The sequence below is a fragment of the Myripristis murdjan genome, chromosome 17, assembly GCF_902150065.1.
Source record: "Myripristis murdjan chromosome 17, fMyrMur1.1, whole genome shotgun sequence".
In the NCBI taxonomy this organism is placed as follows: Eukaryota; Metazoa; Chordata; class Actinopteri; order Holocentriformes; family Holocentridae; genus Myripristis; species Myripristis murdjan.
Genome location: NC_043996.1, coordinates 13219485 through 13277728, shown reverse-complemented (window position 1 = coordinate 13277728; position 58244 = coordinate 13219485). Strand labels below are relative to the sequence as shown.

Sequence of the window (58244 nt, the reverse complement as noted above, 5' to 3'; positions counted from 1 at the left end):
TGCCTCAAATTTCATTAGGAGACATTGGGGTTGTTTCATATAAAAGCGAGCTGCAGGCATTCTCGTAATCAGTGTAGGGAGTAATGTGTTACAAAGTAATGTGTTAATGTAATCACATTACAATCGTCTGTAACGCAGTAATGTAACGCATTACTGTTCCTAAATTCAGTAATCACATTACAGGAACAAATGGAACAATTGTATCATTACTTGCTTTACATAAGTCCTTTATTTATCTGCATTTTTGACTGAAAAAACAGTCGAATGTGTCTTCATGCATGCACAACAGTCGCCTGTGAGTCGTCACCTCACTTTGGCAAGAGTTTTGCAGGAGACAGGACAAAATGGCAGAGCTGGATACAACTTTTGAGGGGTGGAGATATGCACATTAATTCAAATTTGTTGTGTGAAGGGAGACGAATGTGATGGTAAAGTGCAAACTGTGGCCAGGCCAAAAACAACTCTGCACTGCTGTAAACACAACATCAAATGGGTTGCTTTTCACCGGCTTTGCTGTCTGCTTTGTAGTGTTACTTTATTAAAGAGCATAAAGGAAATATCTTGTGTATGTCCTTCATATTAGGATGGGGATTTGTGCTGATACATGGGCATGTATAAAGTTTAATGATATATAGTTGACTGGCAGTTACATGACAATGCATCTCAGGTGATGTTGTGGAGTAAGCAATGTAAAGAGTAGTGTAACAAATTACTTTCCACAGGGAGTAACTAAGTAAAGTAATGCATTACTTTTTTAAAAAAGTATTTTTTATACCATAATATGGTATAATAATCGTTAAGTCTAGTAGTAGTAGTAAAAACAATAACAGTAAGAACAATTTTTATCATTATGATTGTTACTATAATAAATCCTAACAATGGAAAATAAGAAAAGAAATAATAATAACAATAACAACAGAAATGAACAGTACCATTAGTAGTCAAAGGACTTTATGATAATATTAAGTAAAATGATGAAGCAGTGTGAAGGAGCGATAATGTAAGGGAAAGGTAAAAGTATAAGAATAAAATAATATTAATACCATAAAAGAATAGGAAGGAACAAAACAAACAAACAAACAAAAAACAAACAAATAAATAAATAAATAAATTACAAAGAAGAAAAAATAATTGGGGAAGATAATTAGAAGCTGGGAGTGTTTGAAAGTGTGTATGTTTGCTGGGTGTGTGTGCGATGCTTGTGTGCAAGTGTGTGTCTCAGATCAAGAATTTCAGGAATTATGGTGTGTAATTAGTAATAATAGTAGTAGTAGTAGTAGTAGCAATTAGAATAAAGAACAATAAGAGGGTAATGATGATTTTTTCCCCCTACTAAAGAAGAAGAAGAAGAAGAAGAAGAAGAAGAAGAAGAAGAAGAAGAAGAAGAAGAAGAAGAAGAAGAAGAAGAAGAAAGAAAGAAAGAAAGAAAGAAAGAAAGATGTAGGAAGATATAGGAGAGAATTAGACAAAGGAGGGCAAAGTATACCAGGTAATCAATATTAATGTTTTATGAGAAACTACATAGAAAAAAAGAAAACGAATACTGATATAAAACAATAATCTAATAAGTAAACAAATAACTAAGTAAATATGCCTGTGTGTATGAATGGGTGTGTTGCTGAATTAAGCGAGTGCCAGATTTCATTAAAGACTGAAAAATTATTGTTTTGGCGAGCAGTTATTCTTTGATGTGAGGAGAATTTTTAGATTTCCAGTTTTGGAAGATTATTTTCTTGGCAATATTTAGAGAAATGAGTAATGGGTTTTGGTATTTGGGTGGGAGGGTTACTGGTCTGGTGTCTCCTAACAGGCAGAGAGATGGGGACATCTCTCATTCTGCAGCCCAGGACAGTGCTGAGTGTCTCACTGACTGCTGTCCAAAAGGAGTGAACTGGCTGACATGTCCAAGCGGCGTGCAGATAATTATCCCTGCTACCCACTGGGTCCATGTACTTACTTTTTTTGAGTAATGACCCCAACACTGTTTGTAATTTTTAATATGACTGATTATAAGGGCCCATTATGTTTTTGTTTACTGGATACATACCAAGAAACCCTTGAAAAATAGCATGGCCCGGGATATTGTACCTCATCCAACAGTGGATCCTCTTGTTTATATTGAATCTTCATTACAAAGATCTCTAAAAAGACTCAGAGGTAGAGGCAGAGAATAAGCCTACATAGATGTATCTCACCAACACTTTATTACAGAACAAAATGATGCTACACATGCAGCAAAATAAAACACAAGAAAGCAAAAGCAAAGTGCAAGACACAAAATTGCATGTTGGAATTGGCCTTAATAGCCTTGTCTACGCGTCTTCTCCAACCTCAAACCCTACATGGAAAACTTGTATTGCATCTTGTAATGTTTTGCCACATGTCTACATATGTTGTTCCTCTTTTTTAATGCAAAACTCTACAGAAAACTTCACTGAAAACTAAAAAAAATTGGAAGGAACATTAGTCATACTGAGTCAAAAAGGCATACCCAACCAAGACTAAGCTGAGTGAGCAATGGCTGCAGGGACACAACAATAAAATGGACAGTGATGCTAAAAAATAACAATGAGGCAAGAAGCCAGATGTCACTACAGCCACGGCCAACATCTGCTGAAGGCTTGCAGCTCTTGAATATACTGCCAGACAGGAACACTGCATTGGACAGGTAGCTGAAAGAGAACAAAAAACAAAAAGACAACCAAGATAAGTCCAAATTCAAACTCTGACTTATTCATGCAGGTACACACGCATACAGCAGCACACAGTGAGTGTAGAGATGCAGCAGCCTCACACCCATTGGTAGCTTTTCAGTGTTAATGCTATCTAAGCTAAGGTAGGAGAAGTGACTGTGGCAGCCCAGGGCCAAATGGTGCTAGGTTGGTTGTATGACAGTGAAAATCAATTATTTGAAGGTTTCAGTGCAATCAGCTTTACTGGCAAGAGGGCGTTGGGTCTAGAGATGGCAATCTTGGTACTTTGCTGCCTCAGCGTACAAGCCCACCTAACGAATCAGATCTGGCTGCAACTTAGAGCCAATCAAATCAGGGTGGAATGGGTGTGATGTGGCCAAGTTTTCTAGTTATGGTTAATATTCTGGCAACACTATTTTGAGCACGAAGTCTGGCCACACAGACAATCGTCAAAAACTTAATAGCCACAACATGGAACACTTAAGGGCCACACTTAACATCTTGATTTTGTTGTTGCAAGAGGTTAAATGGCATCAACTTGTTGGCAGTGAATAAGTGCGTTTTATATTTGTGAGTGGTCATTAGATTGAACGGGTATGTCGATTTAGGTATCATAGTGGTGAAAATTTTTGCATAACCTTCACTAACTTTCACCTAATTTCACCAAGAGGGATTTAATGTAAATATAATATATGAATTATGGTCCCAAGTTTGCAACAGACAGGTAAAATAATACAAAGAATAAGAAACTTTAAAACACACTTCAAAATAAAAGTTAAAATGATTTACAGAGAAATAATGACTTTCAAAAGATTGTAAAATAAAATAATGTAAAAAAAAAAAAAATCATAAAACATGTCATGGGTAAAACATGTCAAAGAATGCTGCAAAACATGTGAAGCACATAAAAGTTAATTAAAAGCACAGGACATTAAAACAACGAAAAGAGATAAAAACATAGATTAAAACAATGAGATCTGAATATACAGATGTATAACTTAAAGCATGAAAACGCAGGGCTGCAGATTCCCAGGCGGCTGCTAAGAGGAATATTGTGATCAGCTGAAAGCAGTGGGTCATTTACTTATTTGATAAGTGGTTTCAGTGCTACTGAAAGACCTGAGGCCAGATTTAAATAGTTCAAAAAGACCATTTCTGAAGAGATAATCAGTTAATTGAGAAGCTACGACTTATTCTAGGACTTTAGAAAGCAAGGAGAGATTCAAAATTAGGTCTGAAATTAGGAAGGACGCTGCTCTTTAATCACAGCTGCTTTGAAAGCAGAAGGCACAGTGCCAGAGGAGAGGGAGGTACTCGTGATATTTAGCAAAGACGTTCGTAATATCAGAGAGAGTTCCCGAACGAGTTTGACAGGGACAGGAACAGACAGCGTTGGACAGGCATGCCGCTGGTTTGGAGGCAAGCAATATTTTGATAAAGGCAGCAAAAGAGATTGCCTCAGATTATGAGAGGAGGCTGCTGATCTTCAGGGCACCAGGTGCACTTTCTAAAGAGGAATCACAGGCCAAATTGGGTAATAAACTAATAATCTCATCTCTAATACAATCAATTTCATGATTACAGAATATTAAAAAATGGTTTCCAGTAAACAGAGAGCTGAGTTCAGGGGAGGGTTTTGTGTAATTTTGCTACCATGTTTATAGGAACTTACAGTTGTCTTTATTAGCGTTTATTAGCTCTGAGAAATAGATGGCCCCAGAAACTGGGAAAACACATTAGTAGAGAACATGATGAAAGATTACTTCGTGTTTTTTTCTATTACTTTTTTTCCAAATGCATTGCCATATCTTCAAATTCAGTTCTGTATCAACCCTGAATCATAGCAATAATAAGGAGATGGTCTTGACATTTTTCTGATTGCTCAGTTAAGCAAAACTACACAAGAAAACATGAACGGTAATGCTGTTAACCACAGTTCTATTAAAATCATCATATATCAATCATATATTTCCAAACAAACTTGTTTTTCTTGCATAAAAGTATTTTGATTTATAATCGTCTGGCCATCCACTGTCCTGCAGCTAAAGGTTCATAACATAAATATAAAATGTTCAGGCATACGCAGAGTTTTTGGGGAGCAAAGAGGGGCACTGCATTTGAAGCACTTATAGAGTAACATACAGCAGCTAAAACCGTTCATATCAAGCTTCCTGTTTGTCTGTTGGTGATGCGTTGCTATGTAACGGTAGCTTATTTACGAATGGGTTTAGCTGTCTTGTGTTATGATTGGCTGCTTGAAACTGAATGCAATTATTTACAGCGGTCAAGACATGTCAAAGTCAAATGATGGGGTTGTGGGTTGTGAGCCCATCTGTGTAGCGTATCATGCTTAAAGCTGAATGTTCAAATGAAATAACTGACTTTACTTTCCTCTGTTTTGAAATGCATCTGAGGAGATCTTGTTATCTGGGGCTGCTGACTGTGAATCAGGGCTGCTGCTGACCAAATCACACACTCACACACTCTGAAAGAGGGTTTAATAACACATCATGTCCCATGTTTCCAGGACAAAGTGGGACAGAATGGAGTGGGGAACTAAAAAGTGTAAATACAAACAGACCCATGGTCGGCACCATGGATTTTGCCAAAAACCTGCACAGACTTCAGTCAGATAAAGGATGAATCAGTCAGGCAGACTAAACCTGCAGGGCACGCAACCAAGGATATGTCAGATAACTGAGAGTACCAAAATGGATCAGGACTCCCTGTGCTCCCAGTTTTACAGTCAGTGGTGATGGGCGCCTATACAACCTCATACAGCCACACAGTCATATGTTCATACAATCAAGCCACACATCAGCCCCCACACATGACAACAAACTCTTGTGCACGCCAGACCGTGCCGTGAAACCGGCATCCCACACATGAATACAATAACCAACAAGGCAGCTCACAACACAACAAGTTCTGACACAGTCCAGCTAGCCAGCAGCTGTGACAGTAAAAGCCTGTCATCACAAATAATGGAAATTAAACAATTTACTGATAATGCCTTAATCCAGCAGCTGCCATATCCAGGCCAGTAAAAATGTAATGAAAACCAAATTATAACTTGCTAAGTTAAGTCCAAGTGAAACAACCCAAACTAAAACTTGACAAGGCAAACACATGAAACATATGGCTGATTGGCCTGGGTGTCACGACGATGTCACACCATCTTTTGATTTTGCTGAAAATGATTCAGGTGATGCTCACATCTTCCTTTACACTTTTATTGTAATGAAAACCAGCAGAGAAACATAGAAATGACAGGCTGCTAACGTTTACAACTCCTGGGAGTGGCAGGGGCCCTTCTAAGGGGGCACTAAAGGGGTGCAATCAACGACAAAACAAACAGGCCACAGTGAACCCCTTGGTGGTGGTGGTGGGGGCTCAAGGTTTGAGTATGCCTGGGCAGGTACAATCAAATAAAGCACAAGGAGGTGGGGAAGGGGGGCACTGTAATTCATTTCATTATTTTGAACCATTATGTATATCTTGTATTGCCTATAATGGTCAAACAGAGCTCATTGTGGTTGTGCTTCATCTCAAATTTAAATGATGATGATAATGATGAATTTTATGATTGTTATGATGCTCATTAGGCTGTTTTGGTGCCTCCTCCAGCACTTGATGCCCTACACATGCCCTAAGCACTTTGAGTGGTCAGTAGACTAGAAAAAGCGCTATAGAAATGCAGTCCATTTTACCATTTTACACACAGCGCGTAATGCACGTGTATATTGTAGCAGTGCTCCTGTAAATGGCGGTAAATTATAGTTACATTGGTATGATATGTTGCATTGCTGCTGTACATGGCAAAACTTTGCAAGCCTGTTTCATTAAGTTGTGTAACATGTGGGGTCCATTACAGGCTGAAAAATACAGCAGGCCATTTGGTCATCAGAGAAATAACACATAGGCTGGGCAAGATGGTGTCTAGTGTCAAGCAGTGTTTTTTTCCTCCCCGTGTTCAAATGTCAGTCTCCACCTATGCATTTAAGGATATTCTTTGTTACTGCTTTAATGGTACTATACTTCAGTTGGACGAACCCTTGCTGAAAAGAATATAGAAATCTCTTAGGAAGGTAGAAAAATCTTTTCACTGGCCTTCATCTCCATTTATGAAATGACCCTTTTAGTTTAAGTGCTGTGGTGAATTTGTTCAAAACTGACTGGCAAAGATGTGTAATTCCATTTCTTCACTTCACATGTAATTACAATGCTCTTTTTTTTACACATTCTGAATAATTTCTTGGTTTCCTGCCTTGACTGACAGCTTAAAACTATTAACACTTAATACATTTAGTGCTGTGAGGATCCAAGAGTATTGTGAACTTGTGAACTTGTAAGACAATCAGTCTCTTTTTTCCAATTGCTACCAGCCTCTGGACTGACATGAAGATCCTATCAAACGTGGGACTGAGACACAAAGTACCAACATTTATGGCTTTTATAACATCTTTTCTCCATTCCACTTCAGTGTACAATCTGAGAAAATGTGCCTAAAACTGTTTTCCCATATTAGAGTGTATCTGAACACACACAGCATCTGAATTTCAAGTCCGCATTGTCTTTTTCACTCAGCCACACTGTGCGTATTAAAAAAAAAAAAAACGGGTCTAAGATCTAATAGTTGAGGTGGGAATTGCAAAATATGTAACGTTGCTCTTTGTGGTGCATTATAAATGTAAAGTACTTGCTCCGCTTTTTTATACTTCGCAGTGCATCAGAATCACAATCACTGGTAATGGCCGTGCCAAGATAATGTGATTCCAAAAGATTTATAACAATCAAACAGTGGATTGGCTGGGGAGACTGAGCCATTTCACAGACCAGGGGATAGGCATTACTATTGCCTTATCTGCAGCCCCTATTTCCACTTCTCATTGCGAAAGAGAATACTGATTTAGGCTATCATCCTCAGACAGGTGCCCTTATAGCCATCATCCATTCCCATTAGACTTCAATCACACCCACCGATCTCTGTAGACAAAAAGCTCCAGAAGACGGCTGGCACTTAGTAAAGATCCATAAAACCTACCTCAGTAAAATATATTATGAATATTGCACATGGGTAGTATCCACCTTTGTTTTGGTTGAGGTAAATTAAGAGGGAGCACAAACGAGGGGGGGGGGTGTTAAAATGATTGGACTTGATTTATCTAGGCCGAAAAACAAACGTATATGATAAAATATGTTTGCAAATGCATACATGTGCCCAGTGGATATACACATGAAAGCACTGGAAAAAGCATGAAACTTTTTTTCCCCGTCTTTGGCGGAAATAGGAGATAATGTGGTCCGCAGGGGGGTGCAAGACAAATGTAACACAAAGTATCCAGCTTTAATAGATAAAACAAGAGAGGACACTGTTGTCTGTTCTATTTATCTCTTATTTATCAAGGAAAATAGTTTGTGAATTCAAAACTTCCTTTCATACTGCTGAGCTTGAACTATTCAGTAGTTTGCAGGCATGCATGCCAACAATCCAATTATATGATACAATGAAATGCATCTCTCAGTCCTTTAAGAAAATGGTTCATTTGTGCGCTGTGCCCAGCATGTCTTATTAATTAATATGTGTATTTCATAGCAGTCCTCTGTGTGTAAAACCTTGAACTCAATGCTATTTGCTTCTCAAGTCATTATGGATGAATTCACAAAAGGCATGCAGGTCCAGCTGATAATTAGAGCTTGTACCCCTTTTTTTTTTTTTTTTTTTTTTTTTTTTTTTTGCTAGACGTCTGTTTTGTGTTTCAGTCCTTGAAAGCCTGAATGCAGCCAGATGATTCTTGTCATCTAGAGGCAAACTGAGGATCCGTGTGAGAGTGAGAGATGCTTTTGTCAGGGTTTGTCACTCATGGTTGTCTGAACGTTGACAGTTCAAAGACGTGACTCTGCTTCCATCTGCTGGCAGATTACAGAAGCATACACACACACACACACACACACACACACTCACAGACACACGCACATCAACAGAGATAGATAGGCAGACAAACAGAGATGGAAAAACATCAAATCCTTCACAATCCTATATAAAAAGAAAATCCAGTGATTTACTTCAGGTCTTACACTCTTCCATATGTTTATTTAAAAAAGTAAAATTTTGCATGCAGGCACTAAATCAAATTGAAAAGCTTCCATTTTATAGATAGAACTATAGATAGATAGACAGATAGATAGATAGAGCTGATAATACTGAGGCAGAGAAAATTGCTGTCACACATTTGAAAAACTCCAGGATGAGGCAACAGCATTCTCATGTGGGTTAATGTCACATGACTGTTTGTTGCCAGTCGCCAGTCTCCAGTGTGAAAGTAAGTGTGAGCAGTGAGTCTGCAGAGCGGGTCTCTACCCTCCCTACCCAGGCCTGCAGTTAAATATAGCCCACAAAACCACAGGAAGACAATCGTCAGTTCTCCAGAGAGGCCACACAGTTGTGAAATGTGGCCAGGTTTCCGTGGCAGCTGGGGAGTTTCTCCTGGAGGAGTCGGCCGGGACAGAGCCCGTGTGGGCCGTGACGCCCTCTGTCATCACCGCCCCGAGGACGTCGCTGACACCCCGGCACCTCGTCTGACATGAGACATCGCATGGTGTCATGGTGCCATGGTGCCATGGTGTCACGCTGTCCTTGTAATACTTTGTTCACACAGTTCATGAAATGTCTATTACATCTCGCCCTCCAACAAAACATGAATAGAATGTTGCAAAGAAGATCCAAAAGGATAAAAAAAAAAAAAAGGTTGAGGTGACTTTAAAGTTATAATGAAATGAGAAACGAGTTTTCGTGTTGGCAACTAATTTTCCCTGTCATTATATTCACCTATTTGACAATAAAGGCTAAAAATATGGACACAATTTTCTTTAATTTTGTTTCTTATTATGTTTACTTCCTGGCAAACAGTGTATCTTTAACAGATGTGTGTTGAGACATGCACCAATATCCGGTCTCAACAGACATTACATCAAACTAAGGAAGCAAGATGGTATCAGGCTTGTTATTAGGAATCTGACTGACGTTCTGGACAGGATACACACACACACACACAAACACTGTGACCGGTTACAAAATCTGTCGCTCCACAGTTTTGATGTGACAGCCACAATAAACCCTTTAGGACTTGGTTTACCCAGAACATTTGTGGGACTCATGATGAGGAATATCAGGATGCCAGTTCAGAGAGACTTTAAGTGATGTTTCACACTGGTAGCTTTCAGCATTCATGAAAAAAACACACCTAAAACTATATGTAACATCACAGGCTAATATACTCCATTGTCAGACACTGTTCAAGATCCTAGTCCACTTTCAATCATTTCATGTTGTAATCTGGAATTATAAAACAACTACAGCTGCTTTTTGTGCTTGTATCTATAATTGTGCCTTTTCTTTCTTTCTTTCTTTCTTTCTTTCTTTCTTGGTTTTTTTTTTTTTTTTTTTTTTTTTTTTTTACTAATTTTTCAATTTCTATTTTTTCTATGGGAGTCTATGGGAGTCATTAGTCTGGCTCTGTCAAAGTGAAAAAACAAACCTTACAGCAAGTCCAAAACTGTCTTATTTACACACCGTATCATGTGGATTTGAATTATAAATACAAAATATGAAAACTTGGCTAGGCTAATGACTCCCATAGACTTCAAGTCTTTATGCTAAGCTAACATGAAATGCTACCCACTGGAACCGAATAAGTGGACATGCAATCGTGAAAATGGAATCGAACATTTTGGCTCACTCTGGGGAGGTTAGGAAAGGGTATTTTTCCCAAAACAGGTGTTACAAAAAGTATTTAAGAAGTATTAAGAATATCAAGGAGGAACAAAGGAGGTTTGTAAGTCAAGTTGTTTATGGAGGGGAACACCTGCTCTCTCCTGTTCATTTTTGGATTTTGTTCATCAGTTTCATCGCTTCCTGAAAGCAGAGAAGATACACAGAATCTACACTTGTAGGAAACCAGAGCAAATCTCCAGTGTCTCAGGCAGTGGGTTAGTGGTGCTCTTCTCTGTTAAAGCCCCACAAGACTTGTGTGAAGATTTAAGATTAAAGTTCCGTTTCCATGATATTATTTCTTTGTAAGTCAAAACTTTTCCTTGGCAGATAAAGATACACCCACGAGGCATTTAGCCAACTTTCCTCTGTTGAAGAGTGGACACACATGGGAGACCAGGGGCTTGGCCGGATATGATCAATGCAATACTTATTCTTTTAGTCAAAACATTGTCACCCATGTGTTAGCTATTATGTCCCAAAGGCAGAGCTTGACTCCATTCCATGACTCTGTGGCTTATGGCTGGACTCTGGGGGAATCCACCGCCTGAAATGTGGCAACATGGGAAGTTTGTTGACGATTGCCGTCCTATCCACTCTCAAACAGATGATGATGCAAAGCTCTCAAGAAGCAGCGCTGTCAGTGCTTAAAAGCCTTCCTATGTATAAAGAGAAATTTATCACCATCACAAAAGCTATATCAGAATTATAAATCTGTTTTCCTTGAAGGCTCCCATCCGTAGTGTCAACATTATTTTAGGAAATTCAGGCCGGATTACATTTGTTTTTCCATTAATGTCACATTCAGAACTATTTTGGTTTGTTCATGTTAGCATTTGACAGTATTTATAGTATTAAATCCTTATCCACATCGTTAATGTAATTGTGTGATAGTAGAGTGTACACACATCCCTTAATCATAGCGATTACTGAAATATACTCAACAAAGAGTCGGCTATATGAGGATTTGAAGTGTTTGCAGATGGTTACTGCTGGAATGTTAATTCGATGTAAATAGCATCAGCCAATGATCACTTTAAATTAAACAATCACACAGTAAAGACGATATAAAATGTGAATTATTTATTACTTCCTTGAGGTTTGCCCTTGAATAATTAACATACAGTAAAGCATGTGTGATAGTGTGAGTGAGATCAGCCGCATGTCTCGTCTCCTGTGGGTTCATTTGTTGCATCACAGGCAAATGTATATGTATATTATTTTTTAATACTGTTGTGGGAATAAAAATGTAACAAAAGCACCACTTCACCTGTGGTAATTAGTCACTGGGGATCATCTCCAGACTGTCAGCAGGGCTGAGCATCACAATGGAGGAGAGCAGGGGACTGGTTGCTATGTGGGTGGACGTTTTGCGCTGCCGTTGAATAGCCATGAGGAGCTTCCCCTCTCAGAGAGCATTTTAATTGATTCTTGTATGGCCTCCTACACCTCAGGATAAAAGATGGCACACTGTCACAATGTTCATTTCGTGTGCTACCTCTTCCACCTCCTCCGCTGTTAATGTGATGCTTTGTCTTTCTCAAAAGATTCGCAGAGGTAGTCTGCAGGCATACAGCAGCAGTGAAGAGGTTGCATTACGGTTGGCCTTCCAGCACGGCTCATTTCATTTAACCCCATAACACAGAAAAAATTATGTGCTCACAAAACCTTGACAGCAGGTGCACAAATGGAGGTGAATCAGGTGAGTCTTTACACAAAGCCTTCAACATCCAACCATTGTGATAATACCACAGCAGCAGGCGAGTAACGTGAAAAAGCTATAACCAGGAAATGTATAAAGAGACTCCAGCAATCTTTGAACGGACAGAAATAGTTCAGGACATTTATATTATGACAAAACTGACTGTTTCTTTGAGACATGCCACTGAAAAATGTGAAAAATACAGTGAAAAAACTGAAATTTTATTTGACTCTGAGGTGATTCGTTTACCATGTAGTGTATTTATTTTGTTTGGAGAACGTTTCCTTCTGTACTAAGGCCAACAGAATGGATTTTAGGCCAGGAATAAGTGGAAAACCCATCTCTGTTGCAGAAAGTCGCAAAGTCACAGATCATAACGGCCATTATGATCTCCAAGAGTCCAGTCCTGGCCATAAAGGACTTACAAATCCTGATGGTGCATTATAACACTTTTTTTTTCCATTTCCCAAAAGACTTGGTTGATCTTGGTAGGTCTTGGTTGTAGTTGGGAAATAAGTATGAAATATGTTACCTCATGTTTGGTGTCCAAGATTTTGTGCGTGACACACAGAAAATTAAACAATCTGTGCCGTTTTGCAGATGGTGGAACACAGAACACCTCATTCCAGTCATTTTCATCAAAATCCAATCACTGGCGTCCAAGATACTGGGTGTGATGTGAACAAAGTTAGTTAAGCCTCTTAATCCTTGCCAGCTTTCTCTTATGCAACACCAGGTCACTCAAACATGAAGTGGATGAACTGCACAGTGTAATTCAAAGTAATGAGGCCACGTTTGCATCTGGGTTGAGGAGACTGACTATATACTGAGTCTGCGAGTCTGACAAAATGCTGTGAATGTGCTGCTGTTACTGCCTCGGCTCGACACAGCTTGTCTGAGTTAGCTGGAGTTTGTGAGATCATCTGGCTCTCATTGTGTAGTTGCCTGAAGGCCAGAGAGGTACACAGTTAGGTAGGAAAACTTTGACTATTTTCTCCAGTCCATGCTCTTATGATTGTGTTTTAGCATCTCCCCTGTTTGTGCTGAGCTCCTTGGGTCCTGAGCCGCCGGCCGGTGAGATCACACCGGGTGCTCCACGTGGCTGCGCCTATTTTCAGCTATTTTCAGCAATTATGTTGGCAGGTGTGTCTCCTCTCCAGGCCATGTGCCTCACGCTCTGAACACTCTAAAGTTGAACATGCTCTCCAACCTCAACTTGCATTACATGATTGTGAAAATGCTCTTGAAATGGGTACCATCAAGGCCAAACTCGTGGCTGAGATGATAAATTGCATGCCCTGTTCTTCCTTGTAAAGTATCATGTTCCCATTTCTTCTGTTTTGGAATGGGTAAACTTTTTTCTTGTCCATTTTTATTTTCAACTACATCATCCTGCTTATTGTTTCAGATTGGCTAGACAGGCTAATGCTAATTAGACAAGTTTCAAGTGGGTGTTAAACTGTGTGTGGCATAGAAATGAGAATGATGTAACACTCCTTGCCCCTGTGAGCTCTTGCACCGTCTCACAGCTCACAGCTGAGCTTTGTCTTTCAGCAGGATAAAACATTGTCCTGTTTGATCACGGCCTTACGTACACAGACAAATTAATTCTCTGTGAACATCTCAGGGGCTCCCTGCAGGGGCAGAGGCTGCTGTAGATGGAGTCTAAGACTGGAGGCGACGAATACTATCTGACTACTAATGCACTGCCATGACGATCACCGGAATGAGAAAAGCACCATGTACATTCTTCTGTGGGCCTGAAAGTCTTGTTGTTTAAAAGGTGAGATACTTTCAGCTGTTTTGTGTCTAACACTCTAACACAATGCATTCATTCGTATTATGAATCCATATAATAAATCAATAATTCACTGTTTGAATGTTACATGTCTGACATCGTCAGCCCTGCTTTGAATATGCCTCACTTGTTGGACTGGCCCCCTTAAAGACTTGAATTGTGAATAGTCCAATTAAGTGAAATCATTTCATCTTTAATTATGTTAAACTTAGTGTATATAGAAGTTTATAATTTATTATCACCATTTTTTTGTCTTGTGACTTGAAGTTCTGGCCAAGAATTTACAAGAACATTTACTAAAATAATCATATTAAAATTCATGAAGAAACATTGCTAACTTCCTGCTCAGACATATACTGTATTAAGCTGAATTCTCCAGGAATTTCTCATTACAGTTTAAACAAAGTTACAGGAGGGATATTATGTGGTCTGCTGGCTGTTATGAGTTTATGTCAGGTGAATAAGAGCTTTTTTTTTTTTTTTTTTTTTTTTTTTGATAAAGAGCCAAGGTTGTGAACAAGTTAATAGTTTTCTAGTCACACTAATGAGGAGTTACGTCCAATACCTAACTTTCTGTTTTACACTGTTGGCATGACTACAGATTTCCAGCTGGAGTTACTGTGTTACGCTCACACACTAATGAACTTTGACCAAACTTTCAGTTAATTTCCAATTTAAAACGTAACTTAGAAAGTTGAAGTGTCCTAATATAGCCGCACTGAAACCCATGATACACTATATTACCAAAAGTATTCGCTCACCCATTCAAATGATCAGAATCAGGTGTCCTAATCACTTGGCCTGGCCACAGGTGTATAAAATCAAGCACTCAGGCATGCAGACTGTGAAACAAGACATTTGTGAAAGAATGGGCCGCTCTCAGGAGCTCAGTGAATTCCAGCGTGGAACTGTCATAGGATGCCACCTGTGCAACAAATCCAGTCGTGAAATTTCCTCGCTCCTAAATATTCCACAGTCAACTGTCAGCTCTATTATAACAAAATGGAAGCGTTTGGGAACAACAGCAACTCAGCCACGAAGTGGTAGGCCACGTAAAGTGACGGAGAGGGGTCAGCGGATGCTGAAGCGCATAGTGCAAAGAGGTCGCCGACTTTCTGCACAGTCAATTGCTACAGAGCTACAAACTTCATGTGACCTTCAGATTAGCCCAAGTACAGTACGCAGAGAGCTTCATGGAATGGGTTTCCATGGCCGAGCAGCTGCAGCCAAGCCACACATCACCAAGTGCAATGCAAAGCGTCGGATGCAATGGTGTAAAGCACGCCGCCACTGGCCTCTAGAGCAGTGGAGACGCGTTCTCTGGAGTGATGAATCACGCTTTTCCATCTGGCAATCTGATGGACGAGTCTGGGTTTGGAGGTTGCCAGGAGAACGGTACATTTCAGACTGCATTGTGCCGACTGTGAAATTTGGTGGAGGAGGAATTATGGTGTGGGGTTGTTTTTCAGGAGCTGGGCTTGGCCCCTTAGTTCCAGTGAAAGGAACTTTAAATGCTTCAGGATACCAAAACATTTTGGACAATTCCATGCTCCCAACCTTGTGGGAACAGTTTGGAGCGGGCCCCTTCCTCTTCCAACATGACTGTGCACCAGTGCACAAAGCAAGGTCCATAAAGACATGGATGACAGAGTCTGGTGTGGATGAACTTGACTGGCCTGCACAGAGTCCTGACCTGAACCTGATAGAACACCTTTGGGATGAATTAGAGCGGAGACTGAGAGCCAGGCCTTCTCGACCAACATCAGTGTGTGACCTCACCAATGCGCTTTTGGAAGAATGGTCAAAAATTCCTATAAACACTCTCCTCAACCTTGTGGACAGTCTTCCCAGAAGAGTTGAAGCTGTAATAGCTGCAAAAGGTGGACCGACATCATATTGAACTCTATGGGTTAGGAATGGGATGGCACTTCAGTTCATAGTATGAGTAAAGGCAGGTGAGCGAATACTTTTGGTAATATAGTGTACTCTGCAAAACATTTCCATGATTCAGTCTATTACAACACAGTGTGAATAGAGGAAGATGTCACCAACCAGTAAGTCATAAACACACACACACACACACACACCAGTTGTCCTTTAGTACACACTCCATCAGCAGCCAGGCATTTACTTTACTTCCTGGTGACTGAGAGAGAGGGAGAAACCCACAGTGCAGTATTGGGTCTTCTCTATCTTTGTTAAAAGTGAAATTATGCTTCACACCTCAACCTTTTCTCTTGAGCATCTTGTTGGATTTGAACTTTGTACACTTGAACTTAAACCATAACTTCCAGATCAGCTATTAAATTTCAATTTAGTTCACTACCAATGATGTACCGCTCGTTGCAAATGTTTATCAATTGACAGGAACTTATTCATAGTTATTATCATTATTTAAACTGCTGTTCTGATTTGTCATCGTCATTATGTGTTACAGGAACAGGGCATGTTGACCTGTTGGGAAACATGTTGGGTTTGTGTGTTGGAGTCCAGTATCTGTCACAGTGAATAGAAGAATATGTTGCCCTCAGTCACACCGATGTGCTGATGTGACTTCTCTGACTTGTTTACTCCCCCCCCACCCCCACCCCCATTAAATCTCTGTTCCCGCTCACCCCAGTTCCTCACAAAGCAGCCACATTACAGAATAAGAGCAGATACATTAATGGCATATTGGCGCTAATCATTTCCTATAAAACAGCTTTTCCTCGCCTACAACTGGTTTTCTGGCAATGTACCCAATTAAGCCTTGTATGGCAGTGTCCTGCTGGTGCTTTGCTGGCCTTGGCATATTTGTTTTGATGCTAGTGGGTGCATACTTATTAGCCTCCTGCAGAGTATTCTTTGAAAAAATGAAAGTGCATTATCTGTCTGGTTGCATTGTCAAATTATTTTATTCCAAGAAGAAAGCAAAGATCTAAAATTTCTGATCGAATGAGCTTGCTTTGGCTCTGCGATTGAAGGAGTTTATTTAATCAGATGTGTTGTTTTAATTAGGTTAAGTCATCTTAAGTACTGATCTGTCAACATTCTCTTAACTTTTTTCCAGAATATGAGAGGCAACTCATGCAGGTCGCTACCATATGGCTGAAAAACAAGCCGTGCACGCATTTAGAAAAAGCCAGTGTGTCAGAATTAAAAAACATATATTAGTAGCATCTGGCGGCTACATGAAGTTACCGAGACAGATGGGTCTATCCAGAGGCAGTATCTTCTTTCTCACTACCTAACTGCATGGATTACACTGCCAGACCATGTGCAGTCATTTTTATTCCACGGGAGCTGTGGCAGGCTTTGTAGAACATAGTTAACATTGATTTGCCATCCCGGCCGCTGCATCTCCAAATGTTCAATGGCCGGCTGACATTTGATAACACACAGATATCATGTGCACGACTGGTGACAGGATAGCCATTGGCTGGACTTCTTAGTTGGGATGCATTAGGTAAGTCTCCATCTGCTCGGTTAGATAGGTATCTAGCTGAGTGAATATGCAGCGCATGGATCCTCAGTCTGCTGCCATATGGTGCCACTCAAGCCGTATCTGCAGCCTGAATACTGCACCATGCAAAACAATACTCCCCAAAGTGAACGCAGTTCTCCATGTTGACTTTGAATGTGACATGAAAACATAAGATTGGAACAGATGTGCTTTACTGGAGGAAGAGAAGCAGGAGGAAGAGAGGAGGGAGGATGAGGAGGAGGGGTTACAAAAAGAAGGAAATAGTCGTGGAGGGTTTTTTGGAAGTCGTCAAGAGTGTGTGGGGGTCGCGCCGTCTGGGGAGTTGACAGGCAATCTGGGAATTCCACGTTGGGATTTACTTCCCGTACTCGGTTCTCTGCTATGAAAGAGTCTTCCGGAAACCGGGTTTGATTCTCTGTGGAAATTACAGTGGCAGTGGAGGGACAGGAAGTGGTGTCAGTCCCAGTGCGTCAATACAATGACCATCACAACAGACACATACTTGAACCCAGACATTTTCTAATCCTGCAAAACAGTCATTTTTTATTATTGTTAATCACCATGAATAAGCTGAAATGACTTAGTCTGGGTTCAGGTTTTTCAGGTAAAGAAAGTCAGTGTAATCAGTGCTGGATTCTTTAATTAAGCAAGATTTTTTGCATCTGAAGATGAATATTATTCTGACTGAAATGTGGCAGGTCATTATGGAGGTAAACTGGCCCTCAGGGGTCCGTCCCTGTGCGCTCTCAGCTGCTGTTTTGCTGCACAGAGTTCAGCTCAGCAGCATCAGAACAGTTCGTCTTCTTCAGGCTGGAGCTATAGAGAGGAGAGGAAAAGTCACTTGCTAACCAAAGACCCAGAGAACTAGAGGTCACCGGGTGCAGTTTTTTATTTATGGTCACTTAAGTAGTCTTGTGATGACTACACATGGACAGGGCTGGAAAATGATTGGCCTCAGCTAGGCCTCCGAATCCCTCTAAAAGAGCTAGCTGTCCCTTTTGCTCTCTCTCATCTTGTTTAATTAGGTTCAGTGACCATTACAAAATAAAACACTGGATATGCCAAAGTCAGTTTATACACAGTCCCTCCAGTGAAGTGAATTAACTTTGACTGTGGAGAAGTTAAACTACGCTGCGTCATACGTTGAAGAACTTCAACTTCAACTTCACAAAATGGAGCACGAAGCGAGATAAACTATGACATGATCCACTGAGCAAATTTGAATATACAGAAAATGGAGATTGAAATACCAACTCATAAATAAAATAAAATTGGAGCAAAAATATTAAAGATGCACTGCAGCTTACAGTGACAGACTGTGCATCTGTGTCCGACTGAGGCGATGTTTTCCTTTGGCTTGTATTCCTAATGCATATGTCAATCTTCCTTAAATATCCTGTATCACTATTTTGTGTTTATTGAGAGACAAGGACTTTGAAACAAACCTTAAGCTTAAATGAAATCAGAATGAGATCCAAATGATTGGATTATCAAATAGATAGATAGATAGATAGATAGATATGAGGCAGCCAGTGAAAGAAATGTGCATATGGCAATATTGCACTCAGTTTAACTAACCAAGACATGACCAGAAAATCAGACATCAGGTTCATGTTGTTCAGCTGACCCAGTTTTTGAGCCGCAATTTCATGACCTAATTGTTAATAATACGAGCAATTTGTGTGACACGCTGTGAACTGTTATATAAAACTTCGTTGTCTCTTCTCCCATCAAGTGAAAAATATTGTCATGTAATACAAGTGATTTTTGTGTGTGTGCAGCACTGTGGCTTATGTTACTCATTCCATACAATGATGACTAACCTAGATTTCAAAGCTAATCAATAATAATGCATGCAACATACACGTACGTATACCCACAATGGGAACAGCACAATGGGAACAGGATCTTATTCTGCGTTTAGGCAACAAGCTTCTCCAGTGATATAACGTAATTATATTATTTCGGGCTGTCATTGTCTTGAAAAATAAATCGTACACAGCAAACAGTAATTAGAGGATTTTTGGGTCATCTCCAGCTAAAAGCCAATATTGATTATAACCCTCAGCTATCATGGGTTTACAGGTAAGGTTTTAAAAGCCTATATGTTAGCAGCTGAATGAAATGTCAGTGATTTTGCAAGGATGCACACATAAATTTGGATTCCCCATTTCGACAAATCAAATGGAAACTCTCTCATATTGCATTGTGAAAAAATAACACATCAATAACTTACCAAATTACCAAGTATTACATCAATAAATGGCAACAACTGCTCACAAATTAGAATGACATGTTGTGATCACATTAAGCAGATCTGGAGATGTTTTCCACCGTTAAGATATTGTATAAAATGTCAGATTGGTGCTGTGAAATCATGTTTACACATTATGTCAAGTTTCTCCTAAAAAGGAAGCCTTGGCTCAGGACTGGAACATGTTCGTGCCACGATGTCCTGAAAAACACTGACCCGGAGCATGAAAACAGACCGTATGCTAAAATCTAACCTACTTGTGATAATAGGATGCATGCGATTGTGCACTGGCCAAGGCACAAAGCACACTGTTGCTTAGCTTTTGTTCAATTTTCCCATATTTTCTCCTCATGTACAGCCTCAGATCTGCTGGATCTAATATTACAGAAAAGCCTTTGCTGTTTCTTTGAGATGTACTTAGGCATATGAATAAGTCTGCTAGTAAAAGTAGCTTTTTGTCTGATATTGTCATCCACAGAGCTGGGCACATGTCAAAATGAGGAAAATGTGACTCAGCATCAACAGCTGGACCCGTGTCTGAAGGAGCAGGGGGTCAGCTCATTATTTTAGGCCCAAGTAACCCGAAGTTGACACCCAAAACTATGTCTGACAAAGCAGGGAGTTAGAGGCCAAGTATTGTTCTGGGCTGTCGGAACAGGAAGCTGGCTCAGGCACTTCCAATAAGCACTCTGCCTTCTCATCCAGCTCCACTTATTTGCTTTTCCTCTCCAGTTTCCTGTGAGCTCCATGTCAATGAATTTATAAGGATGGAGTTCGGTCCTTGCCGTCTGCCCCTGCCTTCTAAAATTAGACTTTCCTGGCACAATAAACAATAGATTTCTCACCCTTAAGGATATACATAGGCACGGATATATTTACTTTCTCTGTAAGGGTCCTGCCCTGACAGGAAAAAGACTAATCATCGTCTAGACATGGAATGTGTTAGTTTTTTCCTTCAGTGGATCCATGTACAGTAGAAACTGCTTATCGCTACACTTGTAATCAAGGTCTTCATAAACATGAGGATGCTGACTAGATTCATCCCCAAATATCCCAAATAACACAAACCTCCACCCTTTCCAGTTATAAAAATATAGGAGATAATGAGTAAAACTTTAATTTACTTTAATTTACTTTAATTACCCACACACAGTTCTTTGGATGTACAGCAGGTGAATTATGTCACACAAACTGATGAACATTTTAGATTTTTTTAAACTTGAGCCATAAAACGATGGTGCCATTAATTTCAAAAGTTTGAAACAAGGCTGAGATTGAACTATGGGGGCTAACTCGCCGTGTTTGGTGTTCATACATTCTTTTTTCTTTTAATTTTTTTTTTTTTTTTTTTTTTTTTGAGTGAACTATTCCTTTAATCCCTAACCCCAAGTCCAGTTGATGAAGTCACCCTTGTAACATGTGAGAACAGGGAAAATGTCCTCATTTTAAAGAATAGTTTCCTCTTCTGTCTGTACTTGTGAGAACACATGTGATCCTCTTCACAAGTATAGAAATGCAAGGACACACACACTCACACATACACACACACACACACACACACACACACACACACACACACACACACACACACACACACACAACGAAAACTCAGGCACTTACAATTCCCCAAGGAGCCCAATCACCGTAAGTGTTACATGTGCTGAGTAGTGAGGAAGTCGTCTGGAGGAGAGTCAGTGATGTGGAGTATCCTCATCCTCCCAACAGCTCTCGCGCTATTGGCTGAGAGGTGTGATGTCACTGAGTGGGCTGGCGTATAAAATGTCATGCTCCTACCCTGCCGGCAGACCAACTGAGAGCTAACTCATCAGCAGCAGGGAGGGGCAGCACCGCTCTGTAGCACAGGACCTTACTTCCTAACAACTGCTGCAGCGATCTTTGGACATATCCGTCAGAAAAATCAGGATAACAGTAACTTGTCATCATGTGCAGAGGACTGGAAGCACTGCCAATCACCTGCCTGGAGAGGTGAGATCCATGAAGCTTTCTTGTCAGGATGAAAAGTTTATTTCACTGTGTGCTGTTAGAATATGACACAGATTCATGTAGCAAGGCTGCGTCTCAAGAAATATGTAAGCTAACAGTCTGGTGTGTGACATGTCCTTCTTCTTTGTGTTTGTAGGGCAAAGGAGCTGAAAGCTTTGTTTGGAAGTTTACTACAGAAGTCAGACCACAGCATCATCGGACACTCGAGGAAAACTGACAAACTGAGGTAAGAAAAGTCAAGCTGGAGCCACCATGCCTGGGAATGGATATTCAAAGCAGCTAATTTTACTTGTGGATTATGAATTATCATTGAACTCATTTGTGATATTTTTCTGTCACAGGTTAAATGAAGACGAGCCTTTGAAATGGAAGGAGTCATTTGAAAAGCTGCTGTCCAGCCAAAGTAAGTCCAAACTCTCTCGCTCGATCACACAAAATGGTTTTTCATCATTCCAGATGTTGAAGTGTTATTATGATCACCACATGTTGATGACAAACTCCTTTCCTTTTTCCACTTTCCCTTTTCCAGATGGACTGTGCTTGTTCAGAGCTTTCCTCGTGTCAGAGTTCAGCGAGGAAAACATCGCCTTCTACCTGGCTTGCGACGACTACAGAGCGACTAAGAGCTCGAAACTGCCTGCTAAGGCCAAGAAAATCTACGATGAGTTCATCTGCAAAGATGCGCCGCGAGAGGTAAAAATCAAATGATGGAAAATAGAAACGTGCAATATTTTCTACCACTCTGCTGGTTTCTTGTGTACTGCTGTAAAATGTTGATAATAATTGTTCTTGCTCTTCTCTCCTCCCAGGTGAACCTCGACCATTTGACCAAAGCTGCCACCAAAGAGAACATGAAGCAGCCGAGCCACTCCTGCTTCGATCTGGCCCAGGCCAAGATCTACACCCTGATGGAGAAGGACTGCTACCCTCGGTTCCTCAAGTCCTCCACGTACCTGGAGCTCAGCAGAAAGGCCAAGACGGGCTAGAGGGCCTCTCTGAGGACGGTCCTGCCGGCGGTGCTCTTAACACGACCTCAAGTCAAAGAGACATCTAAATGATGCACAGCGGAGACAAACAGTGCTCAGACAGAACAAATACCTCAGTCTAAGGAGTTTGTTACCGCGTTGTGGGATTATTTTTGAGACTGGAGGTTCCACAGTTTGGGGTCAGAGCTGGAAGTTATAAGAAACTTGAAATGTCACCTGAACAGGTGCGAGAGACGAGGCTGTCACAGCAGAGACTGAGCTAAAAAGGAGACAAATAAAGACTGTGTGAACGCCAGGCCCTATCAGGCTAAAGCTAAACTTTCAAGGGACTGAATCAATTGCTCTCACAGCTACCAGTGGGAGAAAAGCTATGTCAGTTCTGTATCATTAATGTCTATTTATTTTTTATTTATTTAAATATAAAGATTACTGTGTGAATGTTCACTGTGCAACTGGTTCAAGAACACTGATTTTTATTTAATATTTTTCTACCTGAAGTACTGTATGGAAAAAAAAGAAAGTGTACTGAATAAATAAAAGTTTAATAATAATGTCCAAGGGATAAATGTGTTTTATTGCTTTAAAGATTCAGCTGTGAAGATGACGGAAGCGGCTGCTGAGGTCAGACAAGTAGGAGAGAAAATGGCTCATACGCACCAATTCAGTCAATAATCTGAAGCTTCATTAGTTCCAGCAGGTGACTCGATGACTCGTTTTCCCAGGCATTACAGTATATTGAAGTAATGAAGTGTGCGTGTGTGTGTGTGTGTGTGTGTGTGTGTGTGTGTGTGTGTGTGTGTGTGTGTGTGTGTGTGTGTGTGTGTGTGAGTGAGTGTGTGTGTGTGTGTGTGGGTGAGCAAAATGAGCCACCGCTGGAGCAAAGTGTGTTTGCTGGGAAGCCTGTGAGTGGGTGTCTACTGTCTCCATGGCGACGGTAGACACCTACAGCAGACCTCCATAGGCAGGTTTGTTTACAAGCCAGCAGCCACTCAGAACCTGTGACTCACACTAGCTTCCCCGCGCTCTCTGTAAATCACCCCCCACTCCCTGCATCTACCCCCCCCACCTTCCCCCCACTCCACCTCGACCCCTCCCGCCCTCCTCCTCCTCCTCCACTCGCCAGCACAGCAGCCTCCTGTTCAAACGCTCCTAAAGAGGCGAGGGCGAGCTCATTAACATCACTCACACACTCATGGAAAAATTAAGGAGGCCATCTCTCCTCGCTGTCTTTACTCACAATGCACACACACACACAAGGTCATAATTGAAAGTACTTGCAAAGACACTGGGGGGGGGTTCTTGTTTCAACCACAGCTGTGTAATATATATATAAGGCATCACCGTGCACCACAAACTGGCAAAGATTACCCTCTTTTGTGATTTACCTGTCCCCACATATTGCACAAGTAGAAGTGTGCACTGCATTTTATGAACACAATTGCCTTTGGGCAGATGTACACAGGTTATTAATAACATCAAGCGCATGCTTACTAATATTCAGCCCTTCAAAAGAAAAGAGGCAAGACTGAACATGAACGGGTGTGACTACTTAATTTCACTTGGGTGGATAGGATACGAGATTTGTTTTGAGTCTTTGTTTTGATATTCTGTTGTCATGAGGTTGCCATTTGCTATTTATTTGAATGTTTTCATCAAAGCAACGAAAAAATAATCAGTTAAACAAAAAACAAAATGTTTCCATAGTCAGAGCCTGGAGATCAGTGCTGTTTGCCAGCCATTCTGTAAACTCTCAACGTGCTGCTAACGATTACAGTGGAGGTCATTGATCCCCTAGTCGAAACTGTGTGATATGTGTGTGTGTGTGTTTGTGCACGCTGGCATGGGGACAAGAGGCAAAAGGGAGCTACACAAAGGAGTGATAATCAATTGAACGCCAGCTAGCAGTTTGACTGTCAGCTTTTAAAGAGGTGTGACAGTTTCCACTTTTATATGTCAAGTTTAAAAGCACCACGAGGCAACAGACCTCCAAAAAGGTAAAAGAGTCTGAACGGCAGGTTTAACAGGTCCACAAAACTATTAAATGCTGCAGACCGTCTTGAAAATCATGACAGCATATACCAAACACAGAAAAACTGCATTTGTAAAAAGGAGCAGCGGTCTTAAGTCAAAGCTCACGGAGGCATAGACAGACACACACCAACAAACTATTCAAAAAGTACCACAGATCAATATGACACAGTTTCAAAAGAAAAGAAAACTGCATGTTGTGAGCTTCACAAAGCCACTATTCATGGCAGGGCTACCATTTAGAAACAGATTGAGTCTGTGGCCGACACACAAAGATGCATGAGTCGTCTTTCACCCTGTTTCCAGGCGGATTTACATTTGGAAAAAGCAAAAGGAAGCCTTCGCCCATAACGCCTCTTGGCACTGCTTGAAACATGGCAGTGGATGTGTAATTTTATGGGCAGCAATCTAGTGGGAGTAAATAGGTCTCATGATTGTTCTGCAGCATGGTATAACAGCCAAGGAATGTGAGGCTATTTTACAGGAACCTTTGCTGCCAGCATTGTTCATTCATGATGTTCCCATACTCTAAGACAATAATGCCTCCATACATACTGCCAAACGGATTCACGAGTGTTTCCTTGTTTACCAGGATGAAGACAAACTTCTGTCACGGTGTCCTCAGTCAACATCACCGATCCTTTACTGGAGCCAGATTGCAACTTCCTTCGTTCCTCACAGACCTGGAGGTTTTCCTTTCCTTAAAGTCCAAAATCTCACAGGATCAGTGTTACAGGGTGGCCCTATGACACACTCGATATTCATTCATGACTGAGTTTTTCTGTGATTTTATAAGGGAGTAATTAAAATGACAAATTTCCACTATTCAGTAAAGGATGAATAAAACAAATCTTATTTTATTTATTTATATACTTTTTAAAACTTTGGTCCTCATCATGAAATGGCATGCTTATACCAAACACCATGCAGTTCCTGATTTCACATTAAGCCAGCCTTAATGCCTTGGACATCCCAAACAGTCAGCCAACACTCAAATCAAGAGTTAAGAAAAATCACTGTATCACTTTTTGCAGCTGTGCATCGTTTTGACATTACGAATAATGATGAGCTTCAAAGTCAGAAACCCTCCTGGTTCCTAGCAATGGGAAACAGCCTGAACATGAATATTCACTGGAAGGGAGGGAGGTGCGTTTGGGAATGAGGATTTCATCTAAGGAGTATGTTTTGAATTATGAAAAGATAACCAGGTTCTCAAGAGACTAAATCAACTGGTTTTATTTGATGAACTATCCACCATGGTCACAAGAAAGAGAAAGAGAAAGGTCAGCAACTCTTTCGGGGCAATCAGTTTCAAAATAGGAGTTCTTGGGAGTATATCTTCCATGCTGGTTCCCAAAGTGAGGTCTGGGGTCCCTGGGATTCATTAAGAGGTTCCATGGGGTCCCTGGAAAAATTAGCAACTTCATTGCCCCTCTTTATAGTGTGAGTTAACACAAACAGTGTTTATAAGGACCATTATTTTGCTCCAAGGTGTCAGTCTTCACCTTGCTGGTCTCACCTCGCCAATACAGTGATGTCATATTGTACAAAGTCATATCTAATAACAGATTTCTCTTTAGATGGGCCTCCAATTAGATCAAAATGTTAAATCTGAACTGGTTGCAGTGGTTCCTGTAAGTGTGTGAGGTCTGTGAGTCAACACTGGGCAAATAAATTAAATGAATTTCATGGCACCGGTGTCCAGCGGGATTTCAAGCCTTCCAGTCATACTTAATGGATTTCGGAGTAGGGAGGTTCACCCACCTACTCCAAACGATGCCTCCTCTGGACTTTCTGAAGAATTTTGGCAGAAGATGAAGAAACACGCTGCCAAATCCAACAAAGGATCTGCTTAAGTCACTGGAGGTTTCAGCCAATGGAAATCTGGCAACCATCGACAAAATGACAGGGAAAAGAGAATAAAAACATAAATAAATCAGGGGTGGTGTGGACAAGGTCAAGGGAAGGTCCAGCTCCTATTCAAGACTAAAGGGAAATTTCAATGACATTAACTTTACTAAAGTTATGTGGTTTTCTGTTTTGTTTTTGCTTGTTTTTGTCTAATGAGAACAGGTACAGAAGCACATATGTCATATTCTGTCAGGCAGCGCAATTTGCTATCCCCATAGGACTGCTGTTTGTTTGTTTGTTTGTTTGTTTGTTTGTTTGTTTGTTTGTTGTCCTTGAGAGAATTAAAAACTATTCAAACAACCGGCAATAAAAATGCAAGTGGGACTCCATTTTAACCAAAACAAAACACACAATGGTGCTTTTTAAATCAGGGTAAGCGGCTTAAATTCTTGACATGACTAATTCTCCTGTTGCCGACTGGATCTTCTACACTTTATAGAAAATTCATGAGCATCAGATTTTTCCTCATTTGTGAATGAATAATCTATTGGAAATGAATTCTTCATTTCCAAGTTTAAATTAGTTATTAGAAGATGGTTGTCAGGATAATATTGTTTGTATTATATTATTTATCACTTTAGAAAGAACAAATGGATAAAGTTTCATGTTGTTTCACGGTGCCTCACAGTCTGCACTGCATCTTACAAGTGAATGAGCAGGTACAGGAGAGGCCGGCCACAGTGTTACTAGGATGACTATAACCAAAGTGTGGGTCAATTCAAGGAGCTGTTTAAATGTCAAGAATGTGAAAACATAATTAGGAACAAAGGAGTTACAACCCTGTTGAAATGTGGGCCCAGCCCATTTGGGTAGGCACTTCACTGGTACAAATGAGTCAGTGTGCTGATTTTAAATACATATCTATCGCACAAGTGGTGATTAATAGCTTCACCAATGGTGCTTGAACTTGAGAGAGCGCCGTGAAAACAAAGAGCTGCAGCCATGGTTACCAGGTTACCTTGGGAACGAGCTCAGCACAGCTGAGCAGGACCCATCCCCAAAAACAAAACACTCTAAAATATTACGTTTCAAGAGGTTTCATTCAATTTCATGTTGCGGTTTATAAAACAAGCTGTTGCCACAAATAAATGCCACTAATACAGGTTCAGTCAATCCACGGTTTGAAAATAGCCGGTTTCCATAGATGTGTTTCTGTGCCTTGGGATGTGTTTCAACATCTGCTCTCAATCCTTCACTTCCTGACATGTGAAGACTACAGTGGCAGAGCGGAGCCGTGCTTTATGATCATGACTCACCTCAGTGAGGTAAAGGCAAATGTGTTTGTCATTATTACAATTCACACAAAGAATCTGAGGGAATCCCTACAGAATCTGACACCAAATGTTTCATGTAGGCGTCACGGTGGCCCAGATCATCAGCATTATTATTATTCAGAATTATTATTAGTGGTAGTAGTAATTGCTCCTAAACTTTCTAGGCTGATTCCCACACTGCATTGACTTGCTATGTATTCAGAAATTAAAAATTACGCATAGAATAATCACACACACAAACAGCATATAATCAACAGTGCCTTAAAAGTATACAAAATTTAAATAAAGGAATGATAAGAGCAGTCAGGGATTGTAACCTCTGCCATGCTGCACAAGCCCCCACATCAACATAACACACGTGGCTGCATCTTTTTACAATGCTTCGTTCTGGACATGTGGCCCAAATTGTGCACACGTTTCTCTGAAGCCCCTGTGTAAATATTCTTTTGACAAAATGTTGCCAGAATACTGATCCTCTGATGCAGCGGCAAGAGTAAATTTGTGGTGATTCTTTAAGTTGAGTCCATTTCAATCCAGAGTATTCAGAGTATTTTAGAAAACAGGACAGTCACACCTCACTTTACAATGGCTTTATTCCAGCGCATGAATCTGTTTATTAAAGTAAATATAAGCAGTTTTTAACCACTTATGAAACAGTCGCACTTTGATACCAATGCCTCTGCCTGACCTACATCAGCAAACAAGACCGTCAGCAAGAAGACCGGCTATTTCTAGAAGTGTGTCTTGTCACATGCAGTGCTGACATCCCTCTGTCACTCACTTTCAGAGCGAGGCCAGATCAAGAGCTTTACCACAGTACCGCTTTCGTCCAAAGGGGCTGCCAAAATCTCAACAAAATTAAAGTTCCTTGTGGTTATTTTAACTGACAACCAAAACATGTAGGTGCACAATCTCCCTTAGAGAATACTTAATACAGCCACTGAAATAGTGATGTTAATCCACTGTAAATATATTATGTATTGGGGATATTTCCATAAGTTAGCAGGTCAATTCACTGGAATAAGGACATTGTTAAGTTATATTACCAGTGTAATTGGGATGTACAGAATAACAAAAGTTGTATTAAAATACTTTGATTACATTAAATGTTTGGCAAAATATAAGCATTTACATAGCTCCTAAAAATATTATGTACTATGATGAATAATATTTCTTCTCATTTCATCTCATGAGGGTTAAAAACATACCGTTAACACTAGAAAGCTAAAGATACAGGAAACGATAAAGTGACATTGGGTGTAGCTGACAAGTTGAAACCATTTCTCCATCACATTTACAAAGCACTCTGAACCAGACCAGCGCAGTCATTCATTTTAATCAAAATACACACTTGACCTTAAGCCATATTACACTCCCCAGTTTGCTGTCCTGGACAGTGTTGCTCCAGCTCTCCTCCTCTTGACTCACTTCTCTCTTGCAGTTCTTGTTGCTTCTGGGCCTCTGAGCGCTTTCTGTCTGTCTCACTTTGTTAGAGGGAGCGCGTTACCCCTGACAATGTCATCCCAACAGTGATGTGTCACTATAAACACATTGCACAAACAATTATGCCGTTACTTGCCTTACATCAGTTCTTCAGTTATCTGTATAATGGGCAAACAAAAAAAAAAAAAAACATGATCAAACATGCCTTTCATGCACCTTTGCACAACATAAACTCTGGTGATTTTGGATAGAGTTTGTGTGGGAGATGGGAGCGGTCTGCAACTTTTGAGGTGTGGAGAAATGCACATTACCTCCTATTTGTTGCTCAAAAGGAGAAGAATATGGGGATGAAGTGCAAAACAAATAGAGACGACCATCCACTGCTGTGAACACAACATCACATGTCTCCAAACACCTGCAAGGCAACATGCTGGAGCCAGAGAGACGCTCAAGCTGCATGCCAGCCCCAACCAATCTGCTTGGTCTGGGCTAATAAATTCCTGGTAATTAGGGACTTAATGCCTGCTAATTAATGGACTAAGCATTATCAAATATTTATGGATTTATTTTTGAGTGCTTGCCCTTTTCAATAGTATTTTAGATCCACATTTGGTCTCTAGCGACATTTTGTCTTTTCTCTTTATCTTGGTTGAGATTTATCTATTCTTTGTTCCCAACTTGGCCCTTTCTGTGTTTGCATTTTCTCCCAGTGTTAGTGTGGCTTTCCTCTTCAGTCCAAAGACAAGCAGGTGGACTGCAGACTCTGAACTGGCAATAGGTATATGTGAAAGTGTGTGTGTGTGTGTGTGTGTGTGTGTGTGTGTGTGTGTGTTATTGTCTCTCTGTTAGCCCTGTAATGGACTGGCAACCTTTCAAGGTGTGTCTGTGCCTTCCACCCAGTGCATGCTGGGACAGACGCCAGCCCTGCATGACCTGAGTGGGAACCGGCGGGTAAACACAACAAACAGTTATCTAACATGAACACAGAAAATAATAGCGAAAGTAAAATCCAACAATTTGGATTTCACTTTCAAGACAGCTAGATAAACACATTTGTGTTTTGTGTGCCCGTGTCAGAGGTCAAGTGATCCATGTTCCGCCCCGTGAGAGCATCCCTCTGTGATTTTAATGTAACCTTGTCCCCTCTGTCTTGCTCTGGGAATTTTCTGTTGGAGTTTCAGAAAATGTTCTCATTGGATGGCCAAGCGCCTCCTTCGCCGGGCACCTGGCCAGTAAACTGCCTCTCCAGTAAAAACACTTTCTGAGACACAGGAACAGAGTTTTGGACAGTCCCTTTCCCACAGTCACTCTAACAGGGAGTAATTTACGGCATGTCTTAGAAGGTGAGTCAATTATTTCTCGTAGCACACAGAGTGGCTCTTCTTGATAGAGACAGCATTTAGAAATATTTGACAGTTTAGCTGACTGAACTTAATTTATTTTAGTTAGATGCGTCTGCTTGATGGGATTTGTCCATAAATTTTATTGTTAAAATCACAACCCTTTAAAACTTTCAGAGTTAAATTATATCATGTTGGAGAATGTCCAGACACTGAGTGGACACTATTTCATCTTTTTTTTCTCAGTGATGCAGCTAATAGGATCAGGATCAAAGTTCAACGAGTTCCCTCTTCAGCAAATCCTTTGATTGGGATAAGGAACGGCCTGTTAAGTTCCCGTGTCGAGACCCCACAAAGCAGCACACACGCAAACACAACGAAACGGTGGCCAACATGCACATTAATGGATCCGCACACTAATTTCTATATTAAATAAACATCCCAGGGGCACGGAATGTGTGGCATGCGGCGCTGCTGCTTTTTTTTTTTTTTTTTTTTTATCTCTGCAGTGTCACAGCTCTCAGTGTTCACACATTTGTTCTTAATAATACCTTTGTTACCCTCAGTGTAAACAGGTTCACCAGCTATTTTAATCCCACAATCTAAACACTGCAACAGTCAGGGGTAATCATCGAATTCAGCTTTAATCAGCAGAGCTATACATTTATAAAGATACACCCTAATTTTCGGCCCATGTAGATGTGTGTATACACAATTTGCTGTACTTGTTAACCAGGCAGTCATCACCTTTTTGTGATAAATGGCCTATAAATCACCATCATTTGGACTGAAGTCTGATGTTCATGGTTTAGTTGTAATGGGAGACCTACAGAGGGGAACATTGGAAAAAAACATCACAACCAGTTCAGTTGAGCTGGAAGATTGTGACACCAGTTAACCTGGGAAAGTCCTGGATAAAGTTAGGACTGAAAAAAACCCCGCTGACTCCTTTAAATACAACATCTTTGTTGTTGTAGCTGTTTGTTTGTTTGCTCTTTCTCCTATCCAGTGGACACTGATGGTATTACAGCATCCAGGAACTTTCTGAGAGCAGAGTTCAACACAGAGAAAGTGGATAAGAGTAGCCATGAGCCAGGAGAGATGTCTGGGAAAAGCTCCAGGGGGGTTTTACAAACCCTGGTCCCACTGGCAGTCTGCTAATTTACATAATACGTCCAACTGGGTTTACAGCATCTTTGACTGGCAGTTGAATCATGTGAATGGCATCAACTACAGCTCTAATCAGGAAAACACAGGATGCATGTTGCAATCATTCAGACGTCTTTTGTTGAGGATTTGCAGAAAAAGTATATGACCTTAAAAGTAGGAGTGTGAGCCCAGTAGCTTCAGTCAAGCACAGGCAATAGTGAGAATATACTGTATTTTCACCTGTGTTGGGATACTAAGTGAAAATGATGGGAACGGTGTGGCAATAACAGTGTGGCTGCAACAGTGACAAGGTAATTGGGTTTGCGGGAAGGTCAGTGCTCTATTTGGTCGATGTGACAGAGCAGGCTGTGTGTTATTGACCAATAAAAGGCAATGAATGCCTCAAGGCAGCTGAACTCGTGCCGCTTTGTGCCAGGTCCCGTGCCACTTCACAGATATTGACACAACAATTGATTTGTGTTTGCTGTTGTGTCGGTTTATACAAACAAAGTCAACGCCCGGTTTCTGGCACCGAGAGAAAAAGCAAATGGGCATTAATCACAATCACCATCGAGAGTCAAAGTGAGGCGAGAGTTTGCCCAGAGGATGTGATTCTTATCCAGAGCGCTTCATTTCTTGACTAAACACATTTAACAAACGTGATTTTAACTGATCAGCTAGTGTTGAATGTTGACCAGCTTGACCTTTGACCTTTGACCCAGCCTATAGAAAGGTGTGCGTCCTCACCGGAAAAAGTTCTGTCCTCTGTCTTTTTTGTTTTTGTTTTGTTTTTATTTGTTTTTTGATTTGCTTTTTTTTTTTTTTTGTTATTTGTTTGTTAATATCACATCACGAGATCATACGGTGGGTTCATCTGTAAAAATTAAATAAATACTAGTTTAAATACTAGTAATAATAACACTACGTGAATATGATGGATATGCATAATCAAAAATATTTTTCAAATGTGATTTTAATCTACCAGGGAGTGTTGAATACTGACCTGCTGACCTTTGACCCAGCCTACAGAAAGGTGTACATACTGACAGGAAAAAGTCAGTTTTTTCTTCTGTTTGTTTCTTTTGTTTTATTTTTGTTTGTTTGTTTGCTTGCTTGGTATTTGCTTATTAATACCTGACCACTATCAACAGATCAAATGGTATGTTCATCTGTAAAACGATGCTAGTTCTACATCAGTATTGTAACAAAATAAAATTGGAGGCAAGAAATTTGTGACATATTTGCTTATAAAAAATGACCAATGACTGTCTCATAAAAGTCACTGATTTAAGTGATTTTAAGATTTAAGTTAATTTAAAAAATATAATACAGCTAATGCATGGATATGGTGAATTACAGAAAAAAAGTGAGAGAGTCTGCTTCTGCGTTCGTGCACTTAGACATTGTTTGTTTGAGTGCAACTAGGCAGCTTGAGACGTAAGAGGCAGGAGAGTATGACAGTTTCCTCATGTGGCATCATGTGGGCAGCAGAGTGGAGTGAGGACAGGAAATGAACCCACAGTTGACCATCATTACTCACCAGAGCCAACTACAGCTCATACGAGGGCTTCCCCTCTCTCTGAGCACTAAATTAAATTCTGCATCTGACGTACAGACACCTCATCCAAGCACATATTTACACTCACCCTGTCACACAAGTCACATCAATACAATATCACAAGCTTTATTCACTCTTCTTTTGAAGCTTTTTTGTTATTGATTTTGATTTTGTCTGTACAGACTCAGCAACATATCAGCACAAACAAGACAAGCCTTTATGTAAAGTCTGATGCAAACTTTTTCGATAAATGCAATAAAGGCTGTCAGCCGGGTACCCGCACCTTTTTATGGTTCAGACAGAATGCCACGTGCCTCAAGAGGGGGCATTCAGGCTGAGGGTACAAGATGCCCTCAGCGAGATGTCTGCTGCTTGAGACGAGGTGTTTTAGCGGAGGAAGCCTCTTCACACACCTCATATTTAAAGCCTCTGTTCAGGTGAACCGTGATCAAGTGAGCACAGTTTGTTCCCAGTACAATGTGAGCAAGATAGCTGTATCCCAAAAATTAAATGAGCACTATTTTGGGTCAGTGATTTTCTAAAACGACAGAGTGTTCATTTGTAGTTTAATGATGACTCTCTGTGCCTTTTAAATGAGACGGGGAGTTCAGTGAGGAGGCTGAGTGCTTCTTGACACGCAGCACGGGTCAATAAAAAGCAAACAAGCCAGAGAGGGAGGTAAGGAAATGTTACATCACAGATTTTCTTTTTTTATTTCATTTTCTATTCGCCAAAGTTGACTTTCAATAAGATGCAGGTTGTCATTTGAAATGATTTTGGCAAGAGGATTATAATGTGAAAAGATATTTTGGTTTAGTGCTCTGTAGATTCAAAGTGGTGACATTAAAAAAAAAAAAAAAAAAACACTAATATATATTTTATATCATAACATTTTCCAGTGAATTATAGTGCAAACAAACTATTTCTCATTTTGCTGAGAACCCTCTGGAAGCCCCTAAAGGACCACCAGGGTGCCTGGAACCCACTTTATAAACCAATAGGGTGGACCAAGGGACCTTGGCAAATATAAAGTAATTTACCTAAGATCTCTAAGTGAATGTCCGGCTTGGTCTGATAGGTCTGTGCTGCTGTTACAGCCCTCACGTCATTTTGTGAGCTGCAAAGAACTCTACTGCCACCTGCTGGACACTGAGGGGATGTATTTGGAAAATTGAAGCTGGACCACTACCACCACCATGTGGCTAAGAAAAGAGGACAATGAAGAAACAACAAATCAAATGCATTGATTTCATACACTCAAACCGGCTGTAGCAGTCACCTTGATGAAACCCCACTTTATCCCTACTTTTATTTCTATTTTTTTTTCTATATTCCTTGTTTATAGTGTTTATATTGCTTTTTGCTATTTATCTGTTTATACTGTTTATAATGTAAATTATGCTTCATATTTTGCCATCCACTTTGCTGCTGTAATGCTTGAAATTTCCCCACTGTGGAAATAACAAAGGAATATCTTATCTTATCTTAACAACAGCATTAAAATAAAAGATACAAATTTACACAAAAAGTATGGAAGAGCAAGGGAGAAGAATTACTGGTTAATGTGAATACAATAAGACAGTGGTAAGCTGGCTGAATTCATGGGCAAACATTAAAATAATTATGTGAAAAATGACCTTACAGGCACAAATTTCAGACAACTAAAGAAAGAGCTCCATTTCCTTGTCACCAAATCCAGTCAGAGAACATGCTGCAGTAAGCCTGAACTGTGCTTCCCAAAATGCAGAGCAAGTAAAAATTCATATTAGCATGTGAGACATAAAAAAAAAAAAATAGTAGTAACAAGTCATCCTTCTCCTTACATTGAACAGGATGTGTCTCCGTTTCCCCCCCAAATTTATTCCCATGCAGCAAATCATAACTTGTCTTTATGGATGGCTATGAAATCAGCTTGGGGCTGTTTCCGTGTTAAGTGAGTTTCTGATGTAAATTAATGAAGCATTTCAACCATATTTCGAAATCTTTCCATCCCTTATAATGAAAACATGCTGCATTTAGCAGGCATATAAAACAGGAGGGGAACAAAGTGCAGAGGTGTTGGTAGAAACTGTCACTCATGCTGGCACTACAAAGAGAATATATTCATCTAACAGCAGAGACACTCTGCGCCCTGCCTTCTTATTGCATTGATCCTCCTGAGCCTTCACAGATTCTTATCAATATGCATATTTTGGTTCAGTGCCAGGAGCAACAGTCCCCTGTTTGTGCTGTCTGACACACAGTCTGACTAATCCTCACTTTTCTGAGGAGCACCTGGAAACCTTTCAGAAACCCCACTTTGGGAAGCACTGACCCAGAGGTTTTGTTTGTCTTATTCCCTTGTGGAGCCACTAGATGTCACACATTCTTTACCACAACCGGAGCCTGCTGATAGTGTCTAGTATACAGTGAAGAATCTGCCCTCTCCTGTGAAGTCTTATCACGCTTTAACGCCTGATAAGCGCTCACTAGCTCTGAAAATGAAGTGCCCTCTAGGCGACATCTTCGCCGAGATTAAAGCCGTGGTTTTTTGAATGAAAACAGTCAGCATCCTCGTCTGGAAATCCGTGCGTCATCGGGACGGCGGCGGTGTGGTGCTGCCTTCTGGTTTCCCTTGTTGTATCAGAGCGACGTGAGGAGGGTCTCACGCCGCAGAAACCCCCTGAAGGATCCGCGTTAATTGAATTCATTAGCCAATCAATCCGTCGCGACCGGCGGCTCAACCCGGATGACCTCTGGAGTGACGCGTCCGTCCAATGAGAGTGCGGTGGGAGCAGCGCCGGAGGAGATGCGCAGCGTTTGTGCAGGTCTCTAGCGCTGTCGTAAAACAAGTCGGAGCAACTCATTCACCTTTAAAGCGATGCCAGGGGTAACCAAGTATAATTTAGTGGATGATGCGCACGATTTGAGGATCCCCATGCACAACGAGGAGGTGTTTCAGCATGGGGTCTGCTTCGAGGCAAAGGTAGGCAACAGATACTTTGAGTATTAGAGGGATGATGCGCACAGGCTGGCAGCCCGGCGCCTCAGAACAGGGGAGGCAGCCTACAAACACACAAGGCAGCGCTTATCCTTCATGCTTTTAACGAAATCGCTCCTACAGTGACTTACAGTGGTAGGCTACTCATCCATGTGTTTACACCCACATTGTACTTTGGGATATTTCGTTTAATTTCTTGGGGTATTTCAAAATAATCCTGTAGTGGCTGTATGTCATTTTGAAGTTAGTGCCAGAAATCACTTGGTGAGCAGTGGCACATTTATTTGCGTTCTGCAATTTTGTACAACCTTCAAAACAAGCCTACCAGCAAAGCCACGGGGAAATTGTTGTCACCAAAAAAAGGAAAAAAAAAAAAAAAGAAAAGAAAAAAAGAAAAGAAAAGAAATGTGGAGCGGAAAATATCTGCCAAGTAACCGGTGACATTAATTGCCTCAAATTGCAAATCTTCCGCTGTTTTCTCTTGCAGTACATCGGCAGTTTGGAGGTGGGTCGTCCGGGCAGCCGAATGGAGATAGTTGCTGCAATGAGGAGAATCAGAGTAAGACGCTTAAATCAGTGACTTTTGAGGAATAAACGATTGAATTGAGAGTCTGTAAACACACAGCACCTCTGACCCAACCCAAGTGAATGGCAAATTAATGATGTGCACACTTATAATGACGTTTATGCAAGTGCTTGATCCCTAATTGATTAAGACACCTCTCTCTCTCTCTCTCTCTCTCTCTCTCTCTCTCTCTCTCTCATGTCTCACTTGTTTATTTACTCATGCATGGTGCTCACTCATGTCAACATCCTCTTTACACACCAACTCAGTGGTCCTTGTGATGATGCCGTACAATAAGCAGATTTAGCAGCATGTCTTTTAGACCACTGTAGGATTTAAAGTAAATCTCTGTTTTGATGGCTGAGGAGAGATGCACCATGAAGCTTTACATGTGATGCCATGAAAGTCAAACACCAGCATCACTTTCGGTGCGGCCAGTGGAGACATGTGACGCCTTGTTTGTCATTAGGTATCACAGCAGTGATACAGAGAAGCACTGTGGAGAGAGGATTTAGCTGCCTTGTCAGCTGTTACATCCAATCTAGCCAAGCAACCAGTGTGTCACTCAGAGGTCAGCCAGATCCCCGATGACACCCAGAAGCGACTTCATCTTGATCCCTCTGGTATAGTGCGGTATAATGGCTATTTGCCACTGGCTGAGGTTTTTAGTGATGCTCTCTTTGAATTTCCTGCTGGCAAAAAAATAATAAATCCAACAAAACATATCATGGAGAAATGAAGAGAAAAATGGCTGATTTTTGCTGTTGATGCAGCTCAGCTTGTCTCACAGTGCATTATGAAGACTTTGCCTTGGTCCCAGGGTCATCAAACAGTTTCTGAACATGAGAGACAGCATGAGCTCAAATGGAAAAATACACCGTACGCAGTGTACCCACATGAATGCAAGGCCTGACAGAGACCTTGATGGTCACAATGTTGAGGCTTGAGCACTTGAATGCAGAATGTCTCTATGCTTAAAAAAAAAAAAAGAAAGAAAGGCATAATGACATGAGCAAATAAGAATAAGGCAGTGACTAAATAATTAAGTAGATAAATGAATACATTTCTAACATCTATAGCTGAAAGCATAGTTTAAAAAACCATGAGATGAAAATCAAAGCACAATAAAAAGAGAATATGTTAAAAGGAAACAAATGATATGTATTGGAAGGAAAGATAACAACCCAATATTATACTGTAAGTGGATAAGAAAAAAACAACACCCATGCAAAGGCTGTGAGTTGTTTTGAACACTGTAACAGCGCTAAGTAAAAAGACTTCAACAAGACTTCACAGTCGCATGGATTTACGGCCAGAGGCATGGTGTGTGTTGGTACATCCTGTAGAGCATTATTTTGCATGGAGGCCGTGTTATTCTGAGTTAGCCTGCATGTGTGTGTGTGTGCTTACGCTCTTGAAAGTGGCACACCACACACCTCCTGCGTTCCGCTTCATCGCCCTCCGCCAGTCTTGGATGGAGATGGATGGCCCTGCTGTCCCGGTTTGCACACGGCGGCATGGAGGTGGCATTTTCCCGGAATGACACCCATACGCCCACACGCAAGGTGGCGCGCACACCTATGCACATTAGAGGCGAGTCATTGTGAATTCACATGCACAAAAACACACACAGATGTGTCCTTCACCTGCGGGGCCACACGGCAGACTTGGGAGCGATGTGAAGAAAACTCCCACACAACAACAAGATACATGGACTGGATGAAAGCGTCGGACAAGGAATATTAAGTAGCAGCGTTTGCCGTGGCCTCTAGTGAGGTGCTGTCATATACTGTAGATCCCAGGCTTAGGGATGAGGCGCTCTGGATTGATCGGGGATAAAGTGAACATATACAATTTGCTATGATCTATTGCTGGCAAGAATTACTGCTTTTCTTTTCTTCCTGTGAGACTGCCTGTGTTTCAGTCTGCAGCGTCAATACGAGCATGAGAATTCAGACTCAATCCTGCTGGAAAAAAAAAAAAAAAAGACAAGATGAAGTTATTTTCACACAAACAAGAGAGAGAAGGACTGCAGGGAAAATATCCAAGCCTCTTATGCAATGTAGGTGACAGCGTGTTCCTGGGGAGGGAGAGAATAGTCCTGATTTCACAGAACGTCATCCAATCAATTAATTATCAGATGCTGGATTCAGTGTGTGTTCAAAGCGAGGCGTGTTTATCTCACATAAATTCTGGTTGTTCTTAGATGTCTTATATCCGGTGTCTCTGCCTACATCGGAGGCAGAGGGTACCATCTCCAACATTAATCATGGAGAGGGATGAAAGTGTCCCACACATGCCTAGCTCCCTCTGGGAACTCTGCCTTTGAAAACTTAAACAGCTCCGAGAGGCAGAAACTGACAGTTACACTCTGCCTTTGGACGACTCTGTGTTTACTCAGTCTTTGATTTCCCTCAAGAAGGAGATAGTCAAAAATATCTCGCTGTCAAAATGCCCGGCCCTCTCCTCTTTTCCAACACACCATGTGTGCTCTCCTAAAGAACGCTGTCTCGCTGCTGCTGATGTGACATTTAATCGCAGCCACATAATGACGGAATGGGTTTGAAGTGACTTACCTTTGGATTACTTCTTTCCAAAGCCTGAATATTAATTTGAATGCTCTTCTCCCTCCACAGTATGAATTCAAACTGAAGAACGTGAAGAAGAAGAAAGTCAACATCGTTGTGTCTACTGATTGCGTCAGAGTGGTGTTGCGGAAGAAGAAAAAGGTAACAGCTGCAAAACTGTAATTGATCCTTTGTCCTTTCTTAAAGTGTTTTGCCGTTTTGAGCCCATGTGTTTTCTCGCTGTGACAGAGAAGAGAGTGGTCGTGGGACGACAGTGCGATCTTAGTGACACAGGACCCCATCTACAGGTCAGACCTCTACCGCTTTAAAGGTGCACTAGGCAAAACTGACAGTCAGCTGCAGTCAGGACCGTTTATAGCAGCGGTAGGCAACCGTGTGCCATGGAGAACCGAGAGCCTGCAGGTTTTCACTCCAACCAAAAACTCCACCAGGTGATTTCACCGATCACCTCACCTTAGAGCAGAGAGGAGGGGCTAATCGGGGAAATCACCAGGTGGAGTTTTTGTTTGGGATGGAAACCTGCAGCCTCTCGGTTCTCCGTGGCACATGGTTGCCCACCCCTGCTTTAGACCGACAAAAACCATGGAATAAACATGTCAGCAATGAGAACCATGTAGACTGAAGGTTTTCAAAGTAGGAGGGGTCTCTTCACGAGGCGCCATACAGTTTCAGGGGGCGTTCAGAACAAGGTTATTATAGTTGAACAAAAATAAACTAAAAACTGAAACTAGGTGCGTAAAATGTTTTAGTTTACTAAAATTAAAATAAAAACTAGACTTTAGAAATACAAAAACGAACTGAAATGATATAGTGTACTTTCAATACTAGCTAAAATAAAACAAAAATATACAAAAAATACCTTTGTTTTAGTCTTTGTCAGTTTGGTCAAGACAAGACACTGAAAAGTGATACTGAAATTAATGAAAACTAAAACTAAACATTTTTAAGCAATAGAAACTAATCTCAAACAAGCAAACACCCTCTGGATAACTAACTGAAGCTAAACCGAATTGACAACAAAAATTAACAACAAAATAAAAATGAAAACTAATAAAAAAAAAAAAAAAAAATACAAAACTAGTACAAAATAGTAATTCTGTCTCAGAGACGAGGTAAAAATTCATGAGGGATTTCTAATAAACTGATTTTTTTTTTATTATTATTATTAGCTGTCAAAATGAGACTGTGCTGTAGAATAAATTACACATCTGTCATTTGAATAAAGACATAGTTTCATTTAGAGATAATTCTGCAGAATTTTACTGTTTTTTTCCTACTTTCCTAGAGTCAGACACACTAATAGATGTCTTTGGAGTCAGCTTTTTTTAAATGTATTTTTTTTGTATTAATGTGCAGTTTGAGCTTATGTTGAACAGCAAAATGAGCCTGACCAGGGACAAAGACTGCAAATTAGCTGAAGCTAGACATCTTATATGCATCACATTTTCCCTTTTTTTGTGGCAATGTTGTATGTATTGCCCCTGTCAAATAAACATTAAAAATAAACAAACAAACAAAAAAAAAAAAATCCCAGACCTTCAGGACCTGTGTGTGGGATCAGGTAGCTGCTATTTGCTCTCAACAGTTGAGATAAAGACAGAGTGTGGGATCCCCTTTTTGCAAGCTTTATTCAAAGGAGGCCCACTTTGAAAACCCCTGACGTGGACGACACCAGCAGATTTCATGCTTACTCCACATTTTTTCATCAGCTCAGCCTGGACGTCCCTCATTTTAATCAAACTTTGGCAGTTTTGCGTAGTGCACCTTTAAATCAAAATGTCCATAGATAATACTAAAACAAGACTTGTGAAATGAAATCCAAACAACCTGCAAAAACCCATGTCCATTGTTTTGTCTCATCAGGATATTCTATGTCTCGCATGACGCCCAAGACTTGAAGATCTTCAGCTATATCGCACGAGAAGGACAGAGCAACATTTTCCGCTGCAATGTGTTCAAGTCTAAGAGAAAGGTAGGGAGAATCTCCATGCTCCATTGAAGGAGCTCATTTGTTGTTACATAGTCGTTATGATTTTACACCCATTGTTAAGAACGATTTATTGTGCGACCGGGGCCGCACACATTAACTTAAGGGACAGTGCTCGTCAGTGAGCTTTACGGTGCAATGCTGGTGGAAATGAAAGGCATGTTCCTCCCTCCCATATCTGCATATCAAGCAGAGCCAATTTTCTACTGTAACAAAGGCAGAGCACCAGTGAGGTTGACTCCCATCCCTTCACCATGGATACCAGACAGACAGTGACTTAGAGAAGCTGAATACTAATCATTCTAGTGGGAAGAGAAAAGAGGAGAGAATTTTTTTTTTTAACTGCGCACCTAATGACATTTTCACAACTGCTTACACCCACCATGCGGCCGGCGACACGGGCAGCGGTGCCTCGCCGCGTCCCCGAGGCTGCAGAGTCTTATCTTGGGATTCCAGACCAAGCATGTGGCTGAGTAGGAGGAGATGGGCCGGCTGATACACAAGATTTGATTTATTTTCATCACGGCTGCGCTGTGGCCCCGCAAGGCTTAGATGTCAGCCCGTTGCATCTACGTGGCCCCTGGTGTGGCCTCGCTCTCTCAGCTTGTCGAAGCCTTGGAGAGCGCCGGAGAGGCGTCGCACATATAGTCACAGCTTAAAATTTGCTTTGGGGTAAATAAAACCAAACTTTGTGGTAAAGGAACAGATCACAAATACAAAAAAAATCTCCCACTTATCCATAATGCAATGTACCCATCCAGATAGTTTCTGTTTGATTTGGCAATTCTTCTCTGCCCTGAATTCATACTCCTCCGGGCGGATCGACACCTTTTGGTGGTGTTCCTCAGCAGGAAATAGTTCCCTATCACACTCTTTGCCCCAGAGGGATGCTGATTATGATGCCTGTCCTTGTCATTGTTTTTGGGAGGCACTGTTGCTGTTGATTTTTTCACATATAATTTTTTGACAGCTCTACCAACAAATACCCATCCAGCCAAATTATATTAAGTGAAGTGAAGGGAGACAGGGACAGTCATGACAGACCGGAAATTTCACCGAATCACACTGAAACTATCCGGATAGGTAGATAGAAAAAAGGGATTTGTGGGAAAATAGCTTTTTTAAAAAAATATTTTTGGTAAACTGTTCCTTTAATGATGTTGATGTAATAAGTAATTAATAATAAGATGATTTTTGGGTTAGTCTTGTGTTATTTTGGCTATTCCTCATTCAGCTTTTACGACAGGTGAAAACATATGTTTTAAGCTTGGCTGGCTTTCATCAGCATAACAAGTGATTGCCCTCCACTGCCTCAGCCAAAAAACAGTCAATATATTTTTAAAAGCTTTCTCTGCCCCTCTATTCATGTTTACTGTGAAGGCAAGGACATTGTGAATAATGTTTAATTCCAGTGGATTTATACCGCCGCCATTAACTGGCTGCTCGTGAGCAAAATGAAGCCTTGAAATCTCTGAGGGATGAGTAAGCTCTGCCGCCTCACAGGCTAAATCGCTTCTTTGTGCCCCTTTGTTCACTTTATGAGGCACCAATGCCGAAATATTACCTCAAACAGATGACTGTTTTATTTCTGTAATAATAATTAACTTTATTTGTATAGCAGTTTTCATAACAGAGCCTTTGCACCCAGTAAAACATAAAAAGATAAACAACGCAAGGCCTCACCCGCCTTGATAACATCAGGAATACCAAAGAAGAAAGACAAACGCAAACATGATAAAATAGGCAAAAACAACTAATAGGAATGTAGTTTTGGATAAATGTGTTGCTTTCACTTGATCTCAGTTGGACATACAGAGGTCACCGAGGCTCCTGTCGTTATCCCACATACATTATTAATGTCTGCCTTTCTGGGCTTAATGTGACCTGTAGGAATCTAACAAACATCCGCTGCAGATATTTTCCAAGCTATTACGCTTCAAAGCAGATGAGCTCTCCATCCCCATTTTTAGTGGCATTCAGTGTTCTTGAAATCAATAAATATGATATTCCTGATTTTTATGCTCAAGACAGAACTAATAGCAAATCAACCATCAGCACTCAAACTGATTTAATGCATATTATCCACAGTTTGTAATATGTTTGCCCTTAAAATGGATACATAAACTTAACCTGGTATCAAGATTAATTTGGATCGATTTAAAATCCTAATTTAAGATTAATTTAGCAATTTAGCACACTTATCGTCATACCCTAAGCCCCAAAACAGATTGAAATTTAGCCTTTTTTTGTGTGTGTGAAAATGCTCCAGTGGTTCATATCGACCAATTCTCTCTGTCAGAAGAAGTCAAGAGGCGAGTGTGTGACAGACACCCTGCTCTAAAATGGAATTATTTTCTTGTTGAAATTGTAGTGTTCCCACTTTAAGAACCAGAAAATAATGTTTGAGTTATTACGGCTGAATTACGCCGTCTGTGATGGATGACCGACATCTCTAATACACACAAATACAGACACACACACACACACACACGCACGCACGCACGCACGCAGAGAGCTCCACACCACCTATAATTACAACAGAATTGTTTTGTTCACTCCCACTACCGTCAAAGTTGCCTGTCTCCAAAATAGCCTAATCCATCAGCCTGACAGCAGCATCTAGTGTATGCAGAGTGGATGGGAAAGGGCAAGCAGCTTGGATTCTGTGCCATCAATATTTACTATTAATAATTTACCTGTAATGTGTCTCTACCTGCCCTTCTGTTTGCTCTGTCTTCCCTACATCCACCGTTATCTCCCTGTTTCTTTGAGTGTGTTTTTCGTCTTTCCGCTCATTATGTGATCTATGCCCCCCCCACACACACATTCAAACACACACACTGTCTATCTACTTCTACTTTGTTCCTTTTTGACTCCTTTGACACCCTTCTTCTTCCCTTGCCCTTCCCCTTCGCTTCATTTTTGCACCCTCACTGTGCTCCTGCTTTTACACTCCCCCGCCCTCCTCACTTGTACCCAACACGTACACACACACACACACACACACACACACACACACACATGCACACACACGCCTCCCCCTTCTCTCTCCCAGTCTCAGGCAATAAGGATCGTGCGGACAGTGGGTCAGGCGTTCGATGTGTGTCACCAGCTGACCCTGCAGCAGAGATCTGACGACCAGGAGGATGGGGAGGGGAATACAGAGGAGTCGCAGGCAGCACCAGGTGACTCACGCCTACACACACACACATTTCCACACCCATTCCCCTCCCTCTCGACATCCTCACTCACACACACGCACACACAAACTCAGCCACCCCTTTTTGTCCTCTCACACACCAACACACACAAACTCCCCCAGCCTTCTCTGTCCCTCTCGCACAAGCATGCCACGGTGAACACCTGCTGAAACCCACGGTGACACGCTTGCACATCTCTTAAGAAAACATGTCATTATCTGCCGCTGATTGTTTCTAGCAGCCTGCCACGCTGCTGCAGCGTAACCGTTCTGGTGTGTCGTGCAAGCCCTTGATCAAAGACCTCTGCATGGGCTCGTGCCAGCTCTGCGCCTGCTGCCGCCTCTGCCTGCAGAAATGTTGCACTATAATCCTTACGGTGATGAGAGAGCATGAAAATCTCCCCTGTATATCTGCCCTCGCCACAGCTAAGAAGAGGTTTGCGCTGTCAGAGGAGACCGACCTTGAAGCCACCACAGAGGAGAGCATCGACTGCATCTCTTCGTCAGACCTGGAGCGGGGCAAACGGGACGAAGCCCTCGGTGATGATGGGAAGGTAATGTATGCAGACCTTCACACACTCCTGGTTCATTCCAGTGTCACTCCTGCAAAGTCCTGCTCCTCTGTCTTTAACTCCCACTGAAAGATAGGAAATGTTATAAACCCTGGGGAGATGAAGCAAGACCTTTGCATAAGTTACACGTTGCAGTGTAACTTGGATAGTTTTGGCACTAGAAGAGAATAGAGCTGAACTGAATAGAATCAGAGTGGCTTTAATATCAGCAAGAACTGACATGACATGTGCATGGAGTAGTACATAGAACAATAAAATAATTGCTTTCATATTCATTTTCATACTCATTGTTTGCTAAAATGGTGCATTTAAGGGATTACCTCTGTGTCTGCAGTGTCATGTACTTTTGGTCTGAAGTCATAGAACTGAGAGAGAATACAAGAGAATCTTTACTGTAAATAATACATTAAAGTGTCAGCGACAGAAGACACAGAGCATATAGAACATGCAGGCAAAGTCCAAGTAACATATCTGACCCTCATCTACCCTTGAAATGAGAAATTTGCATGCATATGCCTAGACATGTTATACATGCCTTAATGCACCAGTGCAATAAATAAACAAACTATCGAAAAAAGAGGGAAAAAATCAGTCAATCAATAAGAACTTGAACCAGAGGAGACATTCATTTGGGATCATTTTACTTGGACTGTACAGCCTAGTATCTGCAGGGACATATGACAGGTTGATATGAAGTTGATCTATATTGACTCAGGTGTGAAGCTGGGCTGATGCAAGGTTGTGGACAGTGATCGCTCCTGTTTCTACCACCAAGTCTGCCATACCAAAATGTGAAATTCTCCACAAGACTTACTATACTATTTCTAAAACATCTTTACCCACAGAGGTACTAGTTAAAACGTGTTAAAATGTGTAAACAAGCAACACCAGATTTAGCGTGAAGCTCTGGATCAGCAGCTGAGCCGAACCACCCTACACTAAAAAAAAAAAAAAAAGAAAAGAAAAAGAAAAAAAAAATCATACTTCATAACTCTTTATGGATCCTGTAACTTAACTTCAACTAATGCATTAAAGAAGTGTCACTGATTATGCATGATAGCTAAATATATATAAAATAGTCTGCAGACATCCCATAAATAATTTATCAGATTAATAACATGTTTGCATTTACATGCGTTTTTAAATTCCTAAAGCAGCAGCATCTGAGAAACAGCTTCAGCTCTCCGTATTTCGAGATTTCTTTTAAAGATTTTAGAAGAAGTACGATCTAAATATTCAAAAAAAAAAATGTTACGTAAACAAACATTTCAGGGAGGCTTTTGCCCCGCGGAGGTGCATGATGAAAGTGTGGCCTCATAAGGAGCCGCATGAAGATCAATCAACGCCACTGACGGCTATAGCGAGCGACCGGTTTTGTAAGGGGCTGTTTGTGGAGAAATATTCAATGGGGCTGTTCAATATTGATGTGATCGTATTGGTTTATTGATGAAAACACAGTTCGAGATTCTCCACAGAGCTGCTGCACGAGCCCTGAGTTGTCAAACAAGCAGCTATCTGCCTTTTTCCCTGGCAGCTTCATTACAACAAGAGCAGCTCTGCCGTTGTGCTGCCACAGAGTGGATCGCTATGAGTCAGTGGATATTAGACCTAATTAGATGGTTTATATTTATTTATTTATATTCTTACATATTTACAGATTCAATCCAGTATATACTAGAGGTGGAACAGTGAATTGATAATGCGTTATGTCACGATACTTCCTTATGTGAGGTGTTATCATTTATGCGAAGTATTGATATTTGGGTTTTCAGCTTTATTTGCACAGATGTCCCTTTAATTTGCTATGAGGCGTCTTTGTTCCCTGTCTTTAGATATTTTAAGTGAATTTTTTCTTTTATATACATGTTGCAGTCGCTATACAGATTAAAACACTGAAAAACACCATTGATAACTGGAAAATTAGGTGGCACTTTACAATAAGACTACCCTTAGAAAAGGTTTATAAATGGTTTATAATCAGGTTATTAATGAGGTTGTAAACACTATAAATCATTAATGAGCAATTAAACTGATTTTCACAAATTGATGGGGATGCCAAGGATGACTGACTGATAAAGGGACAAGATAAACTAAGCAGCTAGCAAGAGCTGAGATTTCAGAGATTTTAGATGTATGAAAGCTGTTTTACAACTTGTTTATAAAGATTTATTAATGATTTATAAAGTGTTTGCAACCTAAATGATAAATTATAAACCACTCATACTCTCTGTACCCTCTCTCTATGTTAAACTAACACGAAATGCTGCCCAGAGGAACCAAACCACTGGACATACAGAGGTGAAAATGGTCTTGACTTAGTCTGGGTAAATTGGACAAGGGTATTTTTCCCAAAGCATTGGAGTATTCCTTTAAGCTGAAGGTCAGGTAAAGTCACTCCTGTTCACTGTCTACAAGCAGCACCACTGACAACAGAGTCAACCCCCCTGATGGTCCATCTCAGATATGACAGATAAGCTCCGTGCTTTACTCTCTGGTGGGATTTCTCTGTCCGCAGCACTCCAGTATAATTGCGTCAGCTGCAATTCGTGTAAGGCCACATCATCTGATAGCAGCCTGTCTGGTTCAATCTATAGACCTATTTATAGAGCCCATCGATCCACCGAGTCTCCAAAAGCACCTCTCATCCTGCCTCATCCTATAGCCATGTCCTGGTTTTGAAATTAAACACATGCTGGCCTGCGTTTGACAGTGTAATTGGCATTTGTATGCCATGCCTCACATGTGCATTCACAAAAAAAAAACAGTATGACTGACATATCCTGCTCATGTAGAGCTGTTGCATGGATCATAAATCATCAAAGTGCCCACCTCTTTTCAACCTCCTGATCATGTCAAACGTGTATCCCTCAGACATTAAAGGATCACTAAGAAGCCTAATTTTTACTAGAGCAAAATGGTTCACATGGTAAAAATGATGGTGTGCATTTTACATGAGAAAAATATTTGAAGTGCTTTGTTAGTTTAGGATGAGCTACTTTATTCTACATAGTGTAGGTCCTTGTGTAGGCAACAAACGCAGCATTGCTCCCTTCCATGTTGACGTGAAAAACTGTAGGACTGTAGAAGAGGAGGAGCTTCACACCAGCAGTGACAAAATCAGAATTTGCTGTTACAGAGCAGTGAAGCATAAACATTAGTATCAAGATAATATCAATATGAGTACCACTGAGTATCAAAGAGACTGGTCCTGCAGACCTGGGGAGGAGGATGCACTGACACATGGTGATACCAGGAGAATAGAAAAAAAGAAACTTAAAAATTGTCCATTGCTCTTTTAATATTACGCTAGACGTGACAACAACATGACAAGTGATGTAACATAAATGTTACATGGTATCACTTAAAACAATTTAACACACACGTACGAGCTGATTGTCCTGCTTATACCATGGTCATTTGCCGGCAATATAAAGGAAAGAGGAGGAAACAATGCTAAAAAAAAAAAAAATTCCACTGGTGTGTTTTCCTTCCTCCTTGTTAGTTTTTCAAGTCGATAACTCAGCTGTGGTAACAAGTACGTTTTGACAGCTCTGCTTTTTATTGTTGCTATGGTTACAAGTCGGTAACGGTAGTTACAAGTTGAATTTAGAGCGGCAATTAAACTTGAGCCGAAATACAAGTGCAATACATGGTTTTAACGCTCACCTGCAGGCCAATCAGAAAATGCATTCACCCAGATCATGTTATAACTCTCTGTATTATATATTTTATAGTTGGAGTAGAGGAAAAGAGGGGGGGCGGGCAACATTCAAACTTCTTATTCCCATTCCTTATGATGAAATGTAAATCATGTCAGCTATCTAAAACACCAGAAGTGGAATGTCAGATTCAGATGTCAGTCCCTCTAAATGCAAGAGTTTCTATGTAGGTTCACCATTTTGCACCAGTGTTCAATAATCATAACAGAAGAAATCCGTCAATGAAGAGGAAGAGAATTTCTCAATAGGCCGTAATGCAAATCAGTGTCAACTTGCATCTATGTGCAAAACAGCACCAGTTACCGGCTTTTTGCAGTTTAAGCAGCAGGGAACAGCACATGTCAGCATTGCTGTGTTTTCAGTCTCACTTTTTTTTTTTTTTTTTTTTTGGCGTGGGAAAATTTACAGTGCTATGGCTGTTGTTGGCACCTTCATGTGAACTACTGTACTCTCTCTGGGGATTGTCATTGTGGGAACTGTAGGAAATCACCTAAAGCAGACGAGGCAGACTGAGGCAGGGTGTGTGCACCAAAAACATAAATTGCATCACTTCACATCTCAAACCCCTGAAATTAATGGAACATCACACATTGCTGATATATAACAATCATACAGAGTTTGTGTAACAGGATCTGAGGGAGGATTTCTCTGTCAAAGCGGACCGCGCCTTTGCTGTCAGGGCACCTGGCTTTTGAAGTGCCTTCCCCGAGGAGCTCAGGCTGGCAGGGCTAACGCCATCACCTCTGAAGACGTGTTTCCACAGACTTGCTTTCATCTCGTCTTGTTTTTCTTTCCACCACCGCTCCACTATTTTGATTTGTTTGTGTCCCAGCCCAAGCCCTATGGCTGCGCCTTGGTTTTGCTGTGCTCCTCTTCTTTTCTAGTCTTGCTTCTGTCTTTTGTTTAACCCCTGAAAACTTGATTTTCCCTTAAATCCCCCTTAAAACTATCTTCAAAGCAAGGAAAGACCCTTTTCCCCCAAATTGTACAATAATTTCATCCCAGATTTCACTGAAGCTGATCAGAAAATATCTATACGCCTTGTGTATCATTTTATACACATCTCTGTAAATCAGCAGGACATATCTGGTGTCTTCAGAAGCCTTGTTATCTCCACTAGAATATTTTTTAAGGTAATTGAAGTTAAAGTGAAGTTCTGTGGGTTTGAACAAAGCTCAGCTGCACAGCATGCATTTGTACTCAAAGATGTGACTGGCAGGCACTACCAGGTGAATCTGATTAAAGTGCTAATCCAAGTGATTCTTGTTTTTGTGATGTTGGAAAAGTCTGTCATAATGAGCTTTCATTGCTGAGGTGTTTTTTTTTTTTGTTTGTTTTTTTTACTGCGTTTCACCGTGCCCAGTACTGTGACATCTCTCAGTTTGAATTTTCTGTTGCTGAGCTTGTAGTTTCTGGAGGTGGTGTTCTTTTCTTTGCCTGTTCAGCCGTGGTGGTTATCTCTACTAACCTCCCTGTTCCTCTTCTGGTTATTTCAAACAAAACACTGTTGTACTGTTGTTGCTGCTGCATCAGAAGACTCATCGCTTTCTCTACACCTCAGGATTTTTCTGTGTGATGCTAGATGTTTTGAACAGCATGCTCAAAGGCTCTCAGGAACTGGCTAGATTGAATCACTGTCACGGAGCTATTCAATTTTTGATTTTAAAAGTGGGAAATGGAGATGGGCCTGACATTTTCAGCAGCCTATTGAAAACCTTTTTTTAGCTTTTGGTCATGACAAATAATTGTCATAGTGAATGTGAAGTGAAAGTGAATGTAGTAAAAATAGCAGTGTTTATTGTTTCACTTTTGAAATGAATAAAAAATATTCATTTCAAAACACACACACACACACACACACACACACAGAGCTACGAGGTGTGATTGGAATTGTGTCACAAGAGAAAACGTTGATTTGTGAAAGGTCCTGGTGTTTCTCATGCTTGTTTCCTCTTACCTCCGGCCCAGGCCTCCAGTGACCCGTCCCTCCTGCTGGGCTCGCCCATCCTCGGTGCCCCTGTGTTGGAGCGGTTGGCGGCGGAGTCGCCCTGCTCTGCAGAGCACCAGGTCCAGCTGCTCCAGAGACAGCTGCAGCAGCAGGAGCAGCAGGCGCAGGCAGCCTCAGCACAGGTACTGAGGACCCAGGCACAGGGGGCACGGTGTTTTCAGGATTTTGTTAAAACAGAAAAAAATATATACATAACACACCTAAAATAGATCCAAACAGTATGATATACTGTGCGTATATCATACCAAAGTGAAAATGAACAGTATTTAAAGTCTGTTAATTTGCTGAGTGCTTGACAGCCTCAGGCACAACTGCAGCTTTTCCCCTGCAGAATTACAGTGTACATTCAAGTACTTTAATTAAAACACCAAAAAAAAAAAAAAAACCTTCTGTCTTGGTTGGCACAAAAATTTCAGAAACAGAAGGAATTAATAAAACGAAAATCAAAGAAGAAGGTGGAGAAAAGCCCAGGAGGCACAGTTTTCCTCTAACTTGGACACTAATGAGAAATGCACTATTTCCATTTTCAATCAGTGCTGTGTTAAACAGGGTATAGTGGAGATTGAGGCAAACTTCTTTTTTTTTTTAGCTCATTAAATCCACACCTCTCTCATATCTCCAGACTTTTTTTTTTTTTTTTTTTTTTTTTTTTTGAAACAGTTTCATTTCCTATCAAATATGTCTGGGCCCTGATTCAAGGCCCTTGAAGATGAATCAAAGCTTTGTGAAAGTATATTTCTGGCTCTTTTTGGCCAGTTTCACTCACAGAATTTTTCCTCCCAGTGGATATATTGGCTCTGCCACTTCTGCAGCAGTGGCCTCTGCAGAAAACAAAGCCTTTCCTCAGAGTAATCACTGGATTAAAGAGTGATTCCTTTGAGCTAATGAGCTCCAAACTCAAAGTGTCCTTAATTAGCAGACTCTGAGCTACACAGTGGACTTTAACGAGCTATTGTAATGTGGAGGAATGAAATTGCATTGTGGAATCATTCGGTCTTTGAGGATCGGCTTGATTTGTGCAGCTGTGTCTACCCAGCAAAATGTCAGTGTGGGTAGTGTGTGTGACTTTTAATGAAACTCAAGCTGTGCATCTTCCCTCAATTCATGAATTCCACATGGTCGAGATATTTTTTGCCACAGCCATATTTTTGTCATATATTTGCTCACATCTGTTTTTATCTGTAAGTGCGCATATGTACAGCTGTGTGGTAAAACTGTATTTGTGCATGTGTGTTTCCCTTCCCAGGTGCACGTGCTCCAGGAGCAGCTGTCAGTGGAGGTGTGTGCGCGGACCGAAGCGCAGGCCAGGGTGCAGAGGCTGCTGCAGCAGAACACCGACCTGCTGCAACACATTTCCCTGCTGGTCAAACAGATCCAGGAGCTGGAGCTCAAAGCTGCAGGACAGTTAACCTCCAGTGGGTTTCAGTCTACTTGTATCTACCACTTTGATTTCCCATTATGCTTTTGTTGTGTTTACCTCTACCTTGAATCTTCTTCTTATCATCAGTGATGGGAATTACTGCTCTTTGACGGAAATTGGCTTTTTTTATAGCCTGGCTCTTTTGAATGATTTGATATTTTTGATTTGCAAATATTGCACTCAACTTTATCACAGCCTTCATTGGTAAAGTGCATCCATATGCTGCTGTGTTTTTGAGTTTGGCTCATTGTCTTTATGTTTTTTGTTTGTTTTTTTGTCTTTTTTTTTTTTTTTTTTTTGGTCATCTACCTCTGACGATGCTATCCTACCCAGTTTCCTGGTAGAACCTGCCTCTACTCTGCCTTTGATTGGCTAGTACTTGTTGCCACTCCTTGCCTCCATTGGCTTAGGCTGGTTAAGGTTATGGTTAGGGAGGGATTAAGGTTATGATTAGCCAATCAGAGCCAGACTAGGGGCGGGTCTTGTGACAGTTCTTCACTTCATGTACAAGGGCTGTGTAATTTGCGCACAGCGATAAAAAGGATGTCTCATTTATGATCCCCCATTGTCCTTACCAGAGGGCCAATCAAAAGAACCAGATCATTCACAAATGTAACATTACTAATTATCACCCATAATCCTCTAGTCATGTTCAACACATTTTCCTCCTCTTGGTTTGCTCCTTTGTAATCGTCCCTTCCTCCCTTTGTCTCTTTTTCTCTTTATCACTTTCTTTCCTCTTCTGTGTCCTCTATCTTTGTCGTTCCCTTTCCTATCCTATCCGATCTTGGCACCACGACATTAATTATCCCAGACTAGACCTCTCAGAGGATTCAGCGCTGCTCTCTTGTCTCCCCTCCCTCCATGTAGCCACTGGCAATGCGCTGCCATGTGGTCATGAATTATCAAAGTCTGACATTAGAGCAGGTCAGCAGAGATGCCATCCTGCTCCCTCTAATCTCATCTTTTGTGCTCAGACCTTCCTTTCCCCACATTTTATATCTATGCATTTATATGTGCTCTAACAGCTAATCATCTCTATTCTTTGTTTCTTTGTGCCTGTCTTTCTCCCTAAACATCTCTCTGTCTCTCTCTCTGTCTTTCTCTTTCAGTGGGGTCCCAGGACAGTCTTTTGGAGATCACTTTCCGTGCCAAGCCTCCCAGCATGCCCCTTACCCCCTCTTCATCCTCGGTGACCCTGCCTGCTCAGCTCCAGCCCCAGATAAGTGACAGCGTCTGGGTCTCCGCTCTCCCCGGAGCCTCCTCTCCCGGCACAGTGGGCACCGACACCAGCACCCTCAGCCTCAGCAGCAGCGGGGTTCGGCTCGAGTGCTTCCGCTTCTCCTCTCGCGGGCCGGAGAGCCAGGACCCGGGCCAGGACCCAGGGGAGACTCCCAGCGACGGCGGCCCAGATGAGAGCTCGCTGATGGGGGAGCAGGTCCTGGGAGCCCTGGAGCTGCTCCGCTTCAGGGAGTCGGGGATCGGGTCTGAATATGAGTCGAACACGGACGAGAGCGATGACCGGGACAGCTGGGGGCAGGGTGAGGGCGGGGGGGCGGAGGGTGCCGCTCGGCTTTTGAACGTGCTGAACATAGAGAGCCCGTCGGACTGCTTAGGGGATGAGATGGCTGTGTAGTGGTGCCTTTAAGGCTGCACTTGGCAACTTTTTGCACTTTAGTGGCCATCGGGAGACAACACGTTTAAACTTGATTACCCAGAAATCCTACAATGTGACATCAGTAAAGTGCACATTCCTGGGACCGAAACGTCCTCTTCTTAGTGGCTGGTGGGGATGCATGTGCTGAACGGTGTTGGGAGTATTTTATCGTAACCAGCAACATAACTAGTAATCGTGATTCTTTTATTGGCGCAAAAACAGCTCAGCCAATAAATGCAATTGGTGACGAAGACAGCCTTAAAGCAAAACTGGGCTGCTAATCCAGAATACTGTGCTTCTACTCTCCATTCACTTCTATTGTGCAGAAAAACAGGCCCCAGAATAACACTTTTAGTGCATCAGTGAATGTGAACAAAGTGGATTATGCCAATATATTGTACAACAAATCCCGGTTCCCATTTTTTTCATTTAATTACAATTATTTGTGAAAGTACTATTGGGGCATTAAAGCATTAAAACATTATTTCCTGCAGACACTACCTGCCGGATCTACTTTCCAATTCATTTAATTTACTCAAGAAATGGATGCCAGGATTTGTAGTTTGTATTTTGTTATGTTTCGTTTTTGTTTTGTCCCTACCTGTACACCGAGAAGATTTCCCACCAGTGGCCATACATGACATTTGGGTAAATAGGTGAACTCTACATCATCTCTCTGTTCCTCTTCTCCAGAGGCCCCAGTTTGTGATATAGGCTGATAAAATGTGTATTTTTATATATAAATGTTGCCCTGTGCAGCTTTAAACAAACCACCGACTGCCAAATAGTACAAACCACTGTGGTGTTTCTCGCTCTGCTCTTCTTGCTCTGAAAATCTCTGCTGTCCGCATCTCAGCTGATTGTTATACGCAGTACATGTGTTATATATATTGTGTGTGTGTGCGTGTGTATGTGTGTGTGTACTGTATGTTGATGGTCTCTGTATATTACACAAGTTTGGTTTTCTCTGTGTTCTCAGAGCCCTCTGCTCCCTGACTTGGTGCCATCCCTACTCGCTGGGCTTGTCACACTGTGGCTGTGTTTATGGGTTTGTGACACACTTCCAGCATGGACAGTAACCTCTGTTGTTTTCTAATGAAGGACCGTGGAGTAAAAAAGTACTGTACAAGTAAACTTAGTATTTATGGATATGTTTTGAGTGTAAAGATTCAAATCTTGTGCTTGCTATGACATTTACTCTGTAATTGTAAATGGGTTTTAAAAATGAGCATGTGTTATCTCACACTGTTTTTTTCCCCTTTGCAACATAATGTAAATAGTTTATTCACATAACATAAGCTGAGCAGAAAATATTACGCATGAGTTTTATGCATACTAGAGTCCTTCCATTTTATATCATAAAACCACATTCTCTGATTTGTCTAAAGGGCACTTTTGCGTCTCAGAGGTGAAGATTGTACTGTTTGCAGGTGCTACTCGCTTGTTTCTGCACCTTACAAATGTAGCTATCTTTATGATTATACTGTACTGCTGCAGTGGCATGCTGCTGCACTGTTGCTTCACTCTTATGAATTTTTTTTTTTTTTTTTTTTTTGGGAAATCTTTCCAGCATTATCAGTGCTGCAGAGACGCAGCTTTAGGGGATTTCTGCACTAGCTATCAGTGTGTGTCAGTGCAGCTGCCTGCCTTCAGTAAGAGCTGCTCGTTCCTTCATATTCTAATGGCCAGCTGTCGCACCAGCTCCACCACGCTGACAGCGGGCCAACTCTTTGAATCACTGTATTGGAGGCATATTTTGAGCTCTTTCCAAAATCAATAAATCGCTTCCCTTCTCCCTGTCTCACCTTCTCTTTCCCCCATTCTTACCTGACTCTGTCTTTCCCTGTTTTTGCCTTTTTACCCGGCTCATTACCTCTCTGACCTTCTCTCACTTTCCCTCACTCGCAGTCACGATCCATCTGTTGTATTCATCTATCTGCGTCTATCTCTCTGTCTCTGACATTTCTTTTCAAGGTTATGCCTGTTCATGTGAAGTGTGCTGAAAATGAAAGTGCACTTAGTTCGATGTTTCTCCCTGTGGAATTAAATGCCCTTTCTAAAATGCCGTGTGCGTTATGTTCAATACAGTCGCTGCATTTTGTGCAGTCGTGGATCACAAATTGCTTGCACAACAGTTGCTGAAATGTAGCCGTCGCTGATTAAAGTTGAAGCATGTTGTTAATCGTCATAATAAGCAGTGCCGTTCTTCCACCCAGTCCCTGGCAGTGCCACTGGCTGACCTTTTGAAAATGTTTTCCTCGTTGGTATTTATAACTAGTTTAGGAAATAGGCTGTGTGTGTGTGTGTGTGTGTGTGTGTGTGTGTGTGTGTGTGTGTGTGTGTGTGTGAGTGAGTGTGCTGAAGGTCTTTTATAAAGGTGATGGCTCTGTGGTATTGTTAGAAGGACAACAGCTCTGGTCTTTAAACAGGGTCAGCTCCCATTAGGCTCAGTGTGCGGCCAGCAGTGCCTTGATGTTGTAGCACTGCAGATGAACCACAAAAATGTGAGGAACATCAGCCATTACCCACCCACCTCCAGCCACGACACCCTGCGGCTCGAGGAGTGCAGGCGCTGACACAGATAGTGGGCGGCCTCTAGGACACTGCCTCTGCTTTCATTTACTTGATTATGGAGGAATAATGGACTGAGGCTTCACTTTATTCACTACCTCTTGAATCTATACCAATATTTCCCTTTATTATTCCCAGGCACATTGAACTGTGAACTGGTGCTTCACTGTATGTGTAGTTTAAAATTACATCCCTGGATTCTTTTTGTCTTTTTATAACAGCTACTGGTATTCATCCTCCCACCTTCCATTCAGTCTGCTTTATATATTAGTCACCACTCACATATAAACACACCAGTTTATCTGTTTTAATGCTCATGCAGGCGTCGTATTCTAGAAAACAACAAATGCACCTGTGAGACGCCAGAACTTGACCACATGTGTCCTGTATCCATGAGAACCTGAGAGATAAACTGTAGAAACATTTGCGATGACTAATGGATCTTTTCATCGCTCTCGGACTCTCTTCCCAAAGAATAATTGATGCAGATGCACCTCTGCTGCCGCATTATGGTGAATTATATTACTAAGAGACGGTCTGACGTCGTGATCACAGAAAAAATGACATTCCTCCCCTCACACAAATCAAGTTTATCTCACCGTTTGTGCCATTAAGCAGTGTTTTCTTTTTAAACATCTTTTGATACAGCCGATTTGTGGTCAGTGTCAAGGTTCCCACGGGCGTCGAAATCCTTGAAAGCTTATGAGGAAATTCAAAGAAGAAAGTTTGAAAATCTGAAAATGCAGGAATGGCCTAGAGCGCTTAATTTTAAAACACAACACCTAAGTTCATTAATATCATGGCTCAGTGCTTTGGACTTTTCTCCATCCAAGGACCAACATTTCACATCCTGAGGAAAACCACTGGTGGAAAGAGAAATACTGCTGCTGGTGTTTTACTAAAGTAAAGTAAAAAAGCAGCTCATTCAAAATGTACTCAGAGTAAAAGTTGCTGAGTTCCTTTTTCAAAACAGTAACTGTGTTAGGTGTGATCTTTTCATTGCAGTCATAAAAGAATGAGAGTGCACAGTTCAAAGTGGATTCTGGTTCTCATTGTTACTGATATTATTCCCCTTTTTTCCCCACACTTATTCCACATTTTTGCCAAAAATGGTCCTTGCCTCCATCATCCATCTGCTGTTATTCGCCATGCAGCTTTCATTGTGAAATTTGGAAATGACAAAAAGAAGGACCAACCGAGCAGAAGCAGATTCCTCTTCTCGTCTTTACTGACTGACCTTTTATTGTGAAAGGTTCCACAGTCTGTCATTGATCTTTTTTTTTTTTCTCTGTAATGGATGCGATTTAAAATGCAGTACAAGTGCAGTACTTAAGTACAATACTTAAGTAAAAATGTAATATCAACTTAACTAAAAGTAAAGTAGTACACAAAAAGCTACTTATTTGCAGTAACATGAGTAAATGTAATTAGTTACCCATTAGGTACCACCTCTGAGGGAAAACCCTGCAACTGATATTTGCATCAGCACAGCAGCAGTTTACAAAAAAAAAGGCGAGATCATGAGAAATAAATGAGGCCTCTGATTCTGAGCGGTTCCCCGTGCCTTACCCCAAAATTTAGAGTCCTTGAATATCAACAAACAA

At 41.2% G+C, this 58244-nt stretch overlaps 2 protein-coding genes and 1 long non-coding RNA gene across 5 annotated transcripts; 2 read left to right on the top strand and 1 right to left on the bottom strand.

Annotated features, from left to right (window-relative positions):
* Window positions 1–21508: 21508 nt before the first annotated feature.
* Window positions 21509–23191, top strand: rgs5b (regulator of G protein signaling 5b). The gene is made up of 5 exons (XM_030074564.1): window positions 21509–21667; window positions 21822–21911; window positions 22027–22088; window positions 22215–22378; window positions 22495–23191. Exons 1-5 carry the CDS (start codon window positions 21624–21626, stop codon window positions 22669–22671), a joined length of 537 nt encoding a protein of 178 aa, XP_029930424.1. The 5' UTR covers window positions 21509–21623; the 3' UTR covers window positions 22672–23191.
* A 12567-nt stretch (window positions 23192–35758) lies between these two features.
* LOC115375756 (carboxyl-terminal PDZ ligand of neuronal nitric oxide synthase protein) lies at window positions 35759–54463 on the top strand. Of its 2 annotated transcripts, XM_030075287.1 has the most exons (10): window positions 35759–36339; window positions 36842–36913; window positions 39556–39648; window positions 39736–39794; window positions 41371–41479; window positions 44550–44679; window positions 45120–45247; window positions 50953–51114; window positions 52239–52407; window positions 53525–54463. In XM_030075287.1, exons 1-10 carry the CDS (start codon window positions 36235–36237, stop codon window positions 54046–54048), a joined length of 1551 nt encoding a protein of 516 aa, XP_029931147.1. In that variant the 5' UTR covers window positions 35759–36234; the 3' UTR covers window positions 54049–54463. The 2 variants fall into 2 exon arrangements, with proteins under 2 accessions (XP_029931147.1, XP_029931148.1); XM_030075288.1 differs by lacking the exons at window positions 35759–36339; window positions 36842–36913 and adding an exon at window positions 38898–38981.
* On the bottom strand, window positions 44665–51920 carry LOC115375757 (uncharacterized). 2 transcript variants are annotated; one of them, XR_003929745.1, is made up of 4 exons: window positions 51759–51920; window positions 50942–51117; window positions 45586–45630; window positions 44665–45330 (listed from the first exon to the last, which is right to left on the bottom strand). It is a non-coding gene; the product is annotated as an uncharacterized LOC115375757 (long non-coding RNA). The 2 variants fall into 2 exon arrangements; XR_003929744.1 differs by lacking the exon at window positions 45586–45630.
* Window positions 54464–58244: the final 3781 nt, after the last annotated feature.

Bases quoted from the DNA above. Each gene is read 5' to 3' on its own strand.
- LOC115375756 (XM_030075287.1), top strand. From the start codon at position 36,235: ATGCCAGGGGTAACCAAGTATAATTTAGTGGATGATGCGCACGATTTG. The intron at 36,914-39,555 runs GTAAGACGCTTA...CTCCCTCCACAG, and splicing joins CTGCAATGAGGAGAATCAGA to TATGAATTCAAACTGAAGAA. The intron at 39,795-41,370 runs GTCAGACCTCTA...TTGTCTCATCAG, and splicing joins ACACAGGACCCCATCTACAG to GATATTCTATGTCTCGCATG.
- rgs5b (XM_030074564.1), top strand. From the start codon at position 21,624: ATGTGCAGAGGACTGGAAGCACTGCCAATCACCTGCCTGGAGAG. The intron at 21,668-21,821 runs GTGAGATCCATG...TTGTGTTTGTAG, and splicing joins CCAATCACCTGCCTGGAGAG to GGCAAAGGAGCTGAAAGCTT. The intron at 22,379-22,494 runs GTAAAAATCAAA...CTCTCCTCCCAG, and splicing joins GCAAAGATGCGCCGCGAGAG to GTGAACCTCGACCATTTGAC.